The 72,089-nt window shown below is 40.3% G+C and overlaps 2 protein-coding genes across 2 annotated transcripts; both read right to left on the bottom strand.

Moving 5' to 3' along the window:
• Positions 1-13,963: 13,963 nt before the first annotated feature.
• On the bottom strand, positions 13,964-14,353 carry LOC309800574 (riboflavin kinase-like; the record flags this gene model as incomplete). The annotated part of the gene is made up of 1 exon (XM_082614746.1): positions 13,964-14,353. The coding sequence occupies one exon, from the start codon at positions 14,351-14,353 to the stop codon at positions 13,964-13,966; it is 390 nt and encodes a 129-aa protein (XP_082470872.1).
• A 6,690-nt stretch (positions 14,354-21,043) lies between these two features.
• Positions 21,044-62,014, bottom strand: DPT (dermatopontin). The gene is made up of 4 exons (XM_082613913.1): positions 61,699-62,014; positions 39,635-39,760; positions 25,155-25,262; positions 21,044-21,320 (listed from the first exon to the last, which is right to left on the bottom strand). Exons 1-4 carry the CDS (start codon positions 62,001-62,003, stop codon positions 21,254-21,256), a joined length of 606 nt encoding a protein of 201 aa, XP_082470039.1. The 5' UTR covers positions 62,004-62,014; the 3' UTR covers positions 21,044-21,253.
• Positions 62,015-72,089: the final 10,075 nt, after the last annotated feature.

Below are 72,089 nucleotides of genomic sequence, written 5' to 3'. Positions count from 1 at the left end.
AGGCTGAATTTTAATTTGCTCGAAAGTCCTCTCAGTTTTATCTGTCACTGCTTAACATGATAAAATGTTGCCTTTTCTAACCCTACACATACCCTGATTCCTGAATGTTCTCTATTCCTTTTTCTCCCCCTTTTATTTCTGTGCCTTGTCAAATTCAGCCATCTTAAAAAAACTAGGTACTAATATCCTTTTTACAGTATCTTCTCTGATATGTGAAAGTTCATTAGGGACCTAATTTGCCTTCTAAGTTATTACAGGCAGGAGTTTTATCAAATGTTTTGTCCCTGTCAACATTGTTCCAGCCTCCAAAAAAAGTTTCAATTTCTGTAACAGTTAGATAGTATAGATTTTGTTGAAGTAACAAAGAAACTTCAAATGGTTTTTAAGTGCAAATTTTTATTTTTTGCTCACACTCTATGTCTAATGTAGATTGGCTAGGGTGGGGGAGCTTTGCTTCTCATCTTCTGCACCCACTCCCCATGCAAATATTAACGCAATAGATAATGGTTATTGTGTATCTTACACAATTTTCAACCTTAGTATCAATTGTGTTGTCTGTATGTTAGGTACTTTGGCCTCAAAACTAAAAAATTAATTAAACAATTTATTTTCACTTTTAACCTTCTCATTATTTTCACTCAAACAAATAGACAAAAGCTCACAGCTGAAACTATCTCATTTTTTACATTAGCAAACTCTAGTCCTGAGTGAATTGTGCCCATTTACCAGTATTATTCAGCAAAGCTTACCTAATTGCTAAGGAGCTGAATATTTGAGGTCCACAACCAAATGAGTAGGACAGTGATTACTTCTGGCTTCAATACATATTATATTTGATCAATATAATATCAACTTCACTTCTGTCAACATTGAAACGTGGGTGTGGTGGTGATTAGAGATATTTCCCCATTATTTCTAGCTCTTCATATCCTAGTTACTCAGTGGAACTGTACTTCCAGGCCTCTTTGTGGTTGGGTAGGTCTGTGGCTATTTCCGACCCATAAGTTCTAAACAAAGTGAGACCCTCAGAATTTTGCTTTCTTTCCTTTCCACAGTGAGCAGCATTTGAGATGGTGGCTGCTTAATCAACTTGGATTCTACAGTAAAGAGGTGAGAACAAAAATCTAAACTTTGAAAGCCATTCAAAGTTTCTTTGTTACTTCAGTAAAATTTATACTTATTAACTGATAGAGAAATTGAAACTGTTATTAGAGGCTAGAAGAACCAAGTTGCAAGTATCCTAATATAAAAGGAGATTTTATTGAAAGCATGCTGGATTTATCTAATAGATTAAGGGAAAGTTGAACAACCAAAACCATTAAAGGGCTTGGATGCATCAGACTCTTAGGGGCAACTGAGTCAAAGACTGAAATGTGCTCAGGGATCTTTCTGTCTTTTAATTCTGTTTTTTTCCAGATGTCAACTTTTTTCTCCTCTTCTACCACAGGTCATCCTTTCCACAGATGAGAAAATATGGTTGTGGTCAGTTTTTAAATTTTATACCATATAGTTTTGGTCACCTGAAAAGGACTGGGTTAACTTTGTCCTGAGTACACAAGGAAATCTAAAGAAATTGACTAATTAATGTGGGCCACTTATCTACTCTTGAGCCAATCAGTTGTGGTTGCAGTGTGGTTACATTGTACACATGGGGAGTGTGATGACCTTGTGTTCATGTAAGGAGGGTAATGACCTTGTGCTTGCAAAGGAATGTAATTTCTTTGTATGCAGGTGGTGACTTCCTCTATACTCATGTGAATGGGGCAAGAGTTTTGAAGAAGCAATTCCTGCATAGGTATCTTCACTACTTGTTCAAATGTTTTTTGCTTGTTTGTTTGTTTTATTTCCTCACTAAATTTGCTAGTTAGTTGAGTAGGTCAAATCAACCATTTATTTTTGGACTCATTTAGGAATAGCAAACATTTCCTTTAAAATATGAAGATAACAGAACAAGCAATTCATGAGGACAAGGTCAAATGTTTTCTAGCTGAGCTAACATAGTTTTAGAAGGTTTTTTATACAACTGACCTATCAGTGGAAAGATAATTGGAGAGGCGATTTTTTATTTTCTAGGGTGCTGAGGGTCTCAAAAGGCATCAGTTACCATATTGAATTTTGGTGTCTCTTAATATTTTATGTCCCAGCCAAGGAATAATTTTCTACTCTTTTCTTTGGTATCATGGCAGCCTGCAACATCAAGACTATTACTCAGAGATGAATTGAATGACTCACACTTAGTAGTGATCCTAGAAGCACTGGCTAATTCCTCTCTTGAGAGTTTTCATTTATCCAATCCTTTTTTTCCAAAAAGTAGATGTAACACCATGAAAAACGATTTCCGTACCTAATAAATGAAGGTAACCATGCTGGCTCACTCTTCATAGGGCATGCATCTTGCATCACAGGGAGGACTTATGCCTACCATATTTTCTTTCTTAAAACTGAGATGACAGTACCTACCACTTGCCAAAATGACATATGCCTTGAATTTTATTATTTGTTTCTAAATGGTTTCTCTGATCAGAGTTATTTACTATTGCTTCTTTTCCTTTGATATATATATATATATATATATATATATATATATATATAGAGAGAGAGAGAGAGAGAGAGAGAGAGAGAGAGAGAGAGAGAAAGAGAGAGAGAGATGTACAACAAACCCTTTAGAATCTGACTTGTTCAACTAATTAGAGTTTGAAGGATAATGATTGCTTTAAAGAAACACAGTAAAGTCTTTGGAGGACTCTGGGCTTAAGGTTGCCCAAAGGCATGGATGAAAGTTTCAGTGTCTCCTTTTCTCTATAAATGTTCCTAACTTATTCATTGCCATCAATAAGAAGGGCTTAAATCTGAATTTTTCAAAATATCTATCTTCAACATAGCAACTTTGGTATTTGTGAGATTAAAATATAATAATGCCATTTAAAAATGCAAGTGAAAGTAGTATTTACTTGAAGTAAGACTTCAATGTAGGGTTGCTTGAAGCAAGTGAAATTGTGGTTAAAATAAAATCAAATGACCAAAGAACAATAGAGAACTAAATGTCACTCTGAATCCTTTGCCAACTAACAATTTTTACCGTCTATCTCACTTGGGTATATGCCAGTCATTGAGCTTACAGTGGTGAACAAGAATTATAAGAGGTAAGGAAATGAGGTCAATGGGAAATACACAAGCATATGAATTACAAAAATCAATTATATATGTATGTTTCAGTTAGATCTCATTTTACCCCTTGTTAAACTCCTTTTGTTAAAATCTTAAGATAAAACTCCCTTTGTAAAAATCTCAAGATTTTGTGCAAATTTTATTTTCCAGTTGATTTCTCTCCTAGACATTAATGTGATGCATTAGTTTTGTTTCCTCTCCCTTTTTGAAATTAGGACTTTCTCTGGCTTTTTATAAACTCCCCTGTTTCTGTGGTATTAAAGTCATCTTCTTTAAAAACAAAAAAGCCTTGTTATGTCACTCTCGACTTCAAAGCCTTTAATGATTATTTGATAGAAGCAATGTAAATTAGGTTATAAGCATGAAATTTAGAAACTGCCAGAGTTGACTTCATGTAATCTGAGATCTCAGGTAAATTATTTGGCATTCTTCTAAACCTCAAGGTCTTCCTTGTAAAATGAAAGCACTAAAACTACTTGCCTTATAGGATTTTGGTGAGGACCCATTCCCTAGTTTATCATAACTCAATAAATGATAGTCATAGCTATTAACTATTGCATATAAGACTCAATTCCTTTAACACATTACTTATCAGATATACTGTGGAACAGATTTCTCACTGGCTAATAGAGTAGTCCAAATGATTTTTAGTCACTTGTTATTAAAGATTTTCCTGGATCCTTGGCCCATTCTAACCCTAAATTTGTATTATAATCATGAAAGAGTAGTGTTTAGTATATAAATCCCTGGGAACTGGTTAAAATAATTATTGACTCATCCTTTAATGGCCATGACTTGGTAATGGGGCAAGGGATGAACTGTCTGCATGCTGCCAACGTCTGCTGGATGCTGATAAGAGACACTGAGATGAAGGACTTGGTGACTCGGTGGCAACATTCCCAAGGCTTTAAGCCCAGCATTCTTCTCTTCGGCAGTGATTGTTATTTATAGCCTTAATTTCTGGAGCATTTAATCAAGTCACCTCAAAGGAACTTATCAAAGTAAAGTAAGAAGCTACAAGGAGAATTTAATTTCCCTTATATAATTATGACTTTGAATATAATCACGTTGAAAATTACACATGGAAGATAATGTATACCTTGATTATATTTCTGACATATGAATTGTTAGTCCCCCAAAATAAGAAATAACATTTATATAGTACTCACAGGTTTTAAGTCCTTTATTCAAAAGGATACAGAATTCTCCTGTATCTTCACAGAGCTAAAGTTTCCTTTAAAAAAAAGAAGGAGGGGCTTCCCTGGTGGCGCAGTGGTTGAGAGTCCGCCTGCCCGATGCAGGGGACACGGGTTCGTGCCCCGGTCTGGGAAGATCCCACATGCCATGGAGCGGCTGGGCCCGTGAGCCATGGCCGCTGAGCCTGCGCGTCCGGAGCCTGTGCTCCGCAACGGGAGACGCCGCAGCAGTGAGAGGCCCGCGTACTGAAAAAAAAAAAAAAAAAAAAAAAGAAGGAGGTGTTCAGATAAAATGCTGATTCAATTGTAGCAAACTAGAGTCTTTGATTTGGGAAGTTCCTTTCAAGGTCTCTTCCCCATTCCCTTTTCTTCCACAAACAGACAGGAGAAAAAGATCGTGATGCTGAAGCTTCCATCAGGGGAAGGGAAGAGATAAAGAGATTCAAGTATCCTTTCTTAGTTATCTGCATGTACACAGAGTTCTCCTTCATGGCAGGCTGAGTCTTGATATGATCAGCACTTGGGACACATTTCCTACCGTTTGGGACAACCATCAGGGTTCATGGTCAAGTCTGGTGGCTGGACAAGGACCTACTATATAGCACAGGGAGCTCTGCTCAATGTTATGTGGCAGCCCGAATAGGAGTGGAGTCTGGGGGAGAATGGATACATGTATACATATGGCTGAGTCACTTTGCTGTGCACCTGAAACTATCACAACATTGTTAATTGGCTATACTCCAATATAAAAAAACAAAAAGTCTAGTGGTTGGAGAAGAAGGTGAACTATGTCATTTAAAAGATAAGAAGAACTAACCTAACATCTTTATAGATCTCTCTAACCAAAAATTAGACAAAAATAAAATACTAATTGGTCATAATTCCCAGTCCATTCTTAGTTATTTTGATAGAACATGGTAAATTAAGTTCTATTAGAAAATTTCAAATTATTTAGCAATCATAATTGGATGAAAATGTTTGAAATATTGGGTCTTCTGTGGCAGTTCAGGGTATATATACAGAGATAGGATTTGATGGGTAAGTATCCTTTAGCTTCATAAACACTACATATATAGCATTTATTTATTTATGACTTCATAGGTGATATGTGGACATAAACAATAGTGAAGTGTTTGCCAAAAACTTTTTTAAAAAAAGAAATAAAATTGCGATCAAAAATAGCCTAATATCAAAGACAAAATAGGTAATGCCATTTTTTATTATTTAGGATAGGCAAGATTTTTTTTATAGTGAAAAACAGCCCCAAGATCTCCATGGTTAAAACATCAAGGTTTGTTTCTTGTTCATAACATGTGTCCTTCACAAGATATCTGGAGGCCTATGTTCCATATTTTCTTGCCCTTGGGACCCAGAGCAGATCCTATCTGGAGTACTGGCTGCTGTTGGGTACCTTGGCAGAAAAAGAGAACTCAGGAGAGTTTTGCACTGGTATTTAAATGTTCCAGTCAGAAGTGACTTATATTCTTCCACTTGAAAAGTATTGATCAAACGTATTAGTCACGTGGTCCCACCAAACTCAAGGAGACTCTGAAGTGCAGGTGCTCAGAAGGGCTCTTTATAATGACTACATCTTAAAGAAAGTGATTGGTTCACAGGCCAACATGACTATTGACTATAACCAGGTTGAAAAAGTTAACATATCTGAACAAGGTGTCAATTACATTGTACATGAAGGTCATCTCCCTTAGTAACATAGAAATAGAGTTATGGATTTAGATATTGGCAATGTGCCATTCAAGCCCTTTCTAAAGAAGAGGGATTTAGATAGAAACAAGTATTTAATTATTCTGACAGGTAAATCCCTACTGTAGAAATGGAAGCATCGGTTAGCAAATCCTGATGTTCACTCAGTATTTGATTATTTCAGTTTCCCTTGATCTCATTTTATGATCACCAAGCAATCCCTTAAGAATGAGGCTTTCTAATGAGACTTTTCTACAAAGAAAGAAAAGGATGGTCAGGTGGATGCAAGCATCTAGTTCACTTAGTATAATTTTATTTTAAATTAATACATTGATATTATGGTTTTATAAACTGTTTTCTTGTGAACTTAGCTTGAATCAGCTTCCCAAGTTAAATAAACTCCAGGGCACTGAAGAGATGGAGTCTTTGAGCCTGTGTAACTGAAGGTCAAACACTGAACTACAGCAAACTCACCAAATGAAGTATTTTTTCAATATTTGTGAGGACCGTGCTATCTTAACTTGTGCGACAAGTGGCCTCCCCTAAATTTGCCAAAATCCCTTTCTATGTAGTCTTTGACTATGCTTATTTAAATATAACAGGAACACATATGTAGCCCATATATTTTATTTTATTTTATATTGGGGTATAGTTGATTTACAATATTGTGTTAGTTTCAGATGTACAACAAAGTGGTTCAATTATACATATACATATAACCATTCTTTCTCAGATTGTCACTCATATATTTTAAATTGACTTGATAATCAAACTAAAATCAAAGAATTTATAGGAAAGTTTTTTGGCAAAAATCACCTTAATAAAAGTATATACAAATGCCAGCCCAATTCTTTAAGCTTTCTTCCCACAGCAGCACAGGAAATGTTTGAAGACAATGCTTTAGTAAGTACAATTATTAATTTTTTTAGTACTTTCAACCATAATTTGAGAAATATGGAAGAACTCCCTCTATGTGGTACATTAGCATTTAAAGGAATGCTTTAGCTGTAGTGTTCTGGGCAGTAATGCAAAGGATTGTAACATTTCAACTTGAGTGCCATTTCAAGGAACCAAGGGACAAGACACGAACTTACACCTCAACCCAAGTTCTTTATCAGTCATGGGAAGCAGTGAAAAGTGGCAAAAATAATGTAAGTGATACTTCTTTGCTTTTCACTATATTCTTTTATGAACAGAATCATAAAATGTGCATTTCTGTACATGGTTTTATGCAGATATATTTTCTATCAAATTTGGCTGTGAAATATATTCATTTTGAAAGTCAATATTTTTACCATATAAAGAGCTGTAAAAGCCGGGGAAAATTAAATACTTCATGCAGATTCATACTTCACTATGATATAATCTGTTTTATGGGTCAACTTGCATAGGATAGAGTAACAAGTTATTTAATTAAACACTTATCTAGGTGTTGTAGAAGTATTCTGTAAATGTGATTAACATCTACAATCAGTTGACTTTAAAGAAGATTGTCAGGACTTCCCTGGTGGTGCAGTGGGTAAGAATCCACCTGCCAATGCAGGGGACATGGCTGGGTTTGAGCCCTGGTCTGGGAAGATCCCACATGCCATGGAGCAACAAAGCCCATGTGCCACAACTACTGAGCCTGCGAGCCTAGAGCCTGTGCTCTGCAACAAGAGAAGCCACTGCAATGAGAAGCCCATGCACTGCAAGGAAGAGTAACCCCCCTCGCCACAACTAGAGAAAAATCCACACGCAGCAACAAAGACCCAATGCAGCCAAAAAATAAAATAAATTAAAAACAACATAACAAAAAAAACACCATTCACTTAAAAAAAAATAAAGAAGACTGTCCTTGATAATCTGGTGGGCCTCATCTAATCAGTTGAAAGCCCTCACGTGCAAACCTGAGATTTCCATGAAGTAGAAGAAATTCTGCCTGTTAACTGCAGTGTCAGTTCCTGCCTTAGAGTTTCCATTCACCTGGCCTGACCTACAGACCAGACTTGCCTGACCCTACTATCACAGAAACCATTATTTGAAATGTCTTTCCCTCTCTCTCTCTCTCTCTCTGCATCTCTTTCTCTCTCTCTCTCCCTTCTGGTTCTGTTTTTCTGCTAGAACCCTTACTGATACAGATCTTTTGGATACTGGGAAGTGGGGTGTTGCTTTAACAAATACTACAAATGTGGAAGTGGCTTTGGAATTGGGTAATGAGTAGAAACTGGAAGAATTTTGAGAAGCATGATAGAAAATGCTTAGACTGACTTGAAGAGACAATTAGCAGAAATATGAAAGTCAAGACCAGAGGGCAGAGAGCAGAAGCAAGAATAACCACAATCCTGCAGCCTGTGGAACAAAAACCACATTCACAGAAAGACAGACAAAATGAAAAGGCAGAGGGCTATGTACCGGATGAAGGAATAAGATAAAAACCCCAGAAAAACAACTAAATGAAGTGAAGATAGGCAACTTTCCAGAAAAATAATTCAGAATAATGACAGTGAAGATGATCCAGGACCTCGGAAAAAGAATGGAGGCAAAGATTGAGAAGATGCAAGAAATGTTTAAAAAAGACCTAGAAGAATTAAAAACCAAACAAACAGAGATGAATAATACAATAACTGAAATGAAAACTACACTAGAAGGAATCAATAGCAGAATAACTGAGGCAGAAGAACGGATAACTGACCAGGAAGACAGAATGGTGGAATTCACTGCTGCAGAACAGAATAAAGAAAAAAGAATGAAAAGAAATTAAGACAGCCTAAGAGACCTCTGGGACAACAATAAACGCAACAACATTCGCATTACAGGGGTCCCAGAAGGAGAAGAGAGAGAGAAAGGACCCAAGAAAATATTTGAAGAGATTATAGTCAAAATTTTCCCTAACGTGGGAAAGGAAATAGCCACCCAAGACCAGGAAGCGCAACGAGCCCCATACAGGATAAACCCAAGGAGAAACACACCAAGACACATAGTAATCAAATTGGCAAAAATTAAAGACCAAGAAAAATTATTGAAAGCAGCAAGGGAAAACTGACAAATAACATACAAGGGAACTCCCATAAGGTTAACAGCTGATTTCTCAGCAGAAACTCTACAAGCCAGAAGGGAGTGGCATGATATACTTAAATTGATGAAAGGGAAGAACCTACAACCAAGATTACTCTACCCAGCAAGGATCTCATTCAGATTCAATGGAGAAATTAAAAGCTTTACAGACAAGCAAAAGCTAAGAGAATTCAGCACCACCAAACCAGCTCTACAACAAATGTGAAAGGAACTTCTCTAAGTGGGAAACACAAAAGAAGAAAAGGACCTACAAAAACAAACCCAAAACAATTAAGAAAATAGTCATAGGAACATACATATCAATAATTACCTTAAATGTAAATGGATTAAATGCTCCAACCAAAAGACACAAGCTTGCTGAATGGATACAAAAACAAGACTCATATATATGCTGTCTACAAGAGACCCACTTCAGACCTAGGGACACATACAGACTGAAAGTGAGGGGATGGAAAAAGATGTTCCATGCAAATGGAAAATCAAAAGAAAGCTGGAGTAGCTATACTCATATCAGATAAAATAGACTTTAGAATAAGGAATGTTACAAGAGACAAGGAAGCACACTACATAATGATCAAGGGATAAATTCAAGATGAAGATATAACAATTATAAATATACATGCACCCAACATAGGAGCACCTCAATACATAAGGCAACTGCTAACAGCTATGAAAGAGGAAATCGACAGTAACACAATAATAGTGGGGGACTTTAACACTTACACCAATGGACAGATCATCGAAAATGAAAATAAATAAGGAAAGAGAAGCTTTAAATGACACAATAGACGAGATAGAAATAATTGATATTTATAGGACATTCCATCCAACACCAGCAGATTACACTTTCTTCTCAAGTGCGCATGGAACATTCTCCAGAATAGATCACATCTTGGGTCACAAATCAAGCTTCAGTAAATTTAAGAAAATTGAAATCATATCAACCTACCTCAACATAATAAAGGCCATATATGACAAACCCACAGCCAACATCATTCTCAATGATGAAAAACTGAAACCATTTCCTCTAAGATCAGGAACAAGACAAGGATGTCCACTCTCAACACTATTATTCAGCATAGTTTTGGAAGTCCTAGCCATGGCAATCAGAGAAGAAAAAGAAATAAAAGGATACAAATTGGAAAAGAAGAAGTAAAACTGTCACTGTTTGCAGATGAAATGATACTATACATAGAAAATCCTAAAGATGCCACCAGAAAGCTACTAGAACTAATCAATGAATTTGGTAAAGTTGCAGGATACAAAATTAATGCACAGAAATCTCTTGCATTCCTATACACTAACAACCAAAGATCAGAAAGAGAAATTAAGGAAACAATCCCGTTCACCACTGCAACAAAAAGAATAAAATGCCTAGGAATAAATCTACCTAAGGAGGTAAAACACCCGTACTCAGAAAAGTATGAGACACTGATGAAAAAATCAAAGATGACACAAACAGTTGGAGAGATATACCATGTTCTTGGATTGGAAGAATCAATATTGTGAAAATGACTCTACTACCCAAAGCAATCTACAGATTCAATGTAATCCCTATCTAATTGCCAGTGACATTTTTTACAGAACTAGAACAAAAAAAATCTTAAAATCTGTATGGAGACACAAAAGACCCCGAATAGCAATAGCTGTCTTGAGGGAAAAGAACGGAGCTGGAAGAATCAGACTCCCTGACTTTAGATTATAGTACAAAGCTACAGTAATCAAGACAATATGGTACTGGCACAAAAACAGAAATATAGATCACTGGAACAGGATAGAAAGCCCAGCGATAAACCCACACACCTCTTGTCAACTAATCTATGACAAAGGAGGCAAAGACAGTCTCTTCAATAAGTGGTGCTGGGAGAACAGGACAGCTACATGTAAAAGAATGAAATTAGAACACTCCCTAACACCATACACAAAAATAAACTCAAAATGGATTAGAGACCTAAATGTAAGACCAGATGCTGTAAAACTCTTAGAGGAAAACATAGGAAGAACACTCTTTGTCATAAATCACAGCAAGATCTTTTTTGACCCACCTCCTAGAGTAATGGAAATAAAACCAAAAATAAATAAATGGGACCTAATGAAACTTCAAACTTTTGCAAAGCAAAGGAAACTACAAACAAGATGAAAAGACAACCCTCAGAATGGGAGAAAATATTTGCAAATGAATTAACAGTCAAAGGGTTAATCTCCAAAATATATAAACAGCTCATGCAGCTCAATATTAAAAAAACAAACAACCCAATGCATAAATGGGCAGAAGACCTAAATAGACATTTCTCCAAAGAAGACATACACATGGCCAAGAAGCACATGAAAAGCTGCTCAACATCACTAATTATTAGAGAAATGCAAATCAAAACTACAATGAGGTATCACCTCACACCAGTTAGAATGGGCATCATCAGAAAATCTACAAACAACAAATGCTGGAGAGAGTGTGGAGAAAAGGGAACCCACTTGCACTGTTGGTGGGAATGTAAATTGATACAGCCACTATGGAGAACAGTATGGAGGTTCCTTAAAAAACTAAAAATAGAATTAACATATGACCCAGCAATCCCACTACTGGGCATATACCCTGAGAAAACCATAATTCACAAAGAGTCATGTACCACAATGTTCATTGCAGCTCTACTTACAATAGCCAGGACATGGAAGCAACCTAAGTGTCCATCGACAGATGAATGGATAAAGAAGATGTGGCACATGTGTACAATGGAATATTACTCAGCCATAAAAAGAAACAAAATTGAGTTATTTGTAGTGAGGTGGATGGATCTAGAGTCTGTCATACAGAGTGAAGTAAGTCAGAAAGAGAAAAACAAATACTGTATGCTGACACATATATATAGAATCTAAGAGAAAAAAAAAAAGGTTATGAAGTACCTAGGGGTAAGATGGGAATAAAGACACAGACCTACTGGAGCATGGACTTGAGAATATGGGGAGGGGGAAGGGTAAGGTGTGACAAAGTGAGAGAGTGGCATGGACATATATACACTACCAAACGTAAAATAGATAGCTAGTGGGAAGCAGCCGCATAGCACAGGAAGATCAGCTCGGTGCTTTGTGACCACTTAGAGGGGTCGGATAGGGAGGGTGGGAGGGAGGGAGACACAAGAGGGAAGAGATATTGGAACATATGTATATGTATAACTGATTCACTTTGTTATAAAGCAGAAACTAACACACCATTGTAAAGCAATTCTACTCCAATAAAGATGTTAAAAACAAACAAACAAACAAAAAACACAAAAAGACACAGGCACCCCAATGTTCATTGCAGCACTATTTACAACAACCAGGTCATGGAAGCAACCTAAATGCCTATCAACAGACGAATGGATAAAGAAGATGTGGTACATACATACAATGGAATATTACTCAGACATAAAAAGGAACGAAATTGGGTCATTTGTGGAGACACGGATGGATCTAGAGACTGTCATACAGAGTGAAGTAAGTCAGAAAGAGAAAAACAAATACCGTATATTAACACATATATGTGGAAGTTAGAAAAATGATACAGATGAACCGGTTCACAGGGTAGAAACAGAGACACAGATGTAGAAAACAAACATAAGGACACGAAGGGGGGAAAGTGGCGGGGTGGGGGGTGGTGGTGGGATGAACTGGGAGTTTGGGACTGACATATATACACTAATATGTATAAAATAGATAACTAATAAGAACTTGCTGTATAAAAAAATAAATAAAATAAAATTCACACACCAAAAAAGTGAAAAGATTCTGAGAATGGGACAGGACCCAATCCCTTAATGGCTAAATAAATTATGATTCTCAAAGTAATTAATTAATAAAAATGGTTGTGAAATCTACAAAAAAGAGAGATATGCATTTAAGCGCTGTTTATATAGTGAAGGGATGGGATGGCACATACAGACGCAGATGAAACTCTACATTTTGTAAATGTAGAGTTGTAGGATATTCTAAATGGAAAAACTGACACTGAAAATTGTTTACAGGAAGCAAAGGTTAAGAAAAATGTTGAAGAATATCTATTCTTAAAAAGAGAGAAGTGTTATACAACACAAAAATGAGACCTAGAGATTCGAAAAACACTCATTTTACTGTTTTAAAAGAAAGACAAAAAAAATAATAGGCACAGAGTGTAGACCAATTAAAACGGAGGCAGCTGTAACGAAAATGGAACACAGTACAGTGATTTGAGCCCTTAAAGGAAAGGACTAATGAAAATGAAATTTCGCAAGTCTTCATGTCTATAATAATATATAAATGCACAAAATGTCAAAAATACGAAGTCTGGATTTTTCCCCTTAGGTTTGTAATAAACTGTCAAACTTCTGCTTAATATAGTTTTATAAGCCTTCTGATTAGCAAAGCATGCTATGCAGGTACATGTATGCTAGAATTTTACCATGAGAATTATAGTTCTCATCTCAAACTAATGATTTGCCTGTTACCCATATTTATATATATTTCATTTCCATTATAAAACACTTAAGACCTTTCTAGTGGTACATTTTAATCAACATATTATATAAAATAGAATCTTGATTTTTAAAATGAACCTTTTTAGTACTGTAACATGATGGGTTTAATTGAACAGTTGGAACATAATATGGTAACTACATTAAACTGTTTAAACTAATTCACAGCTGTAGGAGAATGTTTGATTTTTAAAATATAACCAAGATGAGACTGTAGAGTTACGAGCAGTAAAATATTAGAGAATAGTGAATGAATAAATAAGATGCTTTTCCATCAGTGGCCATTCATTATTTTGCTTTTAGGAACCGGGAAGAAATTGTCTTCTTTGAGTTTCAAATGTTCTGGTAACTCTAGTCGTTTTTGACTTCCTCAATATCACCTTGAATTGCTGAAATAAGTGACTCTAAAGAATCAAAGTTCTTTTCTGGTCTGAGGTAGCCAACAATGGCCACATTAAGAATTTCCCCATAGAAGTCCTCTTTGAAAGTATGCATGATATGAGTTTCCCTGGACTTTTTTGTATTCTTGTAGTATGGGTTCCATCCTATGCTCACCATCGTCTTACGGACGTCTCCACTTCCAACACTGGCCCAACCATAATAAATGCCAGTGGATACATCAGCTGGAATATTATCTACTACTTGTTCAGGAAACTTAGCTGTAGGGATGCCCGGCTGCTTGGAGCCGCGACCGAAGCCCTGCACCACTTGGCCGCGGCAGAAGTACGGCAGGTGCCTCATGACGTCGTCCGCTCGGGGTGCGGGCTGCGGTCCATTCCGCGCGCCCGGCGGCGCCGCCGTCGAGGCGGTGCCCGGACCCCCCGGATCAGCGGGGGGATACGGGCTGGAGCTGCGCCGGCCGGCCGGCCCGGCGAGCACACGGGCTCACAACGGGCCGAGCGGCGCGGACTACACGCTGCGGCGAGACCCTCACGCCGCTGACCGAACAGAAGGTGCCGCTGCGTCTGGGCTCCGGAACGCCGGCGATCGCGGAAGTAAGTCAGGAGTGTGTTTTATGCTTTATGGCTTCCTTCAGTTCGTTCCAGGAACAAAGTAGGTGATTAACGATACCTTGTTGAAGTAACAGTCAACATTAAATGTACAACAGCACAGATGTGTGAGATTATGGATTTAGAACAAGCAATGGCGCCATTCTGGGAAGGGCTGAGCCTGATGCGCTGCCCCAATAATCCGCTCATCCACATCTTTCCATCTTTTTCTATCCGTCTGCAAGGACTTTTCTCACGGTTTACCTACGCATGTGGAGAACTAAGCCTGCCTTCTCTCTGAATTTCTGGGAAGTCCTTCTCCAACTTGAACTGTGCTGTTTTACACTGTGAGAGGTTTTCAATTCCTTTTTCCTGGGCAGAACTAATCTGCATGACATTCTACTGTCTCGGTAGGGGGACAGACAGGTATGACTCAGAGCCTGTTTGTTTCCAAAGCGTCTTTCCAAAGGGTTATGGCTCATGAGCTCACCTTTGCGTCTGCCAACAAAAGAGGCCCAAGGAGACACCCAGGTCAGTTGAAATCCACCAGTCTCAGAGAGGGAAGATGTGGCACACCAGCATGGCTTGTGAATGCCTGCCAGGCAACCTTATAAACAGGAAACCCTGACTCTGAGAAACTAGCTTCACTGCTTCAGTCCAGTTTATCACCAGCTAATCCCACAAGTAACTCTGAGTGGGAATAACCAGGAAAAACAAGGGTCATAAAGTCTGTATTCATGAAATTTTAATCTGTGTTAGCGTTAGTCTTAGGGCTCTACTTTTATTTATTCATCAAATATTTGTTGTATCGGGGATGCATCAAACAAAAATCACTGCCCTCCCACCCCCCTGGAACTCATATGCTGTTATAAGACTCAAAAAGCATCCAAATTCATACAGAGTTACACCAGCTTACCAACCTGAGCCCCTTTGCCCCTCAGCCCCCCAGTCTCTTCAGGGCTTAGTTAACTAGGCTCTATCTCATGTGCAATAAATACCTAGCCCTGTCCTTGCTCCTCAGATATTGATTTCAATATAGTTGAAAAGGTCATAAAAACACCAAAATTCACATTCTGGTCATTAGTGTGGTAACACACTTTCTGAACATGTGACAGTTGTGACTGGTGTGTTTTCCAACTCCCTCATCTTTAGTGAGTAGCTCTGCAAAGGATGAAATTAATGATTACCTAATGATGCTGGGGAAAGAGCAGGAGATGGCATTAACCCCCCTCAAAACCACAGCATCATCATCATACCACGCCTCTTAATAGAACTACACAATTTTCAAAGTGCCTTTACTCATGTTTTCAATTATTGATTGCTTAGAGCTTTGATAGGTGTTCCCAATAAAAACTGAAAACCAACTAGAAATCCAGATTAATTTTAAAACATATGCCTTGGATGCCCACTATGTGTAAAACATCTTGCCAGGCACTAAAAACCTACAAAGGAACAAGAGAGGCAGGACCCCTGCCTTCATGAGAGTGAAAACAAAGATGAGTACTGAGGGAGCCAGGGAGGGACCCTGAACCAGTCTTAGAAAGCACTGGAAGTTTTCTGGGGAAGCTGAGCCCATGCTTGGCCCTGAAGGGCAAGTAAGACTTTGGTGAGTGGAGGAGTTTTAAATATTAGTTTCTCATTGGCCATATGACAGAATGAACATCTGTTCCATTGTCTCTGGGGATGGTGAGAGACGTTGGAAAGTGCAGGTAATTCTGCATATTAAATTATAACTCACTAGGTGGCCAGTTAGATGAAAGAGTCTGGTTTTATAATCTTTCTTTCCATGAAGTCACCATATGCTCACCTTTCAGCTGGAACATGGTCCTGGGGCTGAAATGCTTGGCAGCTGGTGACCGTTTTTGTTCCATAAGATTAAAATTACTTTTTAAAAAAAATTATAAACACAATCAATGGTAACTGTTTTTTAAAGTTGGGAAAGGCAGAAAAGTATAAAAAAGAACAGAGAAATAAAACAGGAATGCTACAATTCAGAGAATTCAGAGACTATAGGAATTTACATGTTTTAAAAGATATTTCTATTCAACATTTTTCACTGATACAGATACTCATTCATTCACACAGACAACTGGGCTCCTTCTGGGTGCATTGGGAAGAGGAGAAGAAGGAGGTCACAAATGGTACATTTCCAGTACTTAGCAAGGCATAGCGGAATCTAATAAATAGGTTTTAAAATACATAGGTAGTGTTGGTTGGTTTTTAGTTTTTAGGAGATTGTGGTTATTTCATCCTGTGAAAAGTTTAAGTTCCATGAAAATCTGAGCTATGCATGAATATATTATTATTTAAAATGACTTTTTGAGGTGGGTGTGTTTTCTTATCCTTGCTTTACAAGGGAATAAGTTGATAAAATATATTCAACGCGTTAATGGGTAACAGATAACACACCCAGTTAGATCCAGACACCATTTTGCAAAGGATTTCACTTACCTAAATGACTCTGGCTTCCAGAATGGTAACTAGGCTCTGGTACTACTTCTTAACACAGTGGTTTAACTTCAGAGAGCTAAACAGAAGCGCTAAACAGGTTTAATTAAAATTGATTGAAGCTTTGTAAGATTTTCTTTTTTTTCTTTTCTTTGATTTTCTTTCTAAGAGTGGACTCTATTGACTATATGGCCTTTGCTTGTGTTGGCCACCTTGATATGCATACCTGTTTGGATGCGGTCTGTATTGAGCAACATTTTCCTTCATTAATAGGGGGAGAAGAATCTGGAAGTGTAAGAAGAGAATCAAGTAGGTTGGAAGCTAGATGGAGGAACAGCTAGAGAGAGGGAAACCCCCTGACTACATGATGGACAATAAAAATAAAAAAAAAAAACATGGAAGAAGGAAATGTCTAAATTTTAAAGTTTTTTTGTTCTGTTTGAATTTGTATATTCATTAATGCTTTTATGAGAATACATTCCTCTGAAGGAACTAAAAAAAAATGCTGAGTTTCTGGTCTGGGTCAAAGCAGTTGATCGTAAAGATAATACATGTGGATGAACACCCAGGATGGAGAGAAAACTTCCCAGGCCCTGGTATTGTGCATATAAGAGGAATGGAGGAGCAGAGACGGGAGTTGATAAATTCCCTCTCAGATTTCTAGGAGGCCCAGCTGCAATCTGAGTTCTAGATAGATACAAAAATTGCAATTAATATGCATAACTAGTTTATGATGCTGTTGTAAGCTACCAGTACATCCTTAGGGCATTATGACTGCATGTTGTGCCTCCCAGACACCTTGGTGACATCAGTGCTTCCTAGGGAACGTTTCCTAAGCTTATACATCTTTTTATGCCTTCCATGATGTTTCTATTGCCTGAAATGCCACTTTCCCTTTTCCCACCCTAACCTCTCACCACTCTCTATTGAAATGATACCTATTCTTGACTTATCAATCTGGACTGTAATGATTTGTTTGCTTGTCTGACTCCCTTAGTTTATAAGCCTCTGGAATGCAGGAACTGTGCCTAGTACAGTGGTTAATATATAATAAGGACTGAATAATTTATTGATTCAGTGACTGAATATGAATAAACAAATAAATAAATGAATGAGAGCAAAACTTAAGTCCCACCTCTTTTATGAATTTTCCTATTCTTTATCTCTACTAATATCCAGCTTAGCTGAGGAACATTTTTTTCTAATATATACTAATAATATTCCATTCCTCTTACTACATTTATTGGGTACTTATTATGTATAATAAGTAAGTACATATAATAAGTATAATAAGACACTATGAGATTGCATTTAATCCTTACGACAACACCATGATGTGGGTACTATTATTGTCTTTACTGGTAAGGAACTAGAGTCTCAGGGAAGGTAGGTGACTGAGCCAAGGTCATGCAGCTGATAAGGGACGGAACCAGGATTTGTGCCCAGACGGTTGGACTCCAGAGCCCACACTTTTCCCACTCACCTCACAAGTTCTCCTGGTCCTTCAGGGCTAACCATAGGCTTGGCTTCCTCAGGAAACTCTGCTGCACTTGTGTCTCCATTGTCTATTTTCTCATCTCTCCCTACCAGACTGTAGGCCCTGTGAGGCAGGAATCATGTCTCTTTTCTTCCCATTTTATGTGATCACCATCTTGTGAAGTTATTGGAAAAGGGATTCCTGTTCGTACCAGGCAGATGAAGAAAGGGTGGGCCCGGGGATTTGTCTAGCATTACACAGCCACTTTCTGTCAGAGCCAGGGGTAGGACCTAGGTTTTCAACTCTCATCCCAGGCTTCTTCTCTGGAAGAAAATGCCTTAGCAAAGCCCTTTGTAAACAATTTGGGGCAGATGATAGCATTCACGGAATTCTAGGATTGCAAGAAAACACAATGATTACCTAGATAAATGTCCTCCTAGAGTGGAGAGGTAGCTCATCCAAGGTTGTGGACAAGTAAGTAGAAAGATTGGAGTAATGAGAGCACAGAGAGAGAACTTGCAGTCAAAAGATCTGGGATTTAGCCCCAGTCTGGCACCCAGTTCTTCCTGACTGACATGATAGAAAGTATAAATTATTCAGGTTTGAACCAAGCTGATAATGTCTTTACTGTTATTGTCCTTGGCCTATATGCAAAAACAGCTTCTCTCATAGTTTTTCTCTCCATTTATTCTACTTGGCACAGACACTTATTGGATTGCTTTATTATTTTTTTTCCTCGACTTGTGCTGTCTGGCAGTCTCCTGGACTGCTTCTCCCAGCTGCCTCTCTCCAACCTCAGCCCTGGTGAGGTGCAACACCCCCTACACATCTTTGGTTTTCATCATAGCTGCTAAGTCAGCCCGTCTGTGTTGCTTGCCTCCCTTCCAGCTGTGTTCCACACACCCAACTAAGTCCATTTCCTGGCTGCCATCCTTACCCAGAGCTGCAATTGCTAAAATATTCATGATGCCCATTGTGAAACAACACTGTGAAGCTTGCTGTAAAGTAAAATTGCCAGAGAGGTGGAAACAATGAAATGGAAGCAATAAAGCAAAACCATCATATGAAAAAGGGCCTCAGCATTAAGGCAAAGGAGGACATCCTTAGCTCTGTCTTCCTCTTCCTAATACCAGGATCTCACTGTGGGAAATGCAGCATCACTGGCTGAGATTCACTATCTTGGCCACCTAGATGGCTTGCATAACAAGGTGGGTGACCCCTGTGGTTTTGCTTGGCTGCCTGCTCTCCTGGGTCCCCTGAGGGAGAAGAGAAGGGAAGGACAGCATAGATCTGAAAAGAAAAGGCCAACTGTATGGGTAAAGGAAATAGGGGCTCCCTGTGGTTAAAAAGCATTGGTGTGAGGAGGTTTGTAGGATGTTGAGGACAAATCAAGCTGGATTTAAAGGCAAAGAAATGTGATTCCACCCTTTGTCCAATCCCTAATGGACTTAAGCACTTTATGTCTTATATATTGGATTTCTTAACCATATTCTTTCATTATCGTTATTGTATTCCTGGTGCCATGAATGGGACTTGGCACAAATCACAATGCTAAGCTATATTTTCTGAATGGATGGATGAATAATCAGAAAGGGGAGGTGAAGAGAGAGAAAACTGACCCTTAACATTTGCAGCACAGTAAATGTTAATATTTTTATTCCTTTTATGACGAAGAGAGTGCAAAGGGCTGGGGACGGAGACATCACAGGAGGAGGAAAGATAATGCCACCTCTGCAAAAGACACTCCTAAACTACACATAGAAGAGAAGTAGACCCCCCAGGACAGACTTTCCCATCCAGAATATTGAGACCAATCCAAGTGAGTTTTCCAGTAGCTCTCACAGCTACAGGGCATATGCCAGCCTTTCCAGGTGCCAGTGAGTCAAACCCCTTTTTCAGTTTTCCAAAGCAACCTGACCACACTCCCTTTCCCTCCAAGTTCCTAATTTGAGTTCCATTCTCTGACCTCTCTCTTCTTTCTTGTTTTTGTCTTACTTGAGACTGATTCCCACAGGTTCCTCTGGTCCCGATGCTCATTTTCATTACTGGGGATGCTAGTAGTCTTCTTCCCATTTAGGAAATTCTTCTAATCCTCAGTCTTTCAGCCCCCAAACTTTTCCACCTCCCCATTTCACCTCACAGTCTCCTCCCCCCTGGAGCACAGAGCTCTGCAGGTGAACTTCTAGGCAACCATGGCTCGTGTTTTGGGGGAGAGTGGAAGCATGTCCCCTGAAGGCAGAAGGTCTGTTCTAGGTGAGGACCCTCGGTTTCCTTCAAACAGTCATAGCTGCAGACTTTCCTTCCCCTTCCTCAGTTTCTGCCCCTTTACTCCACTCCTGAACCTGTTCACAGACACTGCTCAGCAACAGGCAGCTTATTGGGTAGTAAAAGCAGCAGCAAGGCTGTGACAGGTGCTCCAGCAGCCAGGCTTTTGTTCAGGCTGTGAGCATGCACACAGAATATATGGTGTGCAACAGAGCCATTGTCACTCATATAAAATGGTTGCTATGGAACATGTTGAAAGTGAGAAACTGTGGATTTTATTGTAAGTGTGATACTAGTCAGAAGGGCCCAGAAAGCTGGCATAGCAACTACCAGCCAGCTCAGGGAGAAGAAAAGAGAGCAGTAGAAACCATTTAGGAGTCCCAACCAACGTATGTTAATATAAGTGGACATCCTCAAGTCTCCTGGCCCCCTTCCCTTCACCCAGATTGGTAGGTTGCATATCTAAACATTTGCAAATTCACAGTTGTAGTCAGTCATCCGGCACATTATGAACTTCCACTGGCGATCCCTGTGGGGAGAGAGTCAGAGAGCTAACGTCAGTGAGAAAAGACACCTTAGGAAAAATCACTGCTAAGAGAAAAGCAGTGAAAAACCCTTGGAGAATTTAGGGCCAACTAATTTCACTTCCCTCTCAGAAGACACATCTATGAAGTCTCTAGAAAACCTACAAGTAATCGTCTATGAGGTCAGGAGTCCTGGACACCTCCTCACCTAGTTCAAGTTGCACCTAGGAGGGGACTAACTAGGTCACTGGCATGTAGAGGTCCTGTTTGTCACCAGTGATCAGTTCACCACTGCTCTGTCTCAAAGAGACCTCTTGGACATATAGGGTAACAACTTGTAATAGAAGCATTTATTCAACATTGTCTCCATTTCATGGTAAAGAATCTTCTCTTACCTAGGCCATCCATCTGCGCATTCTTTCTTTTCCTAAATACCTATCATGTGCTAGGCTCCATGCTATACCCTGTGTGTTCCCCGTCAGAAGACACTATCATAGGGAAACGAAGGGAGGGGAAACAACTCTAAAACCCATAAAGTGAAGAAGACAATGCCTGCCATTCTTGTATAACAGAAATTGAATTGAGTATTTGTTTAAATGGTCAGGCATGGGGATGAGAGGACATAGAATTGCTCAATTTTGAAAAAACATGGTGTGGATACATTTCAAGGAATGTTCTTTGCTAAGGGCTAGCCTAAGTTCTTTGTTCACCCATTTAACAAAAATTTATGGGGATCCTACTCTGCACAGCACTTTTCTGGTCTGATATTGTTTAACAATGATAACGGTGATGGTAATGACAATTGTAATGACTATTTGCTGAGTCCTCCAATATATCCAGCATTGCACTAGATGCTTTACAAATTTTTTCATTTAATCCTCATGATAAGTCATTGTTAAGGTGGAGAAGCAGACGCAGAGAAATAAGTGACCTTCATGAACATAATTAGGTGACAATTTCAGGTTCCAATTTTGTTGAACTCAAATCTTCCTCTTTATCTTATATCAGAATGCCTCCATAACTTGATACCCATAACCCCATCGAGGACATGGGCTGTCACATCCTTTGCAAAGTCTTGATGAAGGGCAAAAAGAAAGAGTCATTCTGTATACGATCACACAGATGCTTCCCAAGCACAGTGAGGTCACTCAACCTTAGAATAGCCTTCTTCCTTTTCAATCTGAAAGGCCTCTTCCCAGATCAATTTCTCTTAAACACCAACAGTGGTAAGGTCTTCATCCATCTGGAAGGTGGGACTGACTACTCTTAGTTCTGGGAGATAACAGCAGCTATGGTACATGCTGCTCAAACAGCCCAAGGCAGGCTTTATAATTTGAGTCTGCTGCTCCAGCTTGTTTGTTTAGAGTTATTGGGCATAGGGTCCTCCAGTACAGATCTTTAAGAGCCTGGATAACCAACTATTTATTAGTATTTATTCCTGCAGTTGTCAACAGAAGACGTGGCTTGTTTTGGATGGAGGTTAGAAAATTGGTAGCATGCATATTTATCAAATGTATTTTATTACTGTAGACAAGTCTTATTTATCTCTGTGCCAACAGACACAGGGAAATAAGATCTTCAGCCAGGCATTCACACTACTCTTTTACGAGGCTTTTAATTGACGCTAAGCAAAATGTAGACTACTTGGTTGTAAAAGAATCAAGGTACTCAAATCAGGCTTAGTCGCTGATTTCTTTCCTGGACAGTGGTGCTCAAGCAGGGGCAGTTTTGCTCCCCAGGGTTTGTGGTTGTTGTTGTCAACTATGGGCGGAGGTTGCTACTGCCAGCTAGCGTGTAGGGCCCAGGATGCTGCTGAACATCTAGACTGCACAGGAAAGGCTCCTGCAACAAAGAAGTATCTGGCCCCAGTTGTCAGTAGTGCCCCAGATGAGCAACTCCATTCCAGGAGGAAACCACTATGATTTGCATGTAGAGGAAAAACTCCTGCCCAGTGAGTCCTGTGCACTGACAATATTTCTCCAAGGTAGTGGCCTCAGCCTCTTTCAGCAGAGTGGAAGAAATCCAAGTCGTGGACCTTTAAGCCACTGATTGTTAATGACAGCAGCAAAATTGCATGGGTACATTCATTTTAAACAAATGCATGACACAGTATCTCAGTTTTCCAAGATTTTGAGTTAAACCACATAACTGAAAATTTCCAAGCCAAGCAGTTGGACATTTTAACTGCCAAAATGTATTTATTTGGTGGAAATTTTCGATGGCATGCTTTCTTTACTGTATTCCTTCCTGTCTTCTTAAGCAGGATATGCAGAACTAATTTTCTTGATGACTTGGAAACATCATTAGGAATATTGAACACTCTGCTATAATGTGATCCAGTGTTGCCCGCTGGGGATACAGACTCCTGCTAAATGTCACCGGGCTTCCATAGTCTTTGAGTTCTTAGGTCTTTCCTTTTCTTTCTTTCTTTTTCTTAAGTATGTTTTTGTGTGTGTCACATCATTCAGCTATTTCTTCTCACTGGTGAAGTGAGTCTCATTCTAAGTAGTATCTTCCCTCCTTATTTTTTAATTTGCCCCTTCTAGAAAATAGTAACTAAGCTAGATAAAAACGTATCTAAAATACAAATAATTAATGTGTGAGAATTAAGAAGTTCTCCTATGAGTAAATGTAAGGAGTTTTGTTCATGGAGCCGGCAACACGTATTGTGTCTTTTCAGAGCTACTTCATGGGTTTTTTTTCCTGTTTTCTTTTTCTTTTTTTTATATTTTATTATTATTTTTTTGCGGTATGCAGGCCTCTCACTGCTGTGGCCTCTCCCGTTGCGGAGCACAGGCTCCGGACGCGCAGGCCCAGCAGCCATGGCTCACGGGCCCAGCTGCTCCGCGGCATGTGGGATCCTCCCAGACCGGGGCACGAACCCGCGTCCCCTGCATCGGCAGGCAGACTCTCAACCACTGCGCCACCAGGGAAACCCTATTTTTCTTTTTTTAATTAAGGGTTGTATTAAATAAGTTACTTCAGTTAGGTGTGATATCATTGCACTCAAAAGCATAAATATACATAAAAGATAAGTCACACTCGAATTTGTCAATCTATTATTTAATGAGTTAATGAGTTAGGTTTTGTCCTATTTGAAAAATATTTATTGCTAACTTTTCAGGAATTCATTTGGTGTGTAAAGTGATGATCACCTGACTAAAAGTAGACAGATCAACCTTTTAACACCTGAATTTATTCATATCTCTTTATTAGTAGGGAGAAGAATTTTTATTTTCTTCTTCTTGTTTTGTTTTGATATATTCAATATTTGTGATAAGATTGGGAGCTGATTGTGAGAGCAAACAGATTTAAAAAATTAGTGCCGTTTTCTTTTCCATTATTTAAATTCTTCTTTTTTATTTCTAAATATGGTTGGTAAGTTTTGTGTGTTTTTCCCCTCCAGCCCCCTCTCCTTCTCTTCTCTCTCCCTTCCCACAACCCAAAGTGGGGACCATATGGAGAAATGGCATTGGAGAGGGTTCATTTTGACAGTGGGTACTCTTTCAATCATTTTTGTGCTCTCTTCCTAGTGTTTGGTAAGGAAAAATGCTCTTTGAAATTGAATAAAGGGAAGAGCTTAGAACATCATGGAATACCAAGTTGGGAATTTCCTGCTCTGAGCAAGCTGGAACACAACGTCATCTCCAAGGGTGATCTGCTGCATGAAATGGGTTCAATTCCCATTGCTTTCCACTGTCCCATCAATCTCTCAGTTAATCTTAGACCAAGTAGGAAACTAAAATAGGGAAAACCCCAGATCAAGGTTTCTGCAGGCATGATCCTTGTGTGGAGCTAATTCCTGACCTCGCTAACCCTAGCCCATGGTGAAGGCTCACCTTTCCACTGGAGAGAAAGTGGTTGTTGCTCCTCGTATATAGTAATCATAATTGTAGGAAATCATGTCCATTTCCTCACCATAGTGACCTGGATATTCTGTTGTCAGCCTATGTGGGAAGAACAAAAGGTTAGAGGAAAAAGATAAAACTATTATTGCTGGGGGCAAACAGGAGCAAACAAGAGACATACTATAAAGGAGAGATGGAGTTTGAACATTATGGGAGACCCAAACCAGAGTTGGATGGCCTCCACCAAACCATTCCAGGCTGCAAAATGATGGACAGCTTCCTTGCACTTCTCATATTCCTTCTTGCTGTTAAACTATACACTAAAAAAGATGTAGATAACTCCTCAGGCCTCGAGGAAATATTGATTAATATCAATATTAATCCATTCCATTCAAGTCCACTAGAACCATGTTTTCAAACTGTGGATTGTGACTTAGTAGCAGATCGTGAAATCAATTTAATTCATTAGTACCAGATAAACTTTAAAAAAAAGAAGAAATAGAAAATACCAGAGACTGCATTGTACACACTAAAGATAAGTTCTTGGGTGTGTGTGTAAAAACTTTGTTTCAAGTATATATGCATGTTTGTATTTATATGATGTTTGTATTGTGTAATAGTTTAGTATGCATTTTTTACTGTGAGTCATGATCAGAAAGGTATTTGAAAAATATTAAAGTAAAAGGTAAGCTGTACAAGGGTAGTCTTTACCTAGTCTGCCATTGTTTCTTTGGCACCTAAAACAGTTCCTGGTAACTAGTAAGTATTTGCTGAATAAATAAATAGCCTTGGGAGAGTCATTTAATCTCAGTTTCCTGGTCTATAGAAGAATGAAAGCTACCTTATAGGTTTGTCATTGGCACTAATACAAATATGTGTGACACGTGGTAGGAGTTGAATTATTAGGAGAAATTTTGTTTCTTCTTCCTCCTTCTCCTTTCCTTCTTTCTCCAAGATTACGTCAATCCTGGGCCTCTCTCTGAATAGGTTTGTTGTGGTCCACCCTGGAATAAATCTAGAATTTCCTGGTTCTTATAAGTCTTCACCACTGGGGCTCTTCAGGACCAAAATAGTCCATTCAGTATGATACAGGTTCCCCAAAGTCTTCATCTGCACCCCCAAGGCTGCTTGGGAAACAAATAGTGAGTGTTAGTAATTTAATGTGATTTGGGGTCACAGGTCATTGTATTTTGATGATAGAAAGACCTCTCCCTGTGTAATCATAATACTGAAAGATTGTCATGAATCTTAAAAAGATTGATTTATAAACTGGAAGTTCTCCCAAGAGAATCTCAATGCTTAGATGCAACAAGATCAATGGTTAGCTCAAGGTAACCTGGGTTAGCCAAGCCCTAAAAATTCACTGCCTTTGTTCATACCCATTCCTTTTCCCACATTATGCAGTTGTCCTTGTTCTCTGATTTTTCTCTTCTCAAGGCATAATTATGCTCTATCAGGATGCCAGACCCAACTTGGAGTGGGTTACATGTATTTCTGCTTAATGTTCATGAAAGGAAATAAGGCTAATGCAGAAGTCTATTTTGTGCTTCTAAAGAGACCCAGAACAGGGGCTTTCTATTTCTAATGAAAATGTTAAATGACTCATAAGTGGACCTAATAGGTTGTCATTTGAATTCCATTGGTTTATGATCCCTGAGGATTCTAACAAGTGCTAGATTCAAGTTTACCCAAAGAAAGAGGGATTTGTTGAGAATGTGGATAATGCAAATTAGGATTAAAAGAGAGGGAGTAGGAGGCGTTTTTCTTGCATCAGGAAGCACAAAGTTTTTTCCAGAACTTTTAGAGCATTCTTTAGATACAATGTATAAAAGTTAATTGCCAAACATTTTAATACCTGCTGAGGCAAAATCTACATAAGGTAATACTGCATTAGGCTAAATCCAATTGCCAAAACTATTGGAAATAATTAGGCTAGACTTTTATTTTTTAAGTCTTTACTGATCTACCTTCAGATGATTTGGATAGTTAAATACATTTGGAATAAGTGGGAAAGAGGCTTGCATTTTTAAAAAATCATGACATTTTAAGCTTCAAAGGGGGACAAAAGTCATCCAATGCTTTCTTCAATGAGCATTCCCTATTGCTTCATTTTTGGAGGTGACCAGACCAAAGGGCCTGCTGTTCAACTGGGAGATTTCTCTGTGGGGGACTGCTGTTCAGTGAATTTCTAGAATGCCCTGGAGAAGGTATTATGCATGCTTATTTGTGTATTTCCATCTTGATCCCAGGCAAGTTTTTGTTTTCGCTTGATTTCTGGGGTTTGTTGTTGTTTTGTTTTGTTTTTGTTATAAAATCATGAGATAAAGTTTAGACTATCTTACAGAATCCTAGATTAAAGGGGCTAGGGAAGGAGTTTGGATATTGATAGAAATTCTCCCTATTTATGAAACTGAAAATACAGAGGGAGAAAGGCCCCTTTCCTCCCCTTTGGGAGGAAAGTGAACCTCCCAAACACCATTCACAGAGGGAGCTGCTGTTTCAATACGGTCCAGGATTCTGAATTTTAGAACCAGATAGCTGTGTCTCCGTTTAGTTCATGATGACATCATGCACACACAAAATATTCTAATAAATGAAAGCCCTAGTAATGGCTCCTCAGAGGAAAAAAAGAATTTAAACTTTCAGAACTAGGTATTGGGACAAGGGCATAGGGACTTGTCAGGAAATTAAGAGACCACAGGGAAGCAGAAGATCAGGGTTTCATGAGCTATGGCAATGAGCTTCCAGAGGGAGAGAGGGGGAGAGAGTTCAGTGTGGTTCCAGATTCCTTGTGAATTACCAGGTCACTTCAGGCAGCTTTTTGGCAAAGCACACTTCATCCTGAGCATTGCCATACATTCCTAGACCAATTACAACAATCAAACAAGCCTTCAGCTTGGCAAGATGAAGGGAAAGATCAGTCAGAAAGGTGTCTTTATTCAATGTACTGAAATGAGTCTATTACTGAAGCTCTTCTATCAGGAGCCTTACATACCCCTTTACAAAGAAGTACGTATGTGTGTGTATGTGTTCCTCCTATCACTTTTGGATGAGTGACTATTGGGGTACAATTCCCCGCTTTACATTACTTTTTATGCCCTATGCAGGCAAGACGAGAGAGACAGAAAGTTGTTCCAAAGCTAAGTGAGAACTTGATAACAGAACCACTTGTACAACTTCTTGTATTAGATAAGGTTGAAGGAGATTGAAAGAAATTAGTTATGAACTGAAGAGAGCCCATGAAAATGGAAGGGATTTTTAAGACTGATATAGGATTTTCTGATCTAAGGTTATTAAAGCTCTGAAATTGGGCTTCCTTGGTGGCGCAGTGGTTGAGAGTCCGCCTGCCGATGCAGGGGACACGGGTTCGTGCCCTGGTCCAGGAAGATCCCACATGCCGCGGAGCAGCTGGGCCCGTGAGCCATGGCCCGCTGAGCCTGCGCGTCCGGAGCCTGTGCTCCGGAACGGGAGAGGCCACAACGGTGAGAGGCCCGCGTACCGCAAAAAAAAAAAAAAAAAAAGCTCTGAAATTATCAGTAGATCCAACTAGAATCAATAAATGATAGCTCTCCAATACGTTACCACAAACTGAACTGCAGCTGATAGACGGCATTCTCCTTTGCTGTGAGAATAGGACATATCACAGAGCTTACTCAGATATATGTTATCACATTCATTTAAAAAAGGGGAGTAGAGACAGAATTTAGTTAGATAAAGAGGACAATTTTACTTTTTGTCGGAGGTTTGCTTAAGAAATTATGCAGTTTTAATAGTTAAAGGGTTTTGACTCTATTCTTTAACAGAAAGTGACTCAGTATAAGATTTTGACAAACTTCACCTTTATTATTGATTACTGAGACTTGAACATAAAGTCAGACTTCATAGCACCAGCATATATCTGTTACATGTCTGACCTGCTGGTAGGTAGGACAGCTGGATTATTTGGGGTCATCCTAGAGGCTCCACTTTCAGGCCATGCACCCCACTGGAGTGCACATGAACAAATGGAGTCATATCTCGTGGCCCAAAGTCAGCTAGTGTCACATCCTCAACCTTATCCCACTTTGTGGGATGCCAGAGAGGCACACACTACAGACTTCCACTGTAAAAACTGGAAGAAAACTCAGCATTTACAAGTTAACAAACCAGAAGGGGGTACCTGAGGAAGCCATACTACAGCATTTTTAAAGACAAGAGTAAACAATGTTTTCCATCCCATTTTTAAGAGCTCAGCCCATGCTCAAACAACATTTCAGAGAAGCTTCTTCTGGTCAGTCCAATCTCTACTTCTGTTTTGCTCCTATTTTCTCCACTTCCCAATTAACACCTTATTTAAAATATCATATTCTAATGTTCTATTACTTGTTAGCACCACCTATTTAGCATTTGATTAAAAACAGAATACTGTATAGCATCTTGTTTCACGATGATGATCAATACAGTGAACTCTTTGAGGGGTCATTGGTACATGGAAGTCATATACACATTTATGATCTAGTTCAGCAGTGGGCATGGAGGAGAAATTCAACATTTATAGACTTGATGTGTTGAAGCTGGCCTACATTCTGCATCCAGCCAAAAAGAGGATGCCCCTTTCTGACAGGCAAATCATTGAGAAATGTCTTAAATAAACAGAATCTGTTTGTGATCAATCCTCTTGCATAATAAATGCTTTTCTAGGTAAGCTACAAGAAATGAGAAAACTTTAGGTTAGGCTAATTTGCCAGTGGCCTGGCACCCCCAATAGGTGCTGTACCAGAACCTGTTTGAATTATTTTTGCACAAATGTGAAAAGTAAAACCCAATTTCAGTTATGCATAAAGTAAAGCAACCTCAAGGGAACAGTCACCCTGGCTTCTCCTGCAAAGAGCTGGGGAAAGTGGTCAAGTGAGACTAAATGACTCTGTAGTCACCAAAGTGCCCTTCTCTGCAGAGAGACCCTGAACTCTGGGGGTATGAGAAAGAATGCAGTATGTTCATGTCTGTCCACTTGTGGCAGATTTTGGAGATCTGTATATCAAACAGTTCAAGTATGTATCACAACATGGGGAACATAGTTCCAGAAATATCTGTGACTTAAATTAGAAGAGGAAAGTCCCTAAGTATTTTCCAAATTATTCTCTTAGAACTGAGTTTCCAGCTCACTGTCCAAGTTCAGGGCTGGTCAGCACACACATTTGTTTTGATTCATGCTGGCTTTCACTGGCCAACTTACATCATGGTTGCCATGGTCCTGCAATCAGTGGGGAAAACTCCACCTGCAACATCTCCCCTTCAGCAAAAATAACCACTTTCTTCTCTGTTTTCACTACTGGGTGCCTACTGTATTGTTACCTAATACTTCATCTGTCCAGGCCTTATTTCCTTATCAACACTCAGAGAGCCCAGTTCTCTGCAAAGAACATGGGATTGGGAAGCAGATAGACCTGTTGGAATTGAGTTCAGTACTTTGAACAAGTCACAATTTCTGCACCTCAATTCTCAGATCTGTGTCATAGTATCATGAGTCGCATGCATAAGAAGTAAATGAGGCACAAGCCTCTTAGATAGTCTCATCCACCAGAGGGCAGCCAGCAGAAGCAAGGAGAATTACATTCCTGCAGCCTGTGGAAGGAAAACCACATTCACAGAAAGATACACAAAGTGAAAAGAAAGAGGACTATGTACCAGAGGAAGGAACAAGGTAAAACCCCAGAAAAACAACTAAATGAAGTGGAGACAAGCAATCTTCCAGAAAAAAATTCAGAATAATGATAGTGAAGATTATCCAGGACCTCGGAAAAAGAATGGAGGCAAACATCGAGAAGATGCAAGAAATGTTTTAAAAAGACCTAGAAGGATTAAAGAACAAACACCCAGAAAGAATTAAAGAAGAAACAAACAGAGATGAGCAATACAATAACTGAAATGAAAAATACACTATAATGAATCAATAGCAGAATAACTGAGGCAGAAGAAGGTATAAGTGACCTGGAAGATAGAATGGTGGAATTCACTGCCATAGAACAGAATAAAGAAAAAAGAATGAAAAGAAATGAAGGCAGACAAAGAGACCTCTGGGACAACAATAAATGCACCAACATTTGCATTATAGGTGTCCCAGAAAGACAAGAAAGAGAGAAAGGACCTGAGAAAATATTTGAAGGGATTACAGTCAAAAAATTCCCTAACAGGAGAAAGGAAATAGCCACCCAAGTCCAGGTAGTGCAGAGAGTCACAGGCAGGATAAACCCAAGCAGAAACATGCCAAGACACATGGTAATCAAATTGACAAAAATTAAAGATAAAGAAAAATTATTGAAAGCAACAAGCGAAAAATGACAAATAACATACAAGGGAACTCCCATAACGTTAATAGCTGATTTTTCAGCAGAAACTCTACAAGCCAGAAGGGAGTGCCATGATACATTTAAAGTGATAAAAGGGGAGAACCTACAACCAAGATTACTCTACTCGGCAAGAATCTCATTCAGATTCAACAGACAAGTCAAAAGTTTTAAAGGCAAGCAAAAGCTAAGAGAATTCAGTACCACCAAACCAGCTCTACAACAAATGTGAAAGGAACTTCTCTAAGTGGGAAACAAGGAGAAGAAAAGGACCTACCAAAACAACCCATAACAATTAAGAAAGTGGTAATAGGCATATACATATTGATAATTACCTTAAACGTGAATGGATTAAATGCTCCAACCAAAAAACACAGGCTCACTGAATGGATACAAAAACAAGACCCATATATATGCTGTCGACAAGAGTCCCACTTCAGACCTACAGACACATACAGACTGAAAGTGAGGGGATGGAAAAAGATATTCCATGCAAATGGAAATCAAAAGAAAGCTGGAGTAGCAATACTCCTATCAGTTCAAATAGACTTTAAAATAAAGAATGTTACAAGAGACAAGGAAGGACACTACAGAATGACCAAGGGATCAATCCAAGAAGATATAACAATTATAAATATATATGCACCCAACATAGGAGCACCTCAATACATAAGGCAACTGCTAACAGCTATAAAAGAGGAAATCGACAGTAACACAATAATAGTGGGGGACTTTAACACCTCACTTACACCAACGGACAGATCATCCAGACAGAAAATTAATAAGGAAACACAGGCTTTAAATGACACAATAGACCAGATAGATTTAATTGATATTTGTAGGACATTCCATCCGAAAACAGCAGATTACACTTTCTTCTCAAGTGCAAATGGAACATTCTCCAGGATAGATCACATCTTGGGTCACAAATCAACTTTGGTAAATTAATTGAAATCATATCAAGCATCTTTTCCGACCAGAACACTATGAGATTAGATACAAATTACAGGGAAAAAAACGTAAAAAACCCACAAACACATGGAGGCTAAACAATACATTACTAAATAACCAAGAGATCACTGAATAAATCAAAAAGGAAATTAAAAAATACCTAGAGACAAATGACAACAAAAACATGATGATCCAAAACCTATGGGATTCAGCAAAAGCAGTTCTAAGAGGGAAGTTTATAGCAATACAATCCTACCTCAAGAAACAAGAAAAGTCTCAAATAAAAAATCTAATCTTATACCTAATAGAACTAGAGGTAGAAGAACAAATAAAACCCAAAGTTAGTAGAAGGAAAGAAATCATAAAGATCAGAGCCAAAATAAATGAAACAGAAACAAAGAAAACAATAGCAAAGATCAATAAAACTAAAAACTGGTTCTTTGAAAAGATAAAGAAAATTGATAAACCTTTAGCCACACTCATCAAGAAAAAGAGGGAGAGGACTCAAATCAATAAAATTAGAAATGAAAAAGGAGAAGTTACAACAGACACTGCAGAAATACAAAGCATCCTAAGAGACTACTACAAGCAGCGCTATGCCAATAAAATGGACCACCTGGAAGAAAGAGACAAATTCTTAGAAAGGTGTAACCTTCCAAGTCTGAACCAGGAAGAAACAGAAAATATGAACAGACCAATCACAAGTAATGAAATTGAAACTGCAATTAAAAATCTTCCAACAAACAAAAGTCCAGGACCAGATGGCTTCACAGGTGTATTCTATCAAATATTTAGAGAAGAGCTAACACCCATCCTTCTCAAACTCTTCCAAAATATTGCAGAGGAAGGAACACTCCCAAACTCAGTCTATGAAGCCACCATCGCCCTGATACCAAAACCAGACAAAGATACTACAAAAAAAAGAAGATTACAGCCCAATGTCACTGATGAATATAGATGCAAAAATCCTCAACAAAATACTAGCAAACAGAATCCAACAACACATTAAAAGGATCATACACCATGACCAAGTGGGATTTATCCCAAGGATGCAAGGATTCTTCAATATATGCAAATAAATCAGTGTGATACACTATATTAACAACTTGAAGAATAAAACCATATGATCATCTCAATAGATGCAGAAAAAGCTTTTGACAAAATTCAACACCCATTTATGATAAAAACTCTCCAGAAAGTGGGCATAGAGGGAACCTACCTCAACATAATAAAGGCCATATACGACAAACCCACAGCAAACATCATTCTCAATGATGAAAAACTGAAACCATTTCCTCTAAGATCAGGAACAAGACAAGGATGTCCACTCTCAACACTATTATTCAGCATAGTTTTGGAAGTCCTAGCCATGGCAATCAGAGAAGAAAAAGAAATAAAAGAATACAAATTGGAAAAGAAGAAGTAAAACTGTCACTGTTTGCAGATGAAATGATACTATACATAGAAAATCCTAAAGATGCCACCAGAAAGCTACTAGAACTAATCAATGAATTTGGTAAAGTTGCAGGATACAAAATTAATGCACAGAAATCTCTTGCATTCCTATACACTAACAACCAAAGATCAGAAAGAGAAATTAAGGCAACAATCCCGTTCACCACTGCAACAAAAAGAATAAAATGCCTAGGAATAAATCTACCTAAGGAGGTAAAACACCCGTACTCAGAAAAGTATAAGACACTGATGAAAAAATCAAAGATGACACAAACAGTTGGAGAGATATACCATGTTCTTGGATTGGAAGAATCAATATTGTGAAAATGACTATACTACCCAAATCAATCTACAGATTCAATGCAATTCCTCTTAAATTACCAATGGCATTTTTACAGAACTAGAACAAAAAATCTTAAAATTTATATGGAGACACCAAAGACCCCAAATAGCCAAAGCAATCTTAAGGGAAAAAAACTGAGCTGGAGGAATCAGACTCCCTGACTTCAGACTATACTACAAAGCTAGAGTAATCAAGATAATATGGTACTGGTACAAAAACTGAAACGTAGATCAATGGAACAAGATAGAAAGCCCAGAAATAAACCCACACACCTCTGGTCAACTAATCTATGACAAAGGATGCAATGATATACAATGGAGAAAAGACAGTCTCTTCAATAAGTGGTGCTGGGAAAACTGGACAGCTATATGGAAAAGAATGAATTTAGAACACTACCTAACTCCATACACAAAAATAAACTCCAAATTGATTTAGACCTAAATGTAAGACTGGACACTATAAAGCTCTTAGAGGAAAACATAGGAAGAACACTCTTTGACATAAATCACAGCAAGATCTTTTTTGGTACACCACCAGAGTAATGGAAATAAACACAAAAATAAACAAATGAGACCTATTGAAAATTAAAACCTTTTGCAAAGCAAAGGAAACTACAAACAAGATGAAAAGACAACCTTCAAAATGGGAGAAAATATTTGCAAATGAATCAACAGACAAAGGATTAATCTCCAAAGTATATAAACAGGTCATGCAGCTCAATATTAAAAAAACAAACAACCCAATCAAAAAATGGCCAGAAGACCTAAATAGACATTTGTCCAAAGAAGACATACAGATGGCCAAGAGGCACATGAAAAGCTGCTCAACGTCACTAATTATTAGAGAAATGCAAATCAAATCTACAATGAGGTATCACCTCACACCAGTTAGAATGGGCATCATCAGAAAATCTACAAACAACAAGTGCTGGAGAGGGTGTGGAGAAAAGGGAAACCTCTTGCACTGTTGGTGGGAATGTAAATTGATACAGCCACTATGGAGAACAGTATCTAGGTTCCTTAAAAAACAAAATAGAATTACCATATGACCCAGCAGTCCCACTACTGGGCATATACCCAGCGAAAACCATAATTCAAAAAGACACATGCACCCTACTGTTCGTTGCAGCTCTATTTACAATAGCTAGGTCATGAAAGCAACCTAAATCCCCATCGACAGATGAATGGATAAAGAAGATGTGGTACATATATACAATGGAATATTACTCAGCCATAGAAAGGAACGAAATTGGGTCATTTGCAGAGACGTGGATGGACCTATAGACTGTCATACAGAGTGAAGTAAGTCAGAAAGAGAAAAACAAATATCGTATATTAACGCATATATGTGGAACCTAGAAAAATGATACAGATGAACCAGTTCGCAGGGTATAAATAGAGACACAGATGTAGAGAACAAATGTATGGACACCAAGGCTGAAAACGGGGGTGGTGGTGGTGGTGCAATGAATTGGGAGATTGGGATTTACATATATGCACTAATATTTATAAAACAGGTAACTAATAAAAGCCTGCTGTATTAAAAAATAAAATATAATTCAAAATAAAAGTAAACGTGTTAATATGGTAGGTGCTCAATAAATAAAAACATCATTATCATCATCATCGTGATCATCAGGAACTGAATCAAAGTCTATGAGTTGTACTTATTTCATATCCATTTATATTCAGTCTGATTAAATGAATTCATGAATAGGAGAATGAATGATTATTTCTAGAAAACAGTAAAGGGGAGCAGACTAGAGAGAACAAAATGACAAATTTGGTCTCAAATTGCGAGGTTTACTTTGCTCTAAAGTAGCAAGTAGGGCCTGGCCTTCGTTACCCAATACTTACTAGACAACCAGCGACATCTCTGAAATTTCTGCTCTTGAAGTTTGTGCATAAGAAGGGAGGCAGCACTGATATGCATGCAGCAAACACATTTCTGTATTATAAATATGGCACAGTAATTACGATGGCCACCCCAACTGGTGAAAAGTATGCCTGCTTTTGCTCAAGCTCAGAGGGGCCATTGTCTCCCAAAACGAGTGCTTTGTGCATCATGCAATGCCAGGCAATGGTTGGTCCAGGGCACCGAAGCATCTAAACTCAATGCAAGCTGCTTTAAATGTTAACATTCAGTCCTATTTCTCAAAGTGTGGATGTCTCCATCTCTATAATAACAGCTTTCCACCTGCTCAGAAGAACCAGTGTAGAAGCTGCACTTCCCACCAGACCTCTGGGAACAGTGCTGCAGCAGGCATCTGAGCTGGGGTGGGGGTGACAGACGCCACAGTGGAAGTGCCTACGAGGTCATTCTTGTCCCTGCCACGATTTCATGGGGAACAGTCATGCAGACACTATCCATCTTGTATTAAAATCTGAACAATGAGAGTAGGAGCTAAAGATTAGCTTTGATGGAGTGCTTAGGGGTAGACAGAGGAGAATATGCTGATGAACTGACTTTGTTGTTGTTAGCTAGAGCGATCTAGAAATTAAGAAAAAAAATTCTGTGGCTATGACTTGAGCAGAAGGGAGAGGGGGACCAGGCAGTGGAAAATAGAATGCAGCATCTGAAAGTCATAGAAACTCAAGGCTGAAGGATAACTAACGGGTTATCTATGTTAATTCTGAGGAAGGACATTATTTTTTTGGTCAAAACATATTATCCAGTGAACCTGATGAAAGGTCACGAATCTGGAGAAGAACCATTTAGGAAAGGAAACACATGCTCAATTCAAAGCTGTCGGTTCCTGGGACATATTCTACACATGGACAGCCTTAGTGTGCTGATGCGGGACAGCCTGGTGCATGGCATGCAGCCGCTGGAGCTGTTTGGAGACTGAGGAATTATTTCAAACAGTCTGTGAAAGGTTGTGGCTTCCTCAGTGATGTGTTTGTGGTTTGCAGATGAATGGACTAAGAATTAATTCTCACATAGAAATAAATATGTGTAATATTTACATATGTATCCAATCCCAGTGGGGACCGGTGAGTGATGCCATGTCTGCATCTATCAGGAATTCGCTTTCTTGCCAGAGTTCAGTGATGCTGTATTATCTCATGAGAAACTGCAGAGACTGAAATGGGAGCAGCACCTTGGTTCCCACCAAACAAATAAATCCCGCACGCACTTATGTGGGAGTTGGTTGGATAATTTTTTTTTTTTCCTGTGCAGAGTGGTGCTATTCCTGAATCCCTAAAAGCTTGCAAGCACAGAGAGGATAGATGCTCACTTCTCAGTGTCGGGCTCAGTGCTGCAGAATGGCCTTCAAAGTGGGAAGAGAAAAATGTCCCCACCTACACATGTCCAGTTCCCTGGGAGGTGATTCAAGCTAGTTAAAGTGATGTAAGGGAAGGTTTCAAATAAGAGAGTTATCAGGAGTTTTCACTGTGGGAAGGTGTGGGAAAACAGTTCTCACTCCAAAGGGCTGTTAAAAGGATCAAATAAAATGATGCTTGTGAATGAAGTCTTTTTCCACTATAAAACATCATCATATCAATGTCAGGTTTCACCACTGTTACAGTTCCTATGCGCCTGTGATGTTTTGTTATTCATTCAAGAAATTTATTAAGGGCCTACTTTGTGCCAGGCAATATGCTGAGATGCTGAAGAAATATGACCTAATTCATGCCCTAGAGGTTTCATTCAATTTAGAAAAGCATATACCGTCATGACTCAGGAAATTTAAAGATGCCACTAAAATGTCTAGACACACCAATGGGATAGTGAGTCACGCACTGCTTACCATGGTGATACGGCAGTCTCATTCTGCTGCTGCTCCAAGTGTCCCTTTGAAAAAGTACCATTTCCTTGACAACCGTGGTAGCTCTCAGCTCTAACACCACACAACCAGAAAGAGTTGCAGCCAAGTGAAGCCTTCCTTAGAGGGACCGCTTCTAAGTTGACTTGCTGTGTCTTTCTGAGTAATTCTCTCCTCTCTCCCCCCACCCTTTGGTTCTACCAACCATCAGTGACATATCTGGGTGATGTAGTGGGATGAGGAAGAGGGAGGGTAGGGTGGTGAAGGAGGATGGGCAGACCATTGCAGACCAAAGCCAAGGATAAATGTTGCTACCAGAGATTTGAATGTCTTGGGCAACTTAAGAAAAGTTGCACATCTCTATTTGTCAGTCTTTGATATCAAGACTTTCTGCCTACCTACATAGCTCCATGTTCATTAATTTCCTAGCATCTTAATGATTGGTGGGCTCCTTCTACTCTACCCCAGAATGTGAAGCCCCTTTGGCCTTGGATTCAGGACCTTTCACAGTTATATCCTACACCCTAGCCATGCCTGTTTTCCTGCTGTGATGGAGTAAGAACAGATTCATGGAGGCCTTTTGGAAAGCTGGACAAGGTCCCTGCCCCATCAGATAGCTACTGATATCAGCTGACCTTGATCTCTGAATTTACCATTTATCATTGCTTCAAACAGAAAAATGTTAAGAGTTTGGAGATGCATATCCCTAGAGACATTGTGCCCCACTGGGGCATCTGTGGAGTAATGCTCTCTGGTTGCAGAGAATAAGCATAACCCACAAGGCTGTTCTTCCAAGCATCACACTGTGGAGAGATACATCATTTGAGTCAGCCAACCTTCAAATGTTGACACTTTTGGATTCCTTTGTCCAAAGCAGAAATGTCTGACTTGTTTGCAGACTGAAGAACTTGGGACAAGTTACGTTGTCAACATCCAGTGTAAGTTATCAGGGTAAATAAATATACACACAATCTCCTAGTCAACTCAAAGGCTAGGTCATGGGATATTTGGCATCAGCCCAGGGAGCCGGAAAGGAACAAAATTTCACAGACTGGAATTACATAGTTATCTATAAAGCACTAGCCTCCTTTTTTAGTCTGTAATTTTATACTATGTTTGCCACTCTGACCTGGAACGGGGTTGGCTTCTTCCAAAAAAGTCCCGCGGGAAAACATACATTCCCAAATGGGTTCAGCAGCCTTGAATGTGATGAGTAGTTATTGTGATAGAGAGAAAAGAGCACTGAAACAGGAGTCAGTACACTTCAGCATAGAAGTGAACCCCCATGAAATAGCTGGGTGGTTTCGGGCAAGTCACATCCTTGCTCTATTCTGTTTGTTTCCTTTTCTGCCAAAAGAAGGGTATAGGAGCATTGGGTTGATGACCTGTAAGGTCTCTCCCAGTGTGAATATTATTCTGGCGTTTTCTTCCACTCATCCATCCATCCATCCACCCATCCATCCATCCCCTTCTATAGGCTAGATGCTATATTTAAAACTTGTTTGTGACAGCCCAGGCTTATTTGAAGCCAGAAACCTGGACCAGAGCACCACCACCACCCCACCCCCTCCTGCAAGCTCCCCTCCAGCCCCAGAAGCAATAAGGAGTTGCGTTTGGCTGCTAAACTCACCAGCAGGAATATGGGCATCTCTTGCTGTAGCGACAACAGTAAAATTGCCACTCGCGATCCAGCACTGACTCGAAGTAGCGGCTCTGGAACCCTGCCACCAGTCCATTGTTGGAGCATGTCTGGTACCTGAAGAGAAGAGAACAAGTCCAAGTAAACCAACCACAATCATGCACAAGTAGAGCCCCCCTTTCCAAGATCCCAGCTCCCTCAGTTATTGAGTCATGCCACTCTTTCAATGACCTAGATTCCTTACAATTTATTCCATTTTAATGCAAATCATAAAAAAACTTTGTTTTACTGGTAGGAATGATGTATATTTGCCATTCAAATTCAAATGATTCACAGTCTTTCAACCGAAGGAAAATTGGGAAACTCTGCTCTTGTTGGACCTCTATGAATATACTGTTAGATGGAGGAATGCATAAATAAATGGATATAGAGGGCATCTAGAATTTTTACAAATGCAATATTATATTCATGCCATTTAAAATAAAAGATAGTGGCGCACTATCCCTGGTGGCGCAGTGGTTGAGAGTCCGCCTGCCGATGCAGGGGACACAAGTTCGTGCCCCGGTCCGGGAAGATCCCACATGCCATGGAGCGGCTGGGCCCGTGAGCCATGGCCGCTGGGCCTGCACGTCCGGAGCCTGTGCTCCGCAACGGGAGAGGCCACAACAGTGAGAGGCCCGCGTACCGCAAAAAAAATAAATAAATAAAATAAAATAAAATAAAAGATAATATAATTCACATTACTTGAATTAAAATAAAAAGAATACAAAGAGAAGCTTTCACAAGACCTTCTTAGAAGCATAAGCCTGGAGACTGAGCACAAGGATACTCAGCAGGCAAAGCCCAGATGGGCACAGCGATTTGTACAGGGTGATCCAGTACAAGCTGTGGGGAGCTGGGACCACAACCCCAAATTTTCACAACGTATCCAGGACTCTTTCTATATTGCCCACTAGACAGCAAGCTCTACGTGGTCAGGGAGTGTTTGGTCAAAATTCTATCCCCAGTGCCCACTGTGGGTCCTGGCCTATGAAGGCAGTCCTTACAGAGCGGTGACGGGCCACCTGAACTCCTCAAACATCCTCTAAGGGTCCCTTTCGTGTCCAAGCTGCTCAGTTCTGATTCTTCTAGTCCACAGACCCTCCCTGCAGTCACATGAATTTTCACTGTTTCATTCTATCCGGGCTGCTGTTGGTCTAGGAATCAGCCTGTTTCCTCTTCACAGCACCTTGCTAGCTAAGCCTTGGCTTAGAACAGTGTAATCATTTCTTCCTTTGTTCCATCTCCTGTCCCACTTTCTCCCACTCCTTCCCCACATCCCACCGGGGCCTTAAGGCTTGCTCCTTTTGCTGTGTTGATGAGGTTGCTGTTCTCCACCTGGCCACAGTGGGCTCCCACCTTGCGTAGAGTGAGAGCTTTCACAAGACCTTCCAAAGGAGGTCTTTAGCTACCTCTGCTTCTTTGTATTTTTACCCACCTGGCCATTGATCATGTTCCCTCTTATGAGTAAGCAGAGAAGGCAGTTGTCTCTGTGTCACGACCTGACAGCTGCTGGAATACAACCCTGCTTTTCAAGGAAAGGTAAGTTTCCAGAAAATATAATAGATAAAGTAAGAATAAGTACCCGATGCTGATAGGTGAGAGGGACCTTGCTGACACACAAACTATAAAACCATCAGTGACTGGATTTCATTTCATTCTTTTTAATTATTGGAAATGATCTTCTGGGTCTGACAAAACTAGATATTAAATATATTTCATGTCTGGTCAGAAAGCATCTGTACTTTTTATCATTTATTATTCATTTATGCTTATATATATTCAAACGTGTTTATTTATCCATTCATTCATTCATTCATTCAACAAACTTGTACTCCCTCACTATTCTGTTTCAATCACTGTGCTTCTGTGTTGAAAGAAGAATTGAGAGATGGGCTTGGTACTTGGTCACCATACAAACTGGCTTGAATTCCCTGTTCCCAGGACCTGTAAGAATTTCTGAAAGACCTTAGAAAGCTCAACTGTAGGAGATCAATAGTGCAATTTATGACATAAATTGAGACCTGTGCCCTTTGATGGTCTAGTCTTCTTTGCTCTACCAGTACTTGCATCTCATCAGAAGTATCACCACCTTGGAAAACACCTGGTACATATCAGGAAGCCACACACTTGGAATGGACAACCAAGGTCTGAAGGGTAGCCTTGGGGGCTGATCTTCCAGCATGGTCTTATTCTATCCTAATCCTAGCAATGCAAGTGAAAGCCAACTTCAACAGAAAGCTGTAAGAGTTGTAAACAAAGCTCATATGTGTCCAAAGAGAAACAGTGCAGCAAACTGGTGCTGTGATCTTCCTCCTTACCATCACTAAAATTCTGCTGTCCTCTAAAACAGCCCTTTCAGAACTGAGCCAGGCTGTGGTTTCCCTGGAGCTGTTGTTCCACTGTCTTGGTTTGTCCTGTACACTCAGACTATCACGGGGATAGCATTCCCAGGGTGGTGAGTTCCCATAAGCAAAAATAAATGTAGCAAGATAAGCTGAATGGTTTCACGGGGTACCAGTTCTGAAGGCCATCCAAGTTCCATGAATTCTCTGCCGGCTGCCAGCCAGGCAGCTGACCCCATAGTCCTCTATGGAAGTGTGTGTGTCACTCTCTCACACACCACCTCAGATAACACTGCCCTGTGAAGATTATTTGGACACTACAGGCCCAGGGCCTAAGAACATATGATGAAAGTTAGACAACCAAACAGAGCTCACTTCCCCCAGCTTCTGTCCCATTGCACTCACATTTTAGTAGAGTGAGCCTGCACTGGAGTTTGGCAGTACATGAGGCCAACACAATGAAATTATTCCTTCTAGAATTGGATTTTTGTAAGGGTACATTTTCACACTCATGTGGGAGCAGTATAGCAGGGCGGTTAAGAGCATGGGCTATGCTCTTAACCACTTCTGACTGTGTCACCTTTGACAGGCTTCAGACCCTCTAATGGTCTCAGTTTCCTCATCTGTAAAATGGGCATAATAACAGTATGTACTTATAAAGTTATTGTGAAGACCAAATAAGGTGATGCATATTCAACTCTGGGGATAGTGTCTATTAATGATTAATAAATTACTTACTATTGTCGTCATACTTTCATTTAGTCCACAGGGCACTTGTGAGTATACTCTGTGAAATCTGCCCTTGGCTTCCCAGTCTCCATCAGTGGAAAGCTGGTGGACTCATATGTGTTCCTTGAGCTGCTGTTTCCCTAAAACAAAGCTCACAGCAGTCGACTGTCTTAGTCACTGACACACCCACTTTGTAGCATAGATATTTGAGTATGACTTATTGCCCCCAATAGATGGTAAAGTCCTTGAAGGAGAAAGATCACTTAATCTTCAATTTGAATTCCCCACAGTGCCTGACAATGGGATCCAGCAAATGTTTGATGGAAGAATGAATGAACAAATGAATGATCAGAGCATCTTCCATTATCAGAGGCAGAATGGACTTTTAAAAGCCTGTCATTCAAATCCAGGAAGGGCCCTGAAACTCCCTCCAAGTAGTTCTCAGGAACTCACGTGAGCGATCCATCTTCCCACTTCCACCTTCTCTTTCAGGAACAAAGCCTACTCCAGGACGAGGGTGCAAAATGAATAAACTTTAGGCATTTCTCTCCCTTTCAATCACCTTTTTTAAAAGTACCTTATTTAATAAGACTCACCTAAACATTTGGCCACAAACTGCAGGATTGCAAACACAGGAGCCAGGCAGGTGAGAAAGGGAATGAGGGCAGCCTGTCAATTGGAGTGGCGGGGGATGTTGGAGAAAACTTGAATCATTAAAGTGATTCAGATTCAATTTTTAAAAAAGGTTGATGGTGAAAAGACATTCCTGAGGATCTGCTTCACTTCCCAGCACTTGGTTGTTGCTCCTGAATGGTCCACAGAAAAGAGTTTGAGCCCAAGACTGCAGCTTTCCTGATGAACAGTGACAGGACCCCAGCTGAGCCCTAGGCACAGACTCCCTGAGAACATTCCCTTAGAGTCTCAGGACCCTGGGGTGCCCTCATTCAGGACTCTCTCCTCTCCATTTGAAAAGACATATTTTCTTTCTTATCATCCCTTTGAAGCCTGGAGGCTCAGTTTCACAAACTGGAGCACTGTTAGCCGTGCTCCACCTGACATTAGAAACTTTCTAGAAGGAAAATCAGCAGGCAGTTACTCCTCTGACAATAGTCATGGACCTTTTCTGAGAAAGTGGTCTTTCTGAAAGTGGTTTATCTCAGGGTCTTCACCCTTAAAAGCAAAGACAAAACCTTCTCCTGTGTCCACAATAGCAAAACAAGGAAGCGATAGGATGCAGGGGAAAGAGCCCTTATTGAAGAATCAGCAAACATGAGTTCTGGTCCTAGCCCTGACCTTCACATGCTGTGTAGAGCCTCATCTAAGTCACTGTGAAGATGAAATAAAATGATGCCTGCAAAAATCTTGGTGAAGATAGAAACAGGAAGATCCAGGATCCAAACTCAGATTTTTCTGAGGCCAAAGCTCCTGTTCATGAACTTTCAGGGAGCACAAAATGCTGCTCCAGGATTGTCATTCTGCTTCTGGTCCAATCTCCAGCCAGGCTTTCTCACTGCTTTTTTGTGTTCTTCATTGGGTCCAGGGCTGTTGGTCAGGCCCAATGATGGAGGCCAGGACTGGAAGGTGTGCACATATCTGGTTTTGCTGGTGAACAACTCTGTGAAGTTTTAGTCTCTTCTTCCAGTCTCTGCTGGTCTCAGTCCCAACTCAAAGAAAGTCCAAACTCTTAGCAAGTTGGGGGTGGCATTGGGTTGAGTGGAGAACAGGGTAAAGGAAAGCAGCACTATCTTGGTTAAGAGCTTTTACAATCCCATCAAATGGGTGGGCTGGTTGTGCTGGTATCTTTCTTCCAGCTCTATAAACATACAGACGTGTTTCCAGGACTGCTAGCCAGTCTTCAGCTCCACAGCAAATATGGAATAAGAGCAGCTTTGATCATCATCCAGGCTGGTGGCCACTCCATGTGACCGGGAGACCATGTGGCAAAGCTCTTACTCCCCAGTGTTTCTCTCCCAACCCAGCTTGATGAGGGTTTAAATTCCACCAAGGGGGACTCATTCTTTTAGAGTAAAGTTTGACTCCTGTAAATTCTATTTTCCTCAGAATAATCCTTTCAGTTGCTCTCAGACATTTATAACATGGGTCACAGAATTTCAGAATGTTTGTTAAGTCTTTCAACAAATAGTCATTAGAACCTACTCTATGTCTGGTGCTGTACTTGGTCTGCAATCCTTTCCAGACAACTGTGCCAATAAGAGACACCACAACAATACAGATATTGGAGAGAAGAAGTAGATTGGTACTAAAGGCAGAGAAGAGAAACAAGAGACTGGCTTGGGATGGTGGGGCAGTGAAATGGCAAGGGGCAGAGGCAAACCAGTTTGGGAGCACGTTTACCTACTTAAAGGAGCTTTAAAAGTTCTGGATTTCTCTCTTAAGCCCCAACAGAATGACTCCATTCCCCATCTTGTCCTTTCTGCTGACATTTATACCTACTTCCGCAAAATGGAGATGATAATTTCTACTCTGATAGTATTACATGAAGATTAAAGAGATGCTATATGTTGTGTCTACCCCAGAGCATAGCACAAAGTTTATTATGAAACGGCAGGAAAGGAGCTCTCCCAGACATCTCCGTCTGAATGCTAAGACTGAGCTCCACCCAACAGCAAGCAAACTCCAGTGCTGGAAGCCCAATGCCAAACAATTAGCAAGATAAAAGCACAACCCCACCCATTAGCAGAGAGGGTGCCTAAAATCACAATAAGGTCACAGACACCCCAAAACACACCACTGGACACAGTCCTGCCCATCAGAAAGACAAGATCCAGCCTCATCCACAAGAACACAGGCACCAGTCCCCTCCACCAGCAAGCCTACACAACCTACTGAACCAACCTTGCCCACTAGGGGCAGGCACCAAAAACAACAGGAACTATGAACCTACAGCCTGTGAAAAGGAGACCCAAAAAACATTAGGTTAAACAAAATGAGAAGAAAGAAATATGCAGCAGATGAAGGAGCAAGATAAAAATCCACCAGACCAAACAAATGAAGAGGAAATAGGCAGTCTACCTGAAAAAGAATTCAGAGTAATGATAGTAAAGATGATCCAAAATCTTGGAAATAGAATGGAGAAAATACAAGACACATTTAACAAGGACCCAGAAGAACTAAAGAGCAAACAAAAAATGATGAACAACACAACAAATTAAATTAAAAATTCTCTAGGAAGAATCAATAGCAGAATAACTAAGGCAGAAGAATGGATAAGTGACCTGGAAGATAAAATAGTGGAAATAACTACTGCAGAGCAGAATAAAGAAAAAAGAATGAAAAGAATTAAGGACAGTCTCAGAGACCTCGGGGACAACATTAAACACACCAACATTTGAATTATAGGGGCCCCAGAAGAAGAAGAGAAAAAGAAAGGGTCTGAGAAAATATTTGAAGAGATTATAGTTGAAAACTTCCCTAACATGGGAAAGGAAATAGTCATCCAAGTCCAGGAAGCACAGAGAGTCCCATACAGGTTAAATCCAAGGAGAAACATGCCAAGACACATAAAATCAAACTATCAAAAATTAAATACAAAGAAAAAATAGTAAAGGCAGCAAGGGGAAAGAAACAAATAACTTACAGGGGAATCCCCATAAGGTTAACAGCTGACCTTTCAGCAGAAACTCTGCAAGCCAGAAGGGGATGTCAGGAGATAATTAAAGCGATGAAAGGGAAATACCTACAACCAAAATTACGCAGCAAGGATCTCATACAGATTCAACAAAGAAATTAAAACATTTAGAGACAAGCAAAAGCTAACATAATTCAGCAGCATCAAACCAGGTTTACAACAAATGCTAAAGGAACTTCTCTAGGCAGGAAACACAAAAGGAACGGACCTACAAAAACAAACATAAAACAATTAAGAAAATGGTAATACGAACATATATATTGATAATTACCTTAAATGTAAATGGATTAAATGCTCCAACCAAAAGACACAGACTGGCTGAATGGATACAAATATAAGACCTGTATATATGCTGTCTACAAGAGACCCACTTCAGACCTAGGGATACATACAGACTGAAAGTGAGGGGATGGAAAAAGATATTCCATGCAAATGGAAATCAAAAGAAAGCTGGCGTAGCAATTCTCATATCAGACAAAATATACTTTAAAATAAAGACTATTACAAGAGACAAAGAAGGACACTACATAACAATCAAGGGATCTATCCAAGAAGAAGATATAACAATTGTAAATATTTATGCACCCAATATAGGAGCATCTCAATGCATAAGGCAAATGCTAACAGCCATAAAAGGGGAAAGTGACAGTAACACAATCATAGTAGGGGACTTTAACACCCCACTTTCACCAATGGACAGATCATCCAAAATGAAAATAAATAAGGAAACACAAGCTTTAAATGACACATTAAAAAAGATGGACTTAATTAATATTTATAGGATATTCCATCCAAAAACAACAGAATACACATTCTTCTCAAGAGCTCATGGAACATTGTCCAGGATAGATCATATATTGGGTCACAAGTCAAGCCTCAGTAAACGTAAGAAAACTGAAATCATATCAAGTATTTTTTCCGACCACAATGTTATGAGACTAGATATCAATTACAGGAAAAAAATGTAAAAAAATACAAACAGATGTAGGCTAAACAATACATTACTAAATAACCAAGAGATCACTGAAGAAAGGAAAGAGGAAATAAAAAAAATACTTAGAAACAAATGACAATGAAAACATGGCAACCCAAAACCTATGTGATGCAGCAAAAGCAGTTCTAAGAGGAAAGTTTGTAGGAATACAATCCTACCTCAAGAAACAATAAAAATCTCAAATAAACAATGTATCCTTTCACCTAAATCAATTAGAGAAAGAAGAACAAAGAACCCACCAAAGTTAGCAGAAGTAAAAAATCATAAAGATCAGATAAGAAATAAATGAAAATGAAATGAAGGAAGCAATAGCAAAGATCAATAAAACTAAAAGCTGGTTCTTTGAGAAGATAAACAAAATTGATAAACCATTAGCCAGACTCATCAAGGAAAAAAGGGAGAAGACTCAAATCAACAGAATTAGAAATGAAAAAGAAGTAACAACTGACACTGCAGAAATAGAAAGGATCATGAGAGATTAGTGCATGCAACTATATGCTAATAAAATGGACAACCTGGAAGAAATGGACAAATTCTTAGAAAAACATCTTCCAAGACTGAACCAGGAGGAGCTAGAAAATATAAACAGACCAATCACAAGCACTGAAATTGAAACTGTGATTAAAAATCTTCCAACAAACAAAAGCCCAGGACCAGCTGGCTTCACAGATGATTCTATCAGACATTTACAGAAGAGCTAACACCTATCCTTCTCAAACTCTTCCAAAATATAGCGGAGGGAGGAACTCCCAAACTCATTCTATGAGGCCACAATCACCCTGATACCAAAAACAGACAAAGTTGTCACAATAAAAGAAAACTACAGGCCAATATCACTGATGAATATAGATGCAATAATCCACAACAAAATGCTAGCAAACAGAATTCAATAGCGCATAAAAAGGATCATACACCATGATCAAGTGGGATTTATCCAAGGAATGCAAGGATTCTTCAATATATGCAAATCAAACAATGTGATAAACCATATTAACAAACTGAAAGGTAAAAACCATATGATAATCTCAATAGATGCAGAAAAAGCTTTCAACAAAATTCAACACCCATTTATGATAAAAACTCTCTAGATAGTAGGCATAGAGGGAACCTACCTCAACATAATAAAGGCCATGTATGACAAACCCACAGCCAACATCGTTCTCAATGGTGAAAAACTGAAACCATTTTCTCTAAGATCAGGAACAAGACAAAGTTGCCCACTCTCCCCACTATTATTCAACATGGTTTTGGAAGTTTCAGCCACAGCAATCAGAGAAGAAAAAGAAATAAAAGGAATACAAATCAGAAAACATGAAGTAAAGCTGTCACTGTTTGCAGATGACATGATACTATACATAGATAATCCTAAAGTTGCTACCAGAAAACTACTAGAGCTAATCAATGAATTTGGTAAAGTAGCATGATACAAAATTAATGCACAGAAGTCTCTTGCATTCCTATACACTAATGATGAAAAATGTGAAAGAGAAATTAAGGAAACACTCCCATTTACCATTGCAACAAAAAGAATAAAATATCTAGGAATAAACCTACCTAAGGAGACAAAAGACCTGTATTCAGAAAACTATAAGACACTGATGAAAGCAATTAAAGATGATACAAACAGATGGAGTGATATACCATGTTCTTGGACTGGAAGAATCAACATTGTGAAAATGACTCTACTACCCAAAGCAATCTACAGATTCAATGAAATCCCTATCAAATTACCAATGGCCTTTTTTACAGAACTAGAACAAAAAATGTTAAAATTTGTATGGAGACACAAAAGACCCTGAATAGCCAAAGCAATCTTGATAATGAAAAATGGAGCTGGAGGAATCAGGTTCCCTGACTTCAGACTATACTACAAAGCTACAGTAATTAAGACAGTATGGTACTGGCACAAAAACAGAAATATACATCAATGGAACAGGATAGAAAGCCCAGAGATAAACCCATGCACATACTGTCACCTTATCTTTGATAAAGGAGGCAAGAATATACAATGGAGAAATGACAGCCTCTTCAATAAGTGGTGCTGGGAAAACTGGACAGCTACATGTAAAAGAATGAAATTAGAACACTTCCTAACACCATACACAAAAGTAAACTCAAAATGGATTAAAGTCCTAAATATAAGGCCAGACACTATAAAACTCTTAGAGGAAAACATATGCAGAACACTCTATGACATACATCACAACAAGATCCTTTTTGACCCACCTCCTGGAGAAATGGAAATAAAAACAAAAATAAACAAATTGTACCTAATGAGAGTTAAAAGCTTGTGCACATCAAAGGAAACCATAAACAAGACAGAAAGGCAATGGGAGAAAATATTTGCAAATGAAGCAACTGACAAAGGATTTTTCTCCAAAATTTACAAGCAGCTCATGCAACTCAATATCACAAAAACAAACAACCCAATCCAAAAATAGGCAGAAGACCTAAATAGACATTTCTCTAAAGAAGATATAAAGGTAGCCAACAAACACATGAAAGTGTTCAACACTAATCATTAGAGAAATGCAAATCAAAACTACAATGAGGTATCACCTCAAAGTGGTCAGAATGGCCAGGATCAAAAAACCTACAAACAATAAATGCTGGAGAGGGTGTGGAGAAAAGGAAACCCTCTTGCACTGTTGGTGGGAATGTAAATTGGTACAACCACTACGGAGAACAGTATGGAGTTTCCTTAAAAAACTAAAAATAGAACTATTCTTTGGCCCAGCAATTCCACTAGTGGGCATATACCCTGATAAAATCATAATAAAAAAAGAGTCATGTACCACAATGTTCATTTTAGCACTTTTTACAACAGCCAGGACATGGATGCAACCTTAGTGTCCATCGACAGATGAATGGATAAAGATGATGTGGCACATATATAAAAAGAAATATTACTCAGCCATAAAAAGAACTGAAATTGAGTTATTTGTAATGAGGTGGATGGACCTAGAGTCTGTCATGCAGAGTGAAGTAAGTCAGAAAGAGAAAAAAAATACTGTATGCTAACACATATATATGGAATCTTAAAAAAATTGGTTCTGATGAACCTAGGGGCAGGACAGGAATAAAGATTCAATGTAGAAAATGGACTTGAGGACACAGGGAGGGGGATGGTAAGCTGGGGCAAAGTGAGAGAGTGGCATGGACATATATACACTACCAAATGTAAAATAGATAGCCAGTGGGAAGCAGCTGCATAGCACAGGGAGATCAGCTCGGTGCTTTGTGACTACCTAGAGGGGTGGGATAGGAAGGGTGGGAAGGAGATACAAGAGGGAAGGGATATTGGGTATATGTATACATATAGCTGGTTCACTTTGTTATACAGCAGAAACTAACACAACAGTGTAAAGCAATTATACTCCAATAAAGATGTTTAAAAACAAAAAGAGGCAGGAAGGCAGGAAAGGTAGTAGTTGTTATTATTACTATTATCATAAATATTTGCAATTAAATGGAAAGAGAAGCTACATCCTAGTCTCCACAAAACACTTTCTGTTGGAGCCTACATTAGAAATTATCAAGGTTGAACCCTTCCAGTGGGGCAGTAATATTAGCCTCAGAAAGTAGATAATAAAACATAATTTGAAGCTCATCTGCTCCAAGAAATCTTCCTTTCTTGACAATTCTAACTCTTGCTGATTTTTCTTTGTCATGACACGTTGATGTCACTATCACACATTTCACCTAACATATACTATCTCTGAACCATCTCATCGTGAGATAGTGCAGGGGTTTTGAAGGTAAACACTGTACCACTGATTACTGGTCCCCCTGCCACAATGATGGGGGTATGAACAGTCTCTTTAAATAATGCTGAGTTATATGCAGTCTGCTCTCTTCCTGCCCACACCTGGGTAAGAGTTCTGCTATCTTCTCCATGTCGGGTTTTAATTCTGCTAGTATCTAGCAGGTTTCAAGATGGTGAATCAGAAATGAACTGCTGAACAGCTTCTCTGGATAGAAAGCCATAGGACAGGACAAGGGAAAAATAGCAATTCTTCCCAAAACACAAACTCCTGCCCTGTTTTAGAAAAATACAAGCAGTAGAGGCTAACCCAAAGGCCTCTGAGAAGATCCAGGTTATATTATGAGATGTATTTATGTCCTGAGATCACTTTTGGCCTGAGAACATTCCAGGTCATGCAGGGATTTCAGGCTTAATTAACCACAGGAGCTCCTGAAGTCAATTATTTACAATATCTGTTAACCAAGAGATCTAATACTACCACTCTGTTATCTGAAATGTGAAAAATATTTGACACTCATATTGTACACTTAATATGTATACTGAATTATATGTTCCCAAAACAAAATGGTACCTATCAGTGGTCTTTGTAATCTAGCAATTTGTATATTTCAACTCCAGCTTTATAATTTACCAACTGTGTGATATTTCTCTCCTTGAGTTTCAGTTTCCAGAGAGTAGTCATAATAGTAAGGATAAATAACTCTTATAAAGGACCTACCATGTGCCAGGCATTGTGTTAAGCACTATACCTGCATTAATTATTTTAATCACCAAAACAATCCCGTGAAATGGGCTTGGACAATCAGTTCCCCACCACCACCACCATTTGATGGATAAGGAAACTCAGGTTTAGAGAGGTTAAGTAATTCCCCAAAGGACACACAGCCAATACATATATATTATCTCATTTAATTCTCACAACAATTCTGGGGCATTGTCTTTGTAGAAGTAGAAGCTGAGGCTTAGAAAGTTGACATGACTTGCCTAAAGTTAGTAGTGGGGCTGCATTTTGAGAACTGTTCTGTTTGTCTCCAAAGTCCATATTCCTTCCATTACTTCAAGATACCTCGAAGAAACACACATACACACAGAGAGAGAGAGAGAGAAAGGTATCCTAACTCTGTGGAAATCTCTTATTCATTAGGAATATTATATCTGACAAGTATGCAGACAGAAGCAAATCCCCTACTGGGAGGAGTGAAAGTTTACCATCCTTATGAGCACAGCCAAGAGCCATTTTGCAAAGCCCTAGTTCCCTCAGACAATTGATTCCTAGATCTCAGGACAGTGACCAAGATGGAAAGTTGGCAAGAATCCTAGATCTGCTATAACTCTATTCTCCCACACTCAGCCTTGTTTCCCTCAGAAGTCAATCTTACATAGATGTGATATCTTCTATAGCCCAGAACTGACTACAACTTTATTCAAGACCAAAAATACCACCAACATTTAATATTCACCGGCAGCACTGTGGCATCAGCACTGGGGCTTGGGTTCCACCTCTGCACTAGCTATGAGCAGGCAAGTCTCCTAGTGCTTCTGAACCACGGTCCTTCATGTATAAAATGGGGAAAATAGTAATGCTGCCTTGCAGTATTATTGTGAAGATCAAATAAGACTAGACCATGAGTAGCACAAGGGCATAGACTGTATGTTATTTACCTTCATAATCTTGGAGTCTGGCAAAGTTTGTGATAATAAACATTTGGTAGTGAATGAATAAGCAAATGAATGTATGAATGAGGAATACTTTATAAACTATAAAGCACTATATCAATTAGGATTAAGATAATAGCACTTATACTTAAGGTACCTGTTTCGTTGCTTTTTCAATTGCTTCACTCTTGGCTTTAATTCCTAATCTATGATGTAGGGAGGTTATTCTAGATTTTACATGAGATCCCTCCCAGTGCTGAGATTTTGTGATTCTGTTACGCTCTGCCTTTTAAACTCCCAATATGTACTCTACCAGCCTGCATCCTTATTTTTTAATCTTTTAATTCTGAAATAATTTTTTAGATACAGAAGATTTGTAAAGATAATACATAGGATTCATGTATGCCCCTCACCTAGCTTACCCTAAAGTTATCTTTCATCACTCTGGTGCCTTTATGAACACTAAGAAATTAACATTGTACACCACTAAACTCCAGACTTCATTTAGGTTTTACCAGGTTTTCCATTAATGCACTTTTTCTCTTACAGGATCCAAACCAGGATACCATGTAGCATTTAGCCCATATGGCTTTTGCAATGAAAAGTTTTACTATTGTGTTTTTAAAAGCATATTGGGACATTAAGATTTGGGGGATAATGGAAACCTAATAAAGAATTTATCCTGAGGTAACAAGTGTGTCAGCCATCCTCTACGCATGGTTTGGAGAACTTCAGGAAAAAGACCAAAAAAGACCATCCTGCATGGCGGTGAATGCAAGAAAGAAGACCAAAAAAGACCATCCTGCATGGCAGTGAATGCAAGAAGCCAAAATGAGATGTGTACAATAAAATTGAGCTCCATATTATAGACACTGGAATATTGAGAATCAAAAATGTAAGCATAAGTTTGTTTTTGAAGTCTGTGAGTCTGTTTGTAAATAATTCATTTGTATCATTTTTTTAGATTCCACATATCAGTGATATCATATAATATTTGTCTTTCTCTGTCTGACTTATTTCACTTAGTATGATAACCTCTAGGTCCATCCATGTTGCTGCAAATGGCATTATTTCATTCTTTTTTATGACTCAGTAGTATTCCACTGTATATATGTACTGGGGGGAGAGATAAATTAGGAGTTTGGGATTAACATATACACACTACTATATAGAAAATAATCAACAAGGACTTACTATACAGCACAAGGAACTCTACTCAACATTCTGTAATAACCTATATAGGAAAAGAATTTGAAAAAGAATGGATATATGTATATGTATAATTGAATCACTTTGCTGTACACCTGAGACTAACACAACATTGTAAATCAACTATACTCCAATATAAAATAAAAAATTAAATTTAAAAATGTAAGCAAAATGGATTCCCTTGCAGGAAGATCTCAGGCTTCTTTGTTGAGGGCACTGTGGGCTGCTCGATGCACTAACTAGTCTTATTTGGTCTTTTGCTACATATTTAGTGGGGCCCACTATGTGCCAGCATTATTCTAGTGCTGGGCAATATTCTATACAGTGGTGAATGAGACAAAGTTCCTATATTCATGAAGCTTATAATCTGCAGGGGACAAACTATAAATACAAATCATGTAATGACAAGAGCACTGCAGGAAACGTAACACAGTTTGGGGAGTAGAGTGTGAGAGACGTTGGTTTAGAGGAGGTGGTCTGGGAAAACTTCTCTGAAGAGGTGAGCACTGTGCGTACTGAATGATCAGAATAATGAATCAGGACGGATTGCTCCGTACCAGACAGAACCTTGGTCTCAGTTAGAATCAGATTATGGAAAACTGAGTTCCTACTGTAAAAAAATTAATAAGCAGAAACCTCAATTAGAGTCAGGAGACCAGAAATGGGTGCTCTCATACTCTTCAAAGATAGCAGAGCCCAACAGAAGAAGAAAGACTTCCTCTTCTTGCCTGGCAAGAGCTCAGCCAATGAGAGATTGTCATAACACAACCAATGAAAAGCCATGAACTTTGTTTAATATAGGCCCTCCCAACTTCCTTTTCCCCTCTATAAGAGTTTTCTCCTCTCCATTTTGCGGGGGACTTGTGCATGCCTCACTATAGTTGTAGACCCCAAATTGCAATTCTTTGCTCCTCCAAATAAACCCATTTTTTTCTGGAGTTATAACTCGCCGTCTATTTGTCTTAGGTCAACATTTTGTTGTTCCATATGGGGGTCCAGTGAAGATCCCTGATTACTCTGAGGCTTGTAAGCAAACAGGTGTGGTACCACATTGAGCTCATTGTTGCTCACTGCTTTTCTAACTGACCCTGGGGTTTGAAGGCAAGTCTTTCTCCTGGATCTGAGCTTCACTCCCTTTGAGTTTTGAAGCTCTCCAGGTTTTATTTGGGATCTGTTTTAAGGTTTCATCTTTCTTTTGGTTAAGACCTTGTTCTGTATGCAACTACTCATTTGGCACTTTGGCCTGATTTTTGAAATCAGACTGATCCAGCTTGAACTGGCTAACCATCAGCCCATTCCTTCAGGAATAGGGACTGTTCTATTGGAACTGTGCTGAGCAGCTTCCTGCCTGGCTCTTCCAAGACTAGACTGTTCCCTTAGAACTGGCTGGTATTAGGCCTGCAGGCTGTTTGAGCTATTTGAGCTGCTTAAGTTGTTTGAAAAGAATTATCTTACTCTAGAGAAAAAGCTCTGAGAAATAGGATCCCAGTTATCTAAACATTTTGAGGGCACTCCTTTCCTACAGGGATCCTGGCCATTTTATGTTTGAAAACCAAGGTCCTTCTTCATGTGCATGTCTAACCAAACTGGATTGACCTAACTGAAAGCAATTTAGAATATCAATGACCATTATGGGGAAATTTTGAAATCCCTAAATGTACTTTTCTTAAAACCAAATTGGACAACCATAGCTCTAAAATTTCCAAAACTAAATGGAATGCCTATTTCGATTGGTATTTTTAGGCTTCCAAACTTTATCAGCAGGGGACAAATTTAATTGCATTTTGCAAAATAAGATTTTAAGATGAACTAAGGTAAACAATTAAAGAAAGGTAACATGGCTCCCAAAGCCTCAGGCTCTTCTTCCTTGGCTTCTCTGTCTCAGGCTCCATCTCCAGCACCATCTTATCTCACTCCTCCTCCTGATCAGGCCCCACTTCCATTGCCAGCTTCCCCCTTCCCTTCTTTTTGCCTGACTACACCTCCCTTACATCCCCAGTTCCCCAATACTAATTCTCTTGCCAGACTTCCCCTTTTCTCTGAAACTCTCTCCACTCCCTTTTCCTCTGAACTTATCAGAATCTATCCCTTTAAAATTAAGCCTTTGGGGGATCCAGAGGCTAAATCCTTAATTTCTTATATTTCCTGGACTAATGCTGAACTGCGAGTCATGGTCAGAGATTCTCCCAAAGTAACTGGAGATCCTCACAGATTTGCTGAATTAATATAGTCATTCAGATTTATCAACCTGGTTTCTACGACTTAACATCAGTTTGTTCAAATGCTTGTAGGTGAAGGCCAGGCCCAGCATTGAATGAAAACTGTTAGTACAGGAAAGCCCGACAGTTCTCTAGAATTACAACCATGAGACCAGCCCACTAACTTATTACATGATCAGGCTCAGGCAATCAATAAGTGACTTCGTTGAGGAATTCCTAGGGCTTTTCCAAAGCCTGTTGAATGGAACAAAATTCAGGCTTGCACACAAAAATCTGATGAACCTGTTTATGACTATTACAATCGATTTCATATTATTCTTAAAGCAAATTCTGGTCTTTCTTCAGATGTTGATTCCACCCATGTAGCTTGTAACTCTATGTTTAGTAATAGGCTGACCCAGAACATCTCCCTTCTGGTAAAAAGGACCAGGACGGAACAGGAAAATTTGTCCACTCCAGATTTAGTTAACCTGATAAACCAGCTCTCTCATACTTTAAATGAGTCACCTAAAAGGAAGACTGACAAAATTCTTAACCTTCAACTCCAGCAAGCGAAGGCCCCTAAATGACCCCCCACCCACCCCGAGTTTCTGCTATTATTGCAAAAAGCCAGGACACTGGAAAAGAATTTGCTACAAATTTAAGTGCTTTAGGTGCCTTCAGCCCTCTAATCAGCCTTTTCTAACATCCTCCTGGTTCTCAGTGACTAAGCTCCTGGGAACTGTAGGAGCTCTTCCCAATCCTCCCTCTTAACTGACTTGAAGAACGTTTCTCCAGATGGGGGATAAATCTCTTCCAGACCTCACTGACACTGGAGCCACACTCCTGGTACTCAACCCCTCTACTATCAATCACTCCTTGCCTTGTAGCATTAAAACAATTCAAATAGTAGGGATCTCTAATAAACCTCAAGAGGTTTCTGTCCTTGAACATATTCCCTTTTGTTTAGGCCCTTTGAAAGACACATACCCCTTTCTCCTTAGTTTCTCTGCCCATCCATTTATTAGGTCAATACTTCTTAGAGAAGTATATAGAACTTTCTTTCTCCCAAAAGGAGAAGCAATTCTAGAGTTGACAGTAGTTATCAAAGCAGCCAACCAGGTGAATTAAATGACTCTTTGACATCTTTTATTTGCTTTGTTTTTGATGGCATTAGAGTTTATTCTGGAAACACTCATCACCTGCCCCTATTGAATCAACTACCAACCCCCTTATGGGCAAAATCTACAGCTGATATTGGGAAAATTCACAGCCCACCTCCCATCAAGATTCAAACAGATCTTTTAAAACCTCTTCCCAGAGTGAATCAACATCCTGTAAGTAAAGAAGCCCTTCAAGGCATAAAAACCATCTTAGAAGATTACAAGGCTCAAGGCCTCACTGTCCCTTAACTAGTCCCTGTAATGCTCTTATTTTACTGGTGAGAAAACCTAAGGACTTAGAGTTGAGGTTTGTCCAGGACCATTTAACCATTTCAGTAGAAGCTCTCCTGAAAATTCTCATCACACCCAACATTTCTCAGCTGCCTCACTTCATAAGAAGTCCTTCTGTTAGCTGTTCCTCACATCACTCTTTTATGTTGTAATAATCTTAATTCTGCTACTCTTCTCCCCTCTGTCACTGATGAAGTTCCTCTTGACTGCTTAACACTGATGGATCACCTACTGACTCCTTGTAAATGATCTGTAGGAAATTCTTTGGGTAATGTTGACTATTCATGGTTCACTAGTAGTTCTTATTTAAAAGGTGACAATGGCAAATATTGTGCTGAGTATGCTATTGCAACTTCTTTTGGTATTGTTGAGGCAGTACCTTTATCTATGGCTACTTCAGCCTAACAGGCTGAATTATATGCTCTTATGTGGGTTTGTACCTTAGCCAAGGATAAAACTGCCAAAATTTGGAGTAGCTCATGATTTTTGAATGTTGTGGAAGTAACATGGTTTCCTCTTCTCTATCATATCATGTGACTTATCTTTGGTAAATTCATAAATTCAAATAATTAGCTCTAAAACAAGCTGCCATTTTGAAATATCTTCATGGGAATTCTTTGAAGCCCTGGGGAAAAAGCAGATGCCAATATACTGAATGCTCTTCTTCTGAATTCAGATTCCATGTAAAGCTGGTTTGCCTCAAATTAGCCTCATCAAATTTCAGATTCACAAAATCTTTATTGACTGTCCATGATGTGCCAGGAATTTGTTTTAGATTTAGATTTGTTTTAGAGTTCTCCTACACTTTATCCTGTAAGCATCACGGTAACACCCTCTAACAGCTTGTGAGGTGGGTGTCACACTCTTTTCTTTTTTTCCAGAATGAGAAACTGAATGCCCAAGACCACAGAGCTCAGAGATGATAGAAACAGGAGCTGCAAATCAAAGTTTCCTGATTCTAAGACCAGAGCCCCTTCCACCACACTCCAGCTCAGCCTCACTACAAAATTCCAGTTTCATCTTGTTCCACACGGGACCCACATGTCCTACAGCCTGGGTCAACCCAGGTTTGAGAAGACTCCCCAAGAACAACTGAGGCATGCTCTGAGATGGCAAAATGCCACTCATGGAACCCAGGTAAAGCCTCCAAGCAGTTGTTAGTGAGCGACCAGCATGCACACTTCAGAATCTGCCTACTGAAGAAGTGATTTTCAACAGAGAAACCCTAGCCAAACAGCAGTGTTACAAGTCACTCAGCCATGACGGAAACACTTTTTAAAGACTGTGCTCCAATTAGCAAGTGTCTTTAGCAGACCCTATGTATTGTTGTCACATCTGTGTTCAAGATTCCTCGTCCCCTTTTAAAATAAGCCTGCAAGCTAATGTAGTTATACAAGGCAGCCAAATTGCACAAAACTGTCAACTCTTCCTCCAGAACAGATTAAGACCCTGCAGCCAAAGGGAAGATATAACTGCTCCCCAGTTTATGAGCAATTTCTTTCCTTCCAGATTTTTCACTGACGCTGGAGTCTAAATTCAAAGCAATAATCATCCAACAAAAATGCCTCTGGGATAATTGGGATCAGTTCTGGGGCAGCTGAGTCCTACTGTTTTTCATGTTTGTACATTTTTTACTCTGTGATTGATGGAGGAGGAGATGAGAAAACAGAGGGTGGAAAGGGAGAAAGAAAAAAATATCATTTGACTCTGCATACTCAAAAATGTGGAAGAAGAGAAGGTGGAAGAGAGATCGTGCCTGTCAGTTTCTCATTCGACTCGCATTGGTCAAACAAAATCATATCATTTCTACTCCCTCTCATACTTTTCTTCAAATAGTTTGGGAGTTAATGACAAACCAGTCACACCCTGGCAAGTTTGAAACTAAACATAATTTGCCTTCTCTCCCTAGCAGGGGTAAACTCAAGAATCAACAGAATGAAAGAAAAATCCAACTGTCTTTTCAGAGCCAAGCAGAGGGAAGAGAATTGGAGCCATGGAGCCTTGCGAGATCATTCAGTCTGACCTCTCACTTTCCAAATTAGGTGGGAGCCTAGACAGCTGAACCTGTGGTTCAAGGTCACCCGGCAAGTTGTCTTTAGAACAAGGATCTAAATCCAGACCTCCTGATTCAGAGCCCAGGGCTCTTCCTTTGGGGCTTAAGAAATCATCTGAGTGTGTTTTGTTGTGGCTCTACAAGGGGAACATTAGAAAGGGGCCCCACCCATATAATAGCCCCCTAAGTTGGAGGACTAGACAGACAGTTGTAATTTGGGCGTCCCCATGCTCTGTGCCAGGCAACTGGCCTGGCTACAGGGAACCACTGGAGACTGTCAGTCATTGAGGTGAGGCTGGATTCTGAGTCAGCCATGTGTCAGAAGGGGTTTTGAATAATTAAATCTGCTCACTAGAGGCAGTTGGGGGGGGATGAGAAAGGCCCAATAATGGGGCCCCTGACCTGAAGCTGCCTGTGTGACCCTCTCCCCATCCCTTCCACAGGCTGGTTGAGCCCCTCCTCAGTCATGGTAGTAATTAAGCTGGTCCAATCCCTCCAGGGCTGGCTTCTGCTGTGATTTGCAGAGCCCTCCGTCCTCAGGATGAAGAACTGCCCTGAGTCCAGTCCTGTGGCCCTGGCTGTGCTGACTGAGCCCACACTGGGCAGAGGGAGCAGACACTCAAGTCTGTCTCACCCATCACCAGGGCTAAGCACATACACTTTGGAGCTGAGACTCACTGGATCCAAATCCTTGGTCTACCACTTCCCAGCTGAGGAAACCCCTGATCTCTAGACTGTGTTCTGTCTACCTATAAAATGACTTAGAACTTTGTTTTGAGCATTAAATGAGATAATCCATATAAATCACCCAGCATGGTGCTTGCTCAGGGTAAGCACTCAATCAATGGCCGCTGTTTTTATTACTGAGTGGTCCCCTCCACCCATCAGTCTTTTCCTCTTGATCTCCCATCATTGTTCTGTGTGCTGCTGGAGTGACCCTCAGAGTTTTGTGCTTGACCATCCCTAACCCCCATTACACCACATGCATGCTGGGAGTCCTCAAAGAATCTTCTCTCTACAGTTACCATAACAGCAGCCTGCCAGGTGGGCTTCCTCTTTCCCAGGCCAGCCTTCCACAGGGTCTGCTTCCACCCATTCCCCCGACCCACCCAGTGGTCCTGCTTTCATCCTGGCTGCTGTGATTATCTGGCCTCACAGACCATAGCTCCTAGGATGGGCTCTGACCAAATACTAGGGTGAGACAGTCACATCCACGGTGAAGACACAGGCTCAGACCATTTCCATGTCATTAACCATGGCAGAGCCCAGTCAGAAGAGAACAGTCCTTCTCCCCAAGAGACTTTAGTAAACTATTTCCCAGCAATGAAACCCATTTTAAATTCAGACAGAGAGAAGGACCCTGGTACTCAAAACTGAGAGAACACATTTAATCAGGGCAGGAGAGAGCTATTTAATTTCACTTCTCTTTGCCTAAGCTTCTTTGACCCCTCTCCCCACTCGTTTGCTCTACATCAATATTTCTCAAACTGTCTGTGATGAACGTCCCATTGTTTATCTTCCCCAAACTATTGGGTACCAATACTTTCGTAAAACAGTCAAAATAAATTACTACCAAACTAAAATGTCACTTGGATGTCACAGCAATATTAAATTGCTGTAAGGTTCCGTAAATACTTTCAATTTCTGTTCTTAACTTTTGGCGAACTGGTAAACGTTTCGCAGACCCATACTAGTCCTGGACCAAACTGAGAGTAGGGCTGCTTCTGGAAGGAACAGAACCACAGAGGAGTCCATCTGCCATGGACATCCCCCATTCTGGGTTTTTGTCCTGTAATGTAGTCTGCTCAGCAGTGACCCTGCCCCACCCAGAGCATGCAATGGAAAAGTTCCTGGTAGAACTTGCCCAGTCTCTAGTAAGTGCTGTTCCCTGAGCGTCAAGCATCCCCCAGTGAGAGGGATATGCTGTGATAATACCGGCCGTGTGCAGCCCCCTGGCTCTTACCATTCCATTCCAGCCCTGTTGATCTCCTCCCACCAGCATTCCGTAGGCTCCCCCAGGCTCTGAGGGGTGGGCATGCAGGCGTAGTTCCACTGTCTGTCAGAACCTTCCTTCTTGTTGAAGATGCTCCTCACGGCCACCACCACCTGCCCATGGGGACACTGGTAGCTGAAGCCCTGCCGGTTCAGATTCACCCACGCATCATCACTATATTCATGGTACTGCTGATATGGGTACTCGTAGTCACCATACTGTCCCCAGGTCACGGTGACCAGTGGCAGAAGCACCCACAGAAGAGTGAGGTCCATGCTGTCTGGGTTTCTGGCAAAAAATGTCACCCTATGTCTGCTGGGCTGCTGGTTTTATACAGCTGCTGCTGACATGTGGCTTCCAGATGTGGGCGAGCAAGCAGGCTCCAACTGCAGTGTGTCATCGTTTAAACAAAACTTTTCAGCGCGGAGATATTGGCCATAAGTACATTCAGTTTGTTTTAAGGTGGAATTCTAAGAAAACGTAAGGAACATGCAAATGGAAGAAACTCCCTAGAGAAGGAACAACTTAGCAGATAGATTATAAAAGCAAATGGCTTCACACTCCTCAGAAACATTCACTTGAAAAAAGGAGCAAATTTGTCCCTCATCTCTTAGCACTTCACTTCTCTCTTCCCTACTCCCCCCACCACTAGCAAACCTCTGTATTTGTTCTCCAAACCAGCCTTCCAGGACCATACAAATATGCAGAAAGTGATTTCAAAACACCAAAATAATAGGTTGAAGGGTCAGAGTTATTTAGATTTCTGCAAGGCTAGATACCTACTTTAAGTTCTCAGCCCAACATCTTTTAACCCTGAGTATAAGCATGGAATGCCAGTTTGCAGGCTACTCTGGGAATTTTTAAGTCACATATGGAAGTACTATGGGCCCCTGGAGAGATAAGTTGGGCATTATCGCTACAATTAAGCATCCTTCTGAGCTGCTGAAATTGGATCCATCTACACCTAGAAACTGTGCTCGGCTGTCAAATACGGCATGAGTTTAATTTGAATAAAGCCACTTTTTATCCTTTGGTGGTTTTCCCCTCTGTGTTGAGGTATAATTTACATATAATAAAATTCATCTCTTCTAATGTTCAGCATACAGTCATTCAACCAGTACCATAATCAAGACACAGAACAATTCCCTCAACCCTCTAGTCCCCTTATGCCCTTTGGTAGTCAAATCCTTCCCAATACCCAGCCCCTGGTAACCACTGATCTACTTTCTGTCACTGTAGTTTTGTCTTTTCCAGGATGTCAAATAGATGGAATCATACAATATGTTGTCTTTTGTCTGACTCCTTTTACTAGGAAAAATGTTTTCTGGATCCATCCATATTGTTGTGTGTTAGTGTCAATAGTTCGTTCCTTTACACTGTTGAGTGGTACTCTATGGTATGGCTGTACTACAGACTGCTTATACATTTACCAGTTGAAAGACATTTGTTTTTTTTTCCCAGTGTTTAGTAGTTATGAATAAAACTACTATAAACATCCATGAACAGGTTTTTGTGAGAAGAAATTTTTACTTCATTTGGGCAAATACTTAGGAGTGAGAGTACTGGATTAAGTGTATATTTAACTTTGTAAGAAACTACCTGACTTCTAAAGTGCTGAACTATAGTGCATCCCTCCCAGAAAAATTGCAGTTTCTTTTATTTTAACCATTTTAACAAGTTAGTAGGTTTCCAGTGGTATTTTAGTGAGGTTTTGATTTGCATTTCCATAATGACTAATGATTTTGAGCATCTTTTCATGTGTTTATTGGTCATCTGTCTGTTTTCTTTGGTGATTTAGCTGTTCAAATTTCTTGAGCCCTTTGGGCACCTCCTAAATGGGTAGTATTTCCCATTTTTCATCAGGGCTGTCCCTCAGGAAGTTTCTTAAAATTGTGGTTGTAGACCAATGACTTCTCAAGCTCCTGTGAAGATTCTTAAAATGCAGATTCCTGGGCTCCACTCCAGACCTACTAAATCATAACCTCACAGGTAATGCCCAGGTATCTACATTAAAAAATTCTTCCACGTGATTCTTATTCACACCAAAGTTTAAGAACCACTTTCCTAAAGGAATGTGGATCCAGGGGAAAAAAATCACACTATGAATGCCACCCCTTGTCAACGTATAGCACATTTACCAGATGGCATTCAGGCCTAGATTAAGGTAACCTTGAAGGAGAAAGTCACACATGGGAGGAAAGCAAACATGTGTGTATATTTGTGTGTGTGTCGAGCATGTCATTTGCTCTGATGATGTAGTTATCAAAGGGAGGGGAAGAGGCTCTGGGCTGAATAGACGTGAGTCCCAGTTTTGTTTTAGTACCACCTTCTCCAATAACAGGGGTCCCCAACCCCTGGGCTGCAGACTGTACTGGTCTGCAGCTTGTTAGGAGCCTGGCCACACAGCAGGAGGTGAATGGCGGGTGAGTGAGTGCAGATTCATCTGTGTTTACAGCTGCTTCTCATTACCACCTGAGCTCCACCTCCTGTCAGCATTATGGTGAGTTGTATAATTATTTCATTATATATTACAATGTAATAATAATAGAAATAAAGTGCACAATAAATGTAAAGTACTTGAATCATCCCAAAACCATTCCCAGCTCCCTCGCTCCCCCGCCCCCCTCCCACGCCGGTCCGTGGAAAAACTGTCTTCCTTGAAACCGGTCCCTGGTGCCAAAAAGATTAGGCACCATTGTCCTATCACTCCTATCCCTAAGTAAATCCCCAGTGCTGGCAACTGGAGTCCTCCATGCTTAGGGCAACCACTTTGGTTTATGATATGCTGGAGCAATTATTCTCAACCCTGTCAGCACTTAAGAATTACCTGGGGAACTTTTGAAAGACACCAGTGTCTGAGCCTCACCCCAGATCCGTCAGATCAGAAGCTTTTGAACCAGGCCCAGACAAGAGTATCCTTTAAAACCTTCCTGTATGATTTGCATGTAAAGCCAAGTTTGAGAACCACTACTGTAGAGGTTTTAAAATGGATCATCCTGATGCTCATGAGTTATATCCTGCATTCTGGATATGACTTATGAGTAATCTTAAGACTTATAGAGCTCCAAGAGACAATGCAAATCATTGTAAGCACTCATCTTTATCATACATTCATTTCCCAACAATTTCCAGGCCCTACCTGTTCCCCATTCTCTGCAGACCTCTTTTATCTTCCAGTTTACAGCTTCCATGGCTAGACTCCCTGTAATGTGCACAAGTAAACATCTTTAGAGTTTAGTCTAATTTGGGTATAGATTCTTGTTACTTAGAGTTGATAGCATCCTAACTCATGCAGTGTCTCAGGGGATTCTAGAAACTGAGGACTTGCAGCCCATTGCTGGAGGTTTCCCAGAGACTGTTTGTCCTGAGCAGACATTAAGAATGTAAGTTTAATGCATACGCAATTTACCATGCATTTTCAACTAGGTTATCATATTATCTTTCTCACAGCCTTGTATATATTAGTGAGGCATTATTGGGATTTGTTTTTCACAGATGAGGAAACTGTGGTCAGGAACTTTTTTGGTTCAACTTCCTAGGACTGGAAGGGCATGACCCCCAGGTCTTCTGATTCCTAGACTGTGATTCCTTTCATCATTTCATCAAAACTGCAGTCCACTAATTATATATCAACATTTAAAAATAATTGCCAAATAAAATATTGACAAGGTTATTAATATTAAATCACACATACTAATTTGCACTATGAATTTCTGCTGTTGTTGGCAAAGTATGCTCAGTAGGCCCTGGGGAACTTCAAGAACTCAGTATTAGATCAGTAGTTTTCAAAGTGTGGTTCTAGGACCCGCAGCATCAGCATCACCTGAGAACTTCTTAGAAACTCAAATTCTCTGGCCCGACTCCAGATCTACTGAATCAGGCATTCTGGGGTGGGGTCCAGCAATATTCATTTTTGCAAGCCCTTCAGGTGGCCTGATGCATGCTGTAGAACCACTACACACACGTTATCTCAGAAAACTCTACTTAAATTTCAGGAGTCACTTGGTAAGGAGTAGTACAGTCATGCTAATGCCTATCTGACTCCAGCTCAATCATATTTATTCCAGAGCCCACAGCATAATCACTGGAATGTCTCACTTCCTAGTAGTAATGAACTTGAGATGTTTTGGAGAGACTATGCCAATGAGCATTCCAATGCCTGGATGATTCTTCTTCCTTTTCCTTTTTGTCTCCTTTTCTTTCTTTCCTTCTCCTCCTTCTTCTAATAGCTTTATTGAGATATACTTCATACACCATACAATTCACCATTGAAGGTATATAATTCAATGACTTTTGGTATATTCATAGAGTTCTACCACCATCACCACAATCAATTTTAGAACATTTTTATCATCCAACAAGAAATTCTGTACCCATTAGCAATGACTCTCCATTTTTCCTCAACCCTTTAGCCCTAGGTAACCACAAAATTACTTTCTGTCTCTATGAACTTGTCTAATCTGGATATTTCATATAAAAGGACTCACTCAATATGTGGTCTTTTGTGATCACTTTTTTAGTTCATTTTTTTCAAGGTTCTTCCATGTTATAGCATGTGTCAGTACTTCATTTATTTTTATTGTCAAACAATATTCCACTGTCTGGACATACTGCAAGATATTTATCCATCATAAATTGATGGACATTTGGGTTGTTTCCACCGTTTGGCTATGAACAATGTTGCTATGAACATTTACATGCCAGTTTTTGTGTGGCTGTATGTTTTCATTTTGCTTGGATGTGTACCTAAGAGTGGAGTTTTGGAGCTATATGGTAACTCTGTTTTTAACTTTTTGAGAAACTGCTAGGCTGCTTTCCAAAGCAGCTGCACCATTTTACATTCCTACCAGCTGGGTATGAGTGTTTCAATTTTTCTACATCCTCACCCATACTTGTTATTAGGCCTAAGTTCTTCGGAAAGCTATGGAAAGCCACAGCTGCTCTGGTGAGACTTTTTAGAGCCTGGATCCACTCCTACCTGGAAGCCTTCTCAGGCATATAGTCCCTTCTTGAGAAATTCTGAATATGCTGTTTGGCCTGATCTCAACGGGGAGCCTCCACAAAGGCCTCTGAATCAACACATCTCTCTGAGTGAGTTACTTTAGGATTGGGGCAGAGCCTGTTGTACATTGCTAGTTAAAACTGTATATACTCATGATGTCACTCTAGAGCAGATCTACATCTACTAGAGCAATCTGGATAAGATCTGTTGGCTCCCTGGACAAGCCATTGGAAAGGCAGAAGGCATGGCTCATCCCAGTGCCTGGGAGAAGGTGGTAGCCCCAGATGAACAGACACTTAACCTAAAATATTGACTGGAAATTATTGGAGGATTCCATTTTGGGCCACTTTCTTTTTTCCCTTTTAACTTCTGTGTATAATTAGGATTTGGCTGCAGTGCTATGTGGCCAAAATACAGGGTCTTTATATATGTACTCTCAGGAAAGATGGCAAGTGTCTGCTGAACCATTCATATTTTCCTCCAAACAAGAATATTTGCCAGCTTCACAGTTTAGCTGAGGAAGGTCTTGAATAGCCCTGGTATACCAGGCTGTCCTCCTCTTCCTCAGGCTTGCCTCTCTTTGTGTGATCCTTTGCTTTCCTAAGATAGAACCCACATTTTTGCCATTTGAAGCTAGCCTTGAGAGCTAAAATGTTAAAAATGCTCATACTGCAGGCAGCAGAGAAAGTTAAGGAAGTTCAGGAAGAGCTGAAGTTAAGAGAGAGGAGAGAAGATTGGGAGGGGTAGAATAAAGTGCACCTACTGTGTGCTGGATACTCAGCCATGTGCTTTACATGTGACAGACCAGTTAATCTTCCAACAGTTCTAGGCTAACCATTTTATGGTTGAGGAAAACTAGGTTCAGAGAGAATTAATAACTGACCATAATTTTCATAGCTAGCACAAAGCACCAAGGGAACTTCATTGAATTCATCAGTCTTTTTCTCTCAATGAGGAGATGATATTAACCAAGGTAGTGGCAGGACCTGAAAGCAGTGGCACACGATGCTAAAAAGAGCAGGGGCTCCTAGACTCCAAAGATCTGGGTTAGAATCCTGGTTCAACAAGTAAATGAAATGACATTAGACCAGAATATCTTGCTTGGCACTACTGATGCTTTGAGACAGATAATTCCTTGTTGTGGAGACTGTCCTGTACATTACAGGATGTTGAGCAGCATCCCTGGCCTCTATCCACTAGATGCCAGTAGGTCTCCCCTCTCCAAAATGTGATAACCAAAAATACCTCCAGACATTGGCACACATTCCCTGGGGAATAAAATCATCTCTGGTTGAGAACCACTGAGTTAGACAAACCTGTTTTATTATCTGTAAAATGAGAGATAATAGCCACCATGAGATTACTGTGAGAATCATATCAAATTGTGGTCTGGCAAAGCCTTTGTAAATTATAATGCTTGACACAAACGTAGGTTGTCATTATCACCTCAGAAAAACACTAGACACTGGAGTGGAGGGGATCGTTAGGCAAATCGGTGTGATGAGAAGCCCAGGGCTCTGCAGGCAGCTGAGTATCCTTGTGCAGGTACGTGACTGGCGGAATTAGTCTGGGAATGAGCAAAACTGGCAGGGTGTTGTTTCACCACCCTCAGGGGCTCCGTTAGTCCATGTGATGAGTGTGGATGGCAGAGGTCACTGAGAGTGAGTTGCAGGACTGAGCAATGAAGGCAGAGAGCGAGGGGGGAGAATTTAGGAGTTTCGGAAGCAGCAGGCAGAAGGAGCTGCTTTCATGGTGGAGAAGGAGGCCTTCACGTGCACTGGAACCAAGATTGTGAAGGGAGAGCCAAACCAGGTTGGTTCTGAGACGCTCCTGGAAGGAAGCTGGTAGGTCTAAGTGCCGAATTAGTATTTGGGGATCTGTGAGGATGAATGAAGCCCAGAGACATGGAGGCTGCTGGAAATATCACTTTAGTAAATATATTATGTGCTTCTAAGTGAAACAACATGTTGACATCAGAATACATGTAATCAAGAGCTTATGATCTGCTGACAGAAATGTCCCATTGGGAAGATATGGATACAGATGAGGAAAAAAAGAAAATAATTCATTCAGAAAGCACTTAAGTGGTGTCATTCCAAGTCAAATTTCCTAATTTGAAATCGGCCTTTTAAAGCTATGTATATAGTCCACACGATCTAGCAGGCAGTAAGCACTCAGTAAATATTTAGTCTCTTCCATTGGCAGGGCTATAGCATGAATCAGTTCATCCTTGCGTTGATTGGAGGCGGTAAAGCTGGCCTTATTATTTCCACTTTACCACTTTGGAAATGGAGGCTTTGAGAAGTAATGGCCCAAGTTACAGACATATTGGGTGACAGGGTCTGGATATCAACCCATGTCTCCCACTTCCAAATTGAGGGTCTGAAACACCCCACATTGCTCTGACCGTCAGTCCCAGCACCCCTGCCAGGTTTCTCAAGGGTGTGGAGGACTTGGCATCGTGAGACTCGACGAATGTGTCCTGTAGCTCATGCACATTTAACAAGCCCTTCCCTCTGACCATTCTGAAGCAGGCAGGGGCAGGAGCCTCCCTGAAGGTGACTTTCCTCTCCAGGGAGACAGTATTTCCATTGTCTCTGCCAGTTGCTTCCCCAGCACCATCTGTCTGCCGCTTCCTCTGATCTTGCCTGACTACCTTAACTAAGATGCACTCTCTTGCTCCCATTCCCGCACTTGTAGCTGACCTGGGGGTTCACCTTTAATCCTGCTCACACCTTTGCACGTGGTTCTTTCATTTATTCTCTCCAGTCATCCCTCTTGAATATATACCTGTTTCTTGCCGGGACCTGGCTGATATAAATGATACATGCCTGGATTCAATACAAGGGCAATTCTGAAACATGGTGACTGTCCTCAGCACTGGACATCTGTCACCAGTTGCTTGTGGCCCTTAGCTACCCAGTGGGAGAAAAATGTTCTTTTCAGTTGTGTCAAATTCCCACCTTTGCAACTTGTTCCATTCAGGAAGTCAAAGGTAAATCTTGTCCAGAAAACAGATTGGGAATCCCTTTGACTTGTCCTGATGTATGTGAGTCAGGCTTCTCCACTAGGCCATGCAGTCTCTGTCCCTGGAGATCTTCCTGAGCAAAGAAAACTGACATCTCACAGACCTTCACACTTACATCAGGATGTCTAACTGTGGCACACACTTTTATACTCATGATTTTGAATGTCATCTTTGCATTCTTTGAAGGAAAACTTTTCCCAGTTTTTCAAAGGGGGTGACTGATGCTGAGAAAGAAACTTGCCCAAGGTCACTCAGCTGGTGCAGATAATCTATTTTAAAGTCTGGTGGAACACAAAGCTTTGCTGTCTCCACAAATGGAACAAGTTGCAAAGGTGGGCATTTGGATGGAGTGGTATGAGCGCTGAGGGTAGAAGATTGGTGGGGAGAAGTGGGGCTGGCTTTACATTGAAGAAGGAACCACACTGACGCTTCCCAACATCACACAACTGAAAAGAATATTTTTCTCCCACTGGGTAACTAAGGGCCACAAGCAACTGGAGACAGATGTCTAGTGCTGAGGACAGTCATCATGTTCCAGAATTGCCCTTGTATTGAATCCAGGCGCTTATCATTTATATCAGCCAGGTCCCGGCAAGAAACAGGTACATATTCAAGAGGGCTGACTGGAGAGAATAAATGAAAGAACTATGTGCAAAGGTGTGAGCAGGATTAAAGGTGAACCCCCAGGTCAGCTACACTAGAAACAGTTGAAATACTGCCCCCAGGCCTGAAGGGGCAGGGAAAGGGTGATGTTACTGGAACCTAGTCTTAGAAGAGGGGACAGCCAACAGGAGCTGAGGCTTCATGGAGAGAAACCCAGTCACTGCCTACCAGGGCTTGGCAGGGAAATTACTATTTTGCCCCTTTCTTCTCATCCTTTAATATTCTCCTGGTGCCTCCCACTGGCCAAGCCTAATGAGGACCTGAGGGCCGGAGGGCACTTTCACGTAGTGCATTACTCTTCTCAGGGCCCAGGGCAGGAAAGAGAAGTAATCCAGAAAGTGAAATGGAGAATATCCATCACGTCACCTTGTAAAACCATAACTCATTTTTTTTAAATACCAGCCTCTCTTCAAGCACTTTCTAAATACTGTCTTATTTAATTCTGTGTAGATTAAAAGTAAAGTATGTGCATATATGTATGAGTGCATGAATGTGGGCACACCCGTGCATGCACACAGATACACACACACACACACACAGTGTATGGCTTTGGCAACTCAATCAGTGCTTCTGCTTAGGTGAAGCAACCCCACTGTCCAAGAGGGTTGAATTATTTTGGTAGATGTTAATATTGCAGCATTTTAAAAAGCTGGGTTACAAAATAGCAGTCATTAGCGTCCAGCATGCTTGGTTCCAGGCTGTTGACAGGGAGGGGAGGAAGGTTGGGCTGCAGCCTTTGCTGTGATTCTCAGTTCTTCTCTGTCACTGTCTGCACGGGTGGTGTGTGAGCAGGAGGCCAGGATGGGCTCCGTGAAAACAGGATTATAGTGCAAAGCCCTCACCGCAGCCTGCGTGCCATGGAGCCAGGGACACACCTGGACCCAGACCAGCAGCTGGGTAGTTGGCAGAGGAGCCTTGCATGGTTCTGCCTCACTCACTCGGGGAACGATATGAAATCAGACTCCTTCTCAGGGAATGAATATGCACCTAACCCTGTGGTTCTAGACTTTGTAATGCATGAAAGTCACAGTGGGAGTGGGGGTGGGGGAGCTCATTAAAAACACAGATTCCAGGGTCCCATCCCCAGGGATTGTACTTCAGTAGGGTTGATGGGGCCCCAGGAATCTGCCTTTAGCACATTTCCTTGAATATGATGCAGGTGGTCTGTGGACCTCACTTTGAGAAATGCTGATTTGGAGTGGCCGTGTGTTTTTAGAGTTGGGAGAGACAATAGGCTTCCTAGGTGACCAAGTCCATCATCTGAAGGCCAGAAAGGTTAAGTGAGTGTACAACCCCAAAGGAAGTACAAGTGCGTCCCTGCGGGAATGGGAGCAAGAGAGTGCATCTTAGTTAAGGTAGTCAGGCAAGATCAGAGGAAGCAGCAGACAGATGGTGCTGGGGAAGCAACTGGCAGAGACAATGGAAATACTGTCTCCCTGGAGAGGAAAGTCACCTTCAGGGAGGCTCCTGCCCCTGCCTGCTTCAGAATGGTCAGAGGGAAGGGCTTGTTAAATGTGCATGAGCTACAGGACACATTCGTCGAGTCTCACGATGCCAAGTCCTCCACACCCTTGAGAAACCTGGCAGGGGTGCTGGGACTGACGGTCAGAGCAATGTGGGGTGTTTCAGACCCTCAATTTGGAAGTGGGAGACATGGGTTGATATCCA

This window comes from Mesoplodon mirus, assembly GCF_964341445.2.
Source record: "Mesoplodon mirus genome assembly, chromosome: 3".
Taxonomy (NCBI): Eukaryota; Metazoa; Chordata; class Mammalia; order Artiodactyla; family Ziphiidae; genus Mesoplodon; species Mesoplodon mirus.
The sequence above is the reverse complement of the archived record's forward strand: the minus strand, read 5'-3'. Positions and strand labels throughout refer to the sequence as shown.

Excerpts from the sequence above, each read along its gene's own strand:
- DPT (XM_082613913.1), bottom strand. The coding sequence starts at position 62,003 with ATGGACCTCACTCTTCTGTGGGTGCTTCTGCCACTGGTCACCGTGACC. Across the intron at positions 25,263-39,634 it reads AGATGCCCATATTCCTGCTG|GCTGACAACAGAATATCCAG; the intron begins GTGAGTTTAGCA and ends CTTCCCACATAG. Across the intron at positions 21,321-25,154 it reads ACTTTCTCTCCAGTGGAAAG|GGATCGCCAGTGGAAGTTCA; the intron begins GTGAGCCTTCAC and ends CTCTCCCCACAG.